This window comes from Ictalurus furcatus, chromosome 5 (assembly GCF_023375685.1).
Source record: "Ictalurus furcatus strain D&B chromosome 5, Billie_1.0, whole genome shotgun sequence".
NCBI lineage: Eukaryota > Metazoa > Chordata > Actinopteri > Siluriformes > Ictaluridae > Ictalurus > Ictalurus furcatus.
In genome coordinates this window covers 30,286,466-30,358,554 of record NC_071259.1, presented here as the reverse complement: position 1 = coordinate 30,358,554, position 72,089 = coordinate 30,286,466, and the positions used below count along the sequence as shown (strand labels likewise).

The following is a 72,089-nucleotide window of genomic DNA, read 5'->3' as shown; positions in this document are numbered from 1 at the left end:
GCAAATGATTACAATTTTTGTATGTATTAATTAAAGGACGACATGGCATACTTTTTATCCATTTATAGTTACATTTAATTTTTGTAAATGTACATACATAATGTACATCCATACATCATTTTTGTATGTATTCATTAAAGGAAGACACAGCATAATTTTTATCCATTTATTGTTACATTTCATTTTGTACAACGTCCACGAGACAAGTTAGTTCCCTTATCATTTACGTTATAGCAGCTATACGGTACACAGTCGTTCCCTCACCAGCCTCTCTTTTTACTTAATAAGCCAAAAAAACATATTTTATCATGTCACTGACAATCTGCAAACCACAAAGTCCTCTATCGTCAAGACTTTCCTGTGTCTGAATACTGACTCTGTAAACTATAGAAGCCTGTTTTCACCATGGAGAAAAAAATAAAAAAGGTAATTGCGACTTTACATCTCGCAATTCGGACTTTTTCTCTCACAACTGCGAGTTCATATCGCACAATTTTCGCTTTATATCTCACAATTACGAGTTTACGTCTCGCAATTCTGTTTTTTTTTTTCCCCTCGCAATTTAGACCTAATAGAAATGTGACTAACTTCAGGTAACGAGCGCGCACTAGCGTCCGGTTTTCCTTGTCTCGACTAGCCGATGTGTTGTTTTCATATAGCCTATATTTATAGAGAATGTTTGATGCTTTGTCGGTGCATGTTTTGTAGCTAACTAAATGTCAAGTGGATGCCTAAATTGTAAGAAAAGAATCAGAATTATAAGATGTTAGCTCACGATTATGAGAAATTCAGTTAGAATTACGAGATTTAGACTCGCAAATTCCGAGGGAAAAAAAAGTCTGGTTGTTAAGATGTTAACTTGCAATTGTGGGGAAATCAATTAGCTATTACCTTTTTTATTATTTTTTTCTCCGTGGCAGAAACGGGCTTCGATAGTAAACTCCGCCCATAAAAGTAAAATAAACGTCTCCTTACAAAAAACTTCACCATATCAATGATTATACGTTTTTCATTTCTAAATAACATGGTTTTTCTTTTTAATCTGTTTATTATTAGCCTTATATTATGTGGAACTACAGCTAGAATTACAGCTGGAAGTACTATCAGAGTTGCTGTTATAAGAAATTGATCAACACCTTCTAACCAATCAGATTTGACAATTCAACAGCGCTGTGGTATATTATGCTAAGAAATAAATGCACCTATTATAATAATAGTGCAGTTATTATTACCATGTTTGCTGTGCTCGCCTCTGCTTTCTGACATTTATTTATATAAAGAAATAACCTTTCAATTTAAAAGACGCTGTATTGTACGTGCAATTAAATATTACATCAATATTTTAAGTACGTCAATATTTTGATCGTGGTTTTAATGATGGTTTCCAGTGCAATATATAAATTTAAATTTCTGACTAGTACAGACTTCAATTTTCTAATAACAATATTCAAAACTCTGCACAGACAGAAACTTTTGAACTCAGGATCAAATCTAGGATCAAATCTGGGTCAAATCTGACCCAATGCTTCAATGTCCCACATGCAACACATGTCTTATTTTTGAACAAGCAAGCTCAAAATTAACTACCAAAAAATAAAAGAAATAAACTCTTGAAACTTAAAATGTTTTTTTTTCAGAGTTAGTAGTTTTAAGACACGTCATGTTCAGATTATAAGTGCTGCATTTCTTAGTATTTAGCCTTAAACTGAATATTTTGTTGGGAATAAAGTGTTGATGTTATTTACCTTTTCAATAACTATTTAGCATTAACTGGTAATTTATTTTCATTAACTGTCTCGTGCACATATAAACAGCTTTTTCTCATTTGTTTGTTACAAGTTTAAATAGGAAATTGTTCCAGATCAGAGTGAACTCTTGGTCATTTCTGTTCATGAAGTCTATAGCTTGCTATAAGTCTATGTTCACTCGATCCCTTAATCTTTCAAAATCTCATGTAAGCGCTATAGTTTATAACTGTAACACTTTATTATTGACACATAGGTGTTAATGAAGTGGTAAGCATCACAGTCCTTAAGATGGCTGTGGGGATTCCCCTGAAAGGAAATGGCAGAAGCAAAGTTGACAAAGTCTGAGAGCCCTATAATAAGAGTGTTAACTAAATGCAGAGTGAATTAATTTATGTCAGCTATAAATGGAACAGTGAGCTAAATAAAACGCAGTTTGAAGTGGACAAATTATGTTATATCTTACTTGAAATATTGCTCCTGCTTACAAAGAGCTTTAACATTTGTTACTGGTTTGAAAATTAAACTACATGAGACCGCAATGACTCCTGGGTAATTTTTGCTGCTGAAGTTTATCATGCCTATGTGCCAAAATGACACTAATTTAATGAAAGCATTATGAATAATACTCAGTTCACTCAATCCAACAATGTGGAATAGCTTTGTGTACAAAAGCTGCTGGTACAAAACAGTGCTGCCAATGTTCAGTCAACTCATCACCATTGTGTAAAGCCTGACTGAGTTGTGCTTGCGCCAACGACCAATCACTGATCACCATTGTTTCTAATGACCACTCACTGGTCACCATTGTTTCTAATGACCAATCACTGGTCACCATTGTTTCTAATGACCAATCACCGGTCACCAATTTTTCTAATGACCTATCACTGATCACCATTGTTTCTAATGACCACTCACTGGTCACCATTGTTTCTAATGACCAATCACTGATCACTATTGTTTCTAATGACCAATCACTGGTCACCATTGTTTCTAATGACCAATCACTGATCAATAATTGTTTCTAATGACCAATCACTGGTCACCATTGTTTCTAATGACCAATCACTGATCACCATTGTTTCTAATGACCAGTCACTGATCACAATGGTTTCTATTGACCAATCACTGGTCATCAATTTTTCTAATGACCAATCACTGGTCACCATTGTTTCTAATGACCAATCACTGGTCACCAATTTTTCTAATGACCAATCACTGGCCACGATTGTTTCTAATGACCAATCACTGATCACAATTGTTTCTAATGACCAATCACTGATCACCATTTTTTATCCCACCTACACACTTCATTTTTCTTAGCTTTAAACTCACTTCTCAGCTATATCTACAAGTAATAAAAGCAAGTTATTCCACCTGTAATCATTTCCTTCCTGTCTATTTCTTGAACTCCTTACTACCATTTCTGTCTTCTTAGATTACAAGTTGTACTTGATTATTTTCCATTCTGATCAAATTCAATTCTATTTTAAATGTCTACAGAAAATATTCCTTCTTCCTTTAGCACGTTTTGATATGCAAATCGTCACGACGAATCAATCAGTATGCAAACTCGCCCTTGACGTCACCCAGCGACCTTTTGAGCACGCTTTAACTACTTTTCCCTGAAAAGTTGGCAACACTAGGTACAAAAAAAATATGGGTAGGAATAGGCACCCTTTCAGACACAAGATATATTCTTTGAGCCCTCAGTCCTCCAAAGTCTTACAAGTAACATAATTTATAACGTGACAAACACTGTATTCTTATATAAACGTTTTAATAAAGTGTTAAGCATTTGAGGAACTGGTCAGGTAAGACGACTGTAATGGCCTTCAAAATGGCGGCGTGTTTTCCTCAGGGAATTGTTGCGAGGTGAAGCTGACTACGTCTGTTTACATTTGTAATGAAACAGGACCCTGCTTTCAGTTTATTTCGTCATCTTTACTTCAATATGAAATACATCGAAAAGTAACTTAAAAAGAATGTGTCGGTCATTTGTACACTATTTACAAATTTAAATCTAGTCTTCGACCGGAAGCGCCTACATGTTGGCCCCGTGCACGCGCTGAGGTCGAGTTCATTTTTGTAGTGTACATGTTTTATACATCTTGTACTATTATACTCGTTTTTAATTTCATGAAACAGGCGATGTGCACGATTCCGATACTTTACGTTGCGTTCAATCTGTTCGTCCCTACGGCTGCGGATCATGCTTTAGCAGAGAAAGGGCGCGCGGAGTTACAGAGGCTGCGGGAGTTTGCGGGTCAGACGCGGTATGGCGCGTGCTGGTCCAGGGCGCTGGAGAAAGTCCATGCAAACTGTCGGGATTTCTCCGACGACACGCAGAGTATGATGGCTCTGGCCTTCACTCACTGTCACCTGAGAAGGTCAGGATTATTACACACACACACACACACACATAGCCACGCACATCCATGCGTGCAGCAGTGTTTTGGCTGGATCTGTTGCTGCTGATATGAGCCTGGCTCTACTGATTTGTGTCTTACCTGGTGTGATTTAACTTGAATGCAGGCTGTTATTACTTTGGATCAGTTTAATGCATTGCAAGCTTAAATTAAGCCCAGAGTTATGTAATAACCACTGAGATCTAACCAAAGAATACAGCTTAATCCTCCTTCTATGGAGGAAGGAAACGTTCAGCTGTGTCTGTAGAGCAGTGTTTTTTCAATTCAAATACAGTCCAGGGACACCCAGGGTTCTCTCTCTCTGTGTGTGTGTGTGTGTGTGTGTGTGTGTATGTATATGTGTGTGTATATATATATATATATATATATATATATATATATATATATAATATATATAATATATATAATATATATATATAATATATATAATATATATATATATAATATATATAATATATATATATAATATATATATATATTATCAGTATACGACCACAAACACACCTCCAAGACGACGAGTGCCTTGCTAAAGAAGCTGAGGGTGAAGGTGATGGACTGGCCAAGCATGTCACCAGACCTAAACCCTATTGAGCATCTGTGGGGCATCTTCAAACGGAAGGTGGAGGAGCACAAAGTCTCTAACATCCACCAGCTCCGTGATGTCGTCATGGAGAAGTGGAAGAGGACTCCAGTGGCAACCTGTGAAGCTCTAGTGAACTCCATGCCCAAGAGGGTTAAGGCAGTGCTGGAAAATAATGGTGGCCACACAAAATATTGACGCTGGGCCCAATTTGGATATTTTCCCTTAGGGGTGTACTCACTTTTGTTGCCAGCGGTTTAGACATTAATGGCTGTGTGTTGAGTTGTTTTGAGGGGACAGCAAATTTACACTGTTACACAAGCTGTACACTCACTACTTTACACTGTAGCAAAGTGTCATTTCTTCAGTGTTGTCACATGAAAAGATATAATCAAATATTTACAAAAATGTGAGGGGTGTACTCACGTTTGTTATATATATAGTATTACAGTGAAATACACATCACAACCCACCATTATCAAATTACTATATTAATTATTGATTTAACAAAAAAAAATTTTTATTAGCCTGTCATGTGAATTGAGTTGGTTTAAAAACAAGTCCAGCCTATAAATAATGTCGACTTGGACCTAATGTTTACCGTTGGTGGAAAGTTCAGGAATAAAAGCTCTAATAACGAATAGCCAGATTAACATTGTATGTATTTAAACAATGAGCTTAATGTTTGAACTGTTGGATTATGTTCATAAAATACTTGTGCTGAGGGAGCGTGTGGAATTAATTTTACAGTTAAAACGTTTTTAACTTGTGGCGTGATCGGAATTGAATTTAAGTCAAATTCACGCAGGCAGTTTTTTTTTTTGATCGTGAAACATCACTGGTTTACATCTTCGTTTCAGTGCTGTATATTGCAATGGGTGATTGCTTTAGGAGTAAAAAAATTTTTTTCCAGTACATTATTGTAAAACCCTCAGTTACTCATAATTACACTCTGTAAAACATGTACAGTCTGTGTAGTGTACATTTTTTAAAAAAATAATAAAAAAAACCCAGCCTGGTTCATTTCAGGTCTGGACGGCGTTTTCCGGAGTGTCCTGATGGCGCCGACGTTAAAACGTGCACTCGTGACATGGACCCCGTCGCGTTTAACACCTACACGGAGTTCTTCACCCACGCCCACAGTATTTGCCACTACCTCCAGAGTGAGCAGTGGCAGCATCGGGCGGAAAACACCATCCACAGGTGCTCCAACAGCCTGAGTGCTGCAGATCCTTTTATATTAATTACATTCTTAAGAACACATCAAAGTTTAATGTAGTGCAGAGGTGGACAGTTTTATGAGCACTTGCATAACACCTGTGGGGGGGGGGGGAGTCTTGCATTTGTCCACAGTTACAGTCAATTCCATAATGATTGTCACCCTTGGTAAAGGACGGTGAGGAAATCGAAGTAAAATATGAGCGCTCTATCCTTGAGTTTAAACAAATGTAATCTAAGACAATAAAACCTGTTATCGATTTAAAAATAAATAAAATTCATATGCTTTTTTACCAATAATTCTGGAGCTGTTTTTAGTAAAGAATATAAAGTATGCCAGTCTGATATTGTTTTAATAATTATACCGTTTTATATATCAGTTGTCTTTTGCAGTAAGTTTTCTGCATGTTCAAAAGATGAATTTTTCTCACGACGCGTGCCTGTACGTCTCAGGCTGACGGAGAGTTCAGCCGGTGTGGCCGAGCAGCTTGCGTCCACCCAGAGGATGGCCGAGGATCTAGTAGAGGCCCAAAGTGCAGCTCTCAAATCTCAGGAAACCATCCTGCGCAACGGGGAAGAGCTCAAGACCACACTGCAGCACTCAACAAAAGGTAACAGGGTGGCTTTAAACCAGAATGAAACTGTGGTCTGCTCTCCCATACTGCACGCACAATAACAGTGTATGACGCATCCCTGAGTGTTTTGTTCTCTTAGAAAGCAGACCTTTCATGTATGAAGTTCCGTCAGTGGAAATAACCATTTCTGCCCTTTGTGCATCCTTACTGTAATTCCACATGTCTTTTAAAATCTTTTTCGACACCTATTTTTAGCATCTTTTTCTCTCTGTGTCTCTGATCACATTCTGAAATATAGGTCTGGGGTCTGTTCACGCACGTTAAATTCTCAGCCTCATTTCCATGTTGTTGTTGTTTGTTTTTTTTTTCCTCCCCCGTTTAATAATTTTTTGGTGTTTTTGGACCGTTTTGCCCTAATGACTTGACAAATCAGCTGTAAAACTTAATGCAACTCGGCATCAATTTTTATCTGGTGTTTAAAAATGGCATCAAGACGCATTTCTCGGTAATATTTTGTCTTTAATATTGTCTATCTATTTTTATACCGCTGCACAGTTGAATTTTCGAGTGCGAATTGATTAGTCTGATTAGTTTTTATATCAGTAAAATATAGTTATTTTACTGATATTTTAATATAGTTATAGTTTCTATAACAGCAGTTCTTGTTTGCCTGTAAAGCAAATTATAATTTATGTACACGTTATAGTACTTCATCATTTCTATAGTAACAACTCGTTCACAGGGACGTGTGCGGAAACAATCTACATGATCTAAGGCTAATAGTAAATATATTTAGATAAATATATTTGTTATTTAACAAAGGTGTGTATGATCATTGATGATGTGAAGTTTTTCTTAAGGAGGCGTTTATGGAAGGAGTCTCCAGTGTCAGTGATTTAATCGTCATAATCGTTGACAAATTGATGTAGCGTAGGAATAATAAAACACTTCGGTACATACGCTGATGACTTTTTCTTTAACCGCACGCCTTGTTGTGTTTTATTCCTTACTTAACGTTTCTGTTGCAGGTCTGAGGGATGTGTTCGCTGAGATGAGGCATTCTGTCCAGGAGCAGCAGGTGGCGTTTGCCGAGATCTTTAAACGCGTCGCTTTCCTTCAGAGCTTCATCATGTCCGAGTCTCACACACTCAGCTCTCTGTTGTACAACGCGCTGGGGTTCTGCGCGTCCTTCCTGCTCACCTCTACACGCCGCACCTCAGGAGCGAGGTGAGCGAATACCACCATGTATTTACATGCAGGTTTTCCATCCGGTGCTGTAAGTACTGTAGACCGTAATATTGCAAGCAAAATTGCAGTAGTTTTATGTGAAGTCTGCTCTTCTGGCTAGAAAAAGACGATTTGTAAGCTTAAGAAAGGGGACAATGTCCTCCTGCCCTTTCATTACGACTAAGCAGATAAACGATTTCAGTGCTTCTGTAATAGCAGACTCCTTGATTACGCTCATCTAGGGCTCGATAATTAGCTGATAAGCTACGTCTGGAGGGTTGGAGCAGGATTAGAGTTACCCATACCCTCTGTCTCACATGTGATCGTGTTGCATTGTTTGATCCTGCTGATGTTGGAATGTATTGCAAAGGCATTAACCATATAAACTGCATATGTTACATTTTGTAAAATCTTGTCTCGAAGGCTTTTTCTGTTCGGGCTGGTGGCTCTGAATGTCTACCTGGAGCGTTTGATTTGTAGGATGGTGCTGGAAGATGATAATCCTGGATATCAGCAGATGGTGGGTTTTTCACACGACATATAAGAGAAACGTTTCAGTATGTAAGGAGTAAAACGAGATGAGGCATGTTATAAGAAAAAAATCAACGACATAAAGCGGAATTATTTTTAACTAGTTAACGAATGAAACGTGGTAAATAGTTGCATTTTAACGTTGTGGAAAATCTGCACGAAACTTATGTTATAGCGACTGTAAACGGTCGTTCCTTCACCACGCTCTCTTTTTCTTCTCTCTCGACGTTAATAAGACTTGCCTGTCCTGAAGACTTTTCCGTAATAGAGAATTATTACAAAGTGCTGACACTGGAGACTCCTTGCATAAATGCTAAATAAATATCTTCTTATAGAAGGTTTCGCCATATCAATGATTATGTATAGAGGTCTGGTAACTAATTTGGGCGGTACCTGCTCAAAACCGATTTAATCAACCGATAGTAACACTTAAAGTAAAATACTGATGAACGTTATTACAAAAATAAACAGTACTGGCTGTACTATGAAAATGTCCTGTATTTTTTTTTTTAAATTAAATAAATACTATTAATAAATATTACAGTAAATAAAAGATATACATTCAAACTGAACAAAAAAGTAACACTCCAAATAGCAAATAATAATAAAAAAAGACACTTCAAATAACACAACAAAATCTGTCAGCAACGGTTTTTATTTCGCCTCCAGAGGCTGCTCTCGTACTGTATAATGACAGCGGACCCTTCTCAGCCACTCCTGCAGCAGAAAAACTATGGGTGTGGATTTTTGTAATTTTTCCTCCAGGAATAAGCAGTCATCATGATATGAACACATAATGACACACGACTAGTTCAGAATGAATTGTTCTTCACGTGAACATCCATTTCTGTTGGACACACTCTTGATGTAAGTAGGTTGTCCCTGCTGTTGTATAGGAGCGGATCGCCTTTTTGGTTGGGCTTCTCAGGAAGTCCATGGTGATGATCGCCTGCGTCGTTCTGCTATACTTTGCCACCCGGTTCCGTAACGTGAACAGGGAAAGTCTGGAGATCCTGAGGGAGCTGAAAGAGACTCACACTAACCTTCAGCAAACCTTGAGGAAAGCAGGTAAGGGACTGGCTACAGCCAGGATTTTCCTTCTGCTTAAATTGATCTGTAAACAAGTGTTAATTATTGGTGTGTACCCAAGTCTGAGTTTTGGTTTGTTTTCCCCCTAGAACGTCTTTCAGGGGCTTTAAATGGCTGTACGAAACCCAGACAGGAGCAATGGGGTAGAAAGTGGGATCGAGAAGAGAAGAGCAGCATGGTCATTCTGCATCCTTCTGGCGCCATAGAGGCCACCTTGCCGTCAATTTCTTCCCTACGAAGGAGTAAGCATTTGTATATTTTCATGGCATCTTTCCTTGAAGGAAAAAAAAAAAAAAGGCAAAATCTTTGACACACATCAGGTTGATATATTAATGAAATAAGTGGATTATTTTTGTTAATTGTTTGTAAGGTAAACCACACAGAACGGTATGAAGAAGCAAGGCTGAGGCTGATTTCTGTCCAGCCCAGACTGAGGTTTCATGCAGCCTATCAGTGACCGTTGTGTCAGCTGATTATACAGAGTGAAATGTATCGGGGGCTAATGCATTTAATCCCGTTTCACTGACACATCTGGAACACATCATCAGCAGTGATTTGCGAAAGCACACACCTTGGAGCTTCTGACTCCCTTTATGTTCTCGGCTGCGTTTTTTCAGTGTGCTTTTCGGTCACTCAAAACAAGACCGAACAAAAATGCCGTCTCACTGGTTCATGGCTTCCGCCTCGTTCGGGTTCACTAGATCACGGGTTATACGTTTGTGTTGTGAGCCAACAGATCAGTCACATGGACAAAGTAAGTACACCCTTACATTTATCACCTCTTCAAATCCATACAATTAGAATCAGGTGTTCAAGTTTGGACTCCAGTGATTAAGACCTGCTTAGGGAGTGCAGGTGGAACCGGTCTTATTTATACCGCTCTCATATCTAGTGTCTGGTGTTCCCTTTGCTATTGAGGTGTGTGGTGTCATCATGCCAAGTTCTAAAGTGTTCTGTAAGGCCTTCAGAAAAAAAAAAGGTTGTGGATGCCTATGAGTCTGGCGAGGGATTTAAAAAGATCTCCAAATTATTTGAAATACATCGTTCCACTGTAAGGAAAATAATCTACAAATGGTGCAGATTTCAAACGACTGCCAATTTGTCCAGGACTGGCCGTTCCAGCAAATTCAGCCCAAGAGCAGACCGTCTGATGCAAAAAGAAGTCTCCAAGAACCCCAAAATTGCCAGGAAAAAACCTTTCAAGACTACAGTTTGGCAATGAGCATAGAGGAAAAGACCAGGCCTTTAGGAATAATGTGCTCTGGACAGACGAATCAAAGATGGAGTTGTTTGGCCATGGTAACAGCAGACCTGTTTGGTACTGACCAAAGACAGCTTTTCAGGAGAAGCACCTCATACCAACTGTGAAGCACAGTGGTGGAAATGTTATGGTTTAGGGTTGCTTGGCTGCCACAGGGAATGGACAGCTGGCATTCATTGATTCAAGTATGAATTCTGCGTCATATCAAAGAGTGCTGGAAGGTAATGTGAGGCCATCGGTCCTAAAATGGACCTTTCAACAAGACAATGATCCTAAGCACACTAGCAAATCCACAAAGGAATGGCTCAAAAAGAAGAAATGGCATTTCATGCTGTCACCTTTTATGTTTGACTGTGATTTTATTCCTCTTCAGGGTTAGCAGTTCTGCTAAATACATTAATATCAGATATTATTAACCATTTTGTTTTTGTCCTTATTAGGCCGACAGTGTAAGAGCTCTGTTCCACCACTGGAGGCTCCGAGTACCTCAGAGGTCCCAAAAAGACTGCAGCGTCGTTCCTCAGGCTCCCGTGTGCCTAACTCTTCAGCAGTCGTCTACAGCGTGATCCTGGAGGACAGCCACAACCAGGTACGAATGCTGACTCGCAAATGTAAAAGGAAACCTTACAACCGTGGTTTCATCTCATCCTGCGATACAAGACTTCTCTTATGTAAAAGTTGTCATTGGCACCTGCTTGTTTGAGGATCAAGATTCTGTACGGATTATCCGCATCAGCATGGAGGCATGAACGCAAACAGTAGGCATTTAAGACGGCTTTAAATCTGATCCCTCAGTCCATGTCTCGAGGTCTGAGATGCATTTGGTCAAAGTGTGTAAATACATCCGTCTGTACAAGCCACATCTGATGACCACAGTGCCTCTGAATGCATGGTATCGTAACCGCAACAGAAAAAACGATCAGCTTATCAGGAAATCTGACCGCCACCGTGCATAACAATATGCATGCTACGTACAGAAACAGAGGCCCATCTTCAGAAACGTACCCGTCGGACCACGATAGTGTTTGTCGTCGTATTAAACGGTAGAAACAGCATCATCTTTTTAATCCAGAGGCGCAAGTGTAAATGTTGGTGGTAAATAAAGATAAAATCCAGATACGCAGTGTGTGAATTCAATCCTTGATAGACGGATGCAACCCCCAAAAAAAAGACTTTGTCCTTTTTCGCGGAGTACGTTCACCTTAGTCTGCCGGCACATTCTAAAAATTCCTTCCTAATTCCCAGGCATGTCAAGAATTCCCCAAAGCAGCCATTTTAAATTCCATTCCTTCCAATCCTGGCTATTCAAACAGATCTTAGTTTAGAGATTGATCATACATCTGTAAGATGGTATAATATTCAGGCTTTGTTTTTTTGTCTTGGTTTTTTTAACGTTGCAGTTGCGTTCGTTTGCTAATATGGATTAATTTCTCATCCACAGCCGAGGTACAGCCTGAGGAGCAGGAAATCCTTATGTGCCCTGGAGCCAGAAGGCAACAGAGACTGATAATGATCTGTTCAGGTGTGTGTGTGTGTGTGTGTGTGTTGGGAGGACGGGGGTGCAAGGGGGTGTGACGAGTGACCATGTCTGTGAAATATGGATGCCTCTTAGCTGTTATGATCACATTTCACTTTTTTTTCATGAATTTCTTGTGGATTCTTTTAATAAATCTGCTTTTAATAATCAGGACTGTTATGAACATGGTTAATAAATTCATCTTCGGGTGTTTTGTTGATGTCATGGAGCCCTTTTGAACCGTGTAATCAAAACTCCCTCAGCAAGGCTACCACCTTCTGGAGAAATGCTTTCATTGCTTTTTTTTTTTTTTTTTCTTTCCTTTCTGCGTAACTCTTTTTTCCAAAGGCCAGAAAAGGCCTGTTTTGGGGGTACCCCATGTTCAGCATTGAATTTATTTGTGAGGTCACACTCCACAATAGTGGTTCATGAGTAGTGACTCATATGAAAGTAGACACTCGCTTTAAGAATTTGCAGTTTTTCATTATTATTATTATTTATTTATTTATTTATTTTTACATACTAGGTTTAAATGTTATTTTATTGTTTCCGTTTTATCTCTGTACCAGTGTTATTGTGGAGAAGTGTGAATTGTTTGCCCAGCAGGGGGCTCAAACCCCTCCCCTTTTCCATCACCCTGCTCACCAGCAGCTAAACACAGTCACGATACTCTACACACAGAAACCCAACAGCGTCCTGATTAATCTTCTAACACGCTTGCACTAATAAAAATAATTCATTTCATTCTACTGATTGAAAACGTCCGATAAGTCGATTTCCATTCCGCCAGCAGAATGGGACGCTGCGAGAAAGGGTTCAATTCGAAGGAAACCGCGCTATAGTATGGCATTAGCATTGAAAATTTATCTGTGAATCATAATGGACTGATTTGGTCTGGGATAGTTAGATTTCTTTAAACCAATAAAAGTATGAAATACAGCTTTTTTTTTTTTTTTCTTTCCAGACGCACACCAGTGGTCGCTTTATATATCGATGTTACGTATTCTATCTACACCATGACTGAAAGTCTCCATCTGAGAGTTTAATTTAGTTTGAAATGAAACTTAAAGTAAAAATCCACCCTGGATGATTTACATATTCATCTTTATAATTAACGCGATCTTCAATGGTGTCCACAATTTCAATTTTTAATTTTTTTTTGTCGTTGACACTTTAGTTAACGTTACCCACAATCCCTTTCGACTACCTGCCGAAAGAGGTGCAGTGGAACCAAAGAGAGCGATGCAGTGGCACTTTAGTCCTTTAGTCTGTCCAGCTCTCTCATCTCATCTTCTCTTCTTTATAACTACTCGAACAGATCAGCTTGCAAATCTTCAACTTTCATGCGAATACCATCGCCGACTAGCCGAGCCGAGTCTCTGCTGTATACTCTGCTGTGTATCCGCGTTGCGTTCTGGGAATTTGATTCCAGTGTTTGCACCAATAACTCCACGACTTCTACGTTTCATAAATATGACCTGTACATACCCTAATAAACCGAATAAACCCCGTTGTAACTGGGTTAGCAATAACAACGTCAGCCTGTGACCTCAGCACATCACACAACGGCTAACGTCTCACAGGAATAATAAAAATACAACAGCAACCAATAAATTATCACCTGAAACCGTAAACGCATCACAAATGTTTCACTATAAACAGAGTTCATGTGTTTTTCCTTTGAGGCAGATCTGGAACAACAGCCGCGCTCTGTGCTCTCTCTGCTCCCTCTTCACTCTGACCTTCGTGACCTCCCACACACGTATCAAGGCCGTGCAGTTATACACGACTCCCGTTTTTTCTTTTGAAGTTGATGCACTACATGCTGTGACTATGAGCTCATTATTCGAGCTGTATGAATCAAACTCAATATAAACATTTACAGGAAATACCACCGATGCGGGTTAGTCTGGCTCTCATCATTCTCCGAGTTATGGAAGAAGAAGGATTTTGCTATCATTGCGGGGGTTTTTTCTTTTTCTTCTAAATGGAACTGTAGACTTGTCTATTATTTTATTGCTCAAGCTGTACTCACTTACTGTACTTAAGGCTTACTGTTTTAGCTGTCTTAATAACGTTACAGTATGAGGCTGCTCACATAAGCCTGATGTTAGCTAGTTATAAGCTCCTGCATTTAGTTTTAGTTTAATGGTTGCTAAGTAAAGCTAAATAAAACACGTCCGGTAAAATAATAAGTGATGGAGCGGTGTCATACCGTTATTACCCTGAAGTTCCCATAAGGACCCGTCTCAAAATGTTTTGTTCCTCTTATACCACAGCGACTTGCCAAGACTAATCATTTGTTATTTGTTGGAGGAAAAAATACCGACTGTTGAATCTGTGTAATTGTTAGATCGAAGTTTCTTAGATTATGTCCGTTGTCCGCCATTTAATTCCCTGTGAATGAGCTGTTACTATAGAAACGGTCATGCGCAAGAACAAGGGCGTTAATATAAACCCGTGATTCCGTCTTGCAGCCGGAACGACTTCCAGAGCTGTTATAGAAAATGAATCAACACCACCTCCATTCTGACCAATCAGAATGGAGAGTTCAGCGTTTACCTTTCAGACGACCTTTCAGTGAATGATTTTGTGAAAAAAAAAAAAAAAAAACTGTACGAGAAAGGTCATGACCTTCATACTTTAATCTGTAGAAATTTCCAGACACTTAATGTATCTAAGCGAATGTTGTTGTTTTTTTTTTAAAAATCGTTTTTATTTAAATCAAGCTATAGGCCGTCGTGTTCGTTTCTGTCTTAGGTCTACAACGAACGTTTCCATCCAGGTGTTCTTCTTCTTTCGCTACCGGTCATATTCACAATCTTACACTACATGTGCTCTTCACTCTGGAAATCTCAGCAACTGTCTGTTTGGAGGATTATTTTTTTCTACTTTCATTTTGGAAAGCTCCTTGTGCCTACTTGACCTTGAAATTAAACCTGGGCTGTTGTAATCATTCATGTGTTTGCTATAAAAATTACAGTGTATAGCATGTTGCATTTAGGGTTGTGTTGTTGTTGTTGTTGTTGATGATGCTGGGAAATTTAGATAAATGTGTGCGTTCATTAAAGGGGACAGCTGGAACACAGTGTAACCCGACTGACCTCAGTGTAACACAAACAGGCATGCATTTATTTGAATCAATAAATTTAAATGATGGAATTATTTTTACATTCTACAATTTAAAAAAAAAAAAAATCTAATGTGAATAAATACATTAATAGTTATCAGTTAGACAAACTGTTTTGAACACCAGGAAATAGAAAGAAATCTGGCCACTAATTGATCAGATTCTTTTTAAAAATGGCAAATTTTACTTCAGATATTATACGTTATTATACTTTTTTGCTTCACAGCTCTCGCAAGGTTTCTGTCATCAGCTGCTGTTGTTTTCCTCGGCCGACCCACTCGGTGTCTGTTGCTCGGTACACCAGTGGTTTCTTTCTTTTTCAGGGCACTCCGAATTGTTGTATCGGCTACGCCCGATGTTTGTGCGACGCCTCTGATTGATTGTCCCTCTTTTCTCAGCTTCAAAATGGCTTGCTTTTCTCCCATAGACAGCTCTCTGATCTTCATGTTGGCGTACCCTTTTTTACAACAAATACGGTCTTCACAGGTGAAACTCAAGGCTAAAACCAAGAGCAGATGTTCAGAGCTATTAAATGTTTAAATTAAATAATCAATCTAACAGGACACACCTGGGTAACAAGAAACACCTGTCGGTCACGTGTTCCAATATTTTTGCTCACATCTAAATCGAGTGGCCTGATACGAAATGTGCTATGTTTTATTTTGTTTAACACGTCTAAATATAAATACCAGGAAATAAAAGCTGAAATTTTTTTAAATCTTATCTCGTATTCATCTTTTGATTTCGAACCCAAATGTCTTCACTCTACAGCAAAAAATAAAATTAATTGGCCTTGCTGTTCAGATAGTTTCGGAGGGGACTGTATTTCTTTTAGAATTAAGAGGCACCTCAGATGCACTGCAAAAAATGAGATTTTGAATATAGTCAAATTGATCTCATATTTTCTCTTACCAGATGATCATAAGCCAAATATAAGATTATTACACCTATTTCTAGATATAATTAGGAAAATTATCTGCCAGTGGAGTAAGGGGAAAAAAAAAAGTGTTGGTTTATTATAATCTCAGAACAGGATATAATGGATACATCTGACTATGTTCAAGATAGTTTTGCTTGCGGTCATTTTTTTTTTTTTTTGGCCACTCAAAATACGTCTCAGTAGAATTGCTTTCAAAATGTATTTCAGATTATAGTAACATATATAATTTAATAACAGCCCAAATAATCTCTGCTCTTTGGTTTTGACTTCTTTTTCCGGTTTGAGGTCCTGGAGCTCAACTCAGAGTCACATCAGAAGAGGTCATGACCTCTGATGGCTTCTGTTTCCATCCTTCTCACTTCCTTCAGGCCATGTAGATTTTTTTTTTATTTCCAGTAAATACTCCATGCAGGGAATATGACCCATCACCCCATCTATTAGGACACATCATGCTGTAAAATAAGTAAAACAAAAAAAGATGAGAGAGAGAGAGAGAGATTCTTTCAAATCCTCTCACTATTTCTTTGCATCCTATTTCAAGCCTTAAACCCATAGAGTTGGGGGGAGGAAAAAACCCCAAATGAGAAACAGACTTTGGGAAAAGCAGAGACTGAGGAGGAGGAGGGATTAGCTCCTGGTTTCGGATGTCAGTAAGAGGCTGTGTCCCAAACTGCATTCTAGAGTACTAAGTAGTTACTGTGGCAAAATAGTATTAGTATTATCATCTAGATTCTTATCATACATAGCCCATCACATAGATGCGGTAATATGAGGATTTGGACGTGTATTGATGCACATTATGACTCACTTTTAATTATTCGATTCTTTACCGCATAAGGGAATCAAACAGTGTGATCTTTGATTCATTTGAATTACCACCGTTGAATCAGCAGTAACAGCCTGCTTTAAACATTACTGTACTACTGTAAACCTGTTACAGTAACCCAAATTGACTTAGCCAGCGTTCAAATAAAAACATTTTACTTTATTTTTCATTCAGTTTTATTTCCATTTAATCTAACACAGACCATAATTTGGGACTAAGAAAATAAGGCACCATGTAGAAGTACACAATACATCCACATGTCAGTCATGTCAACATAGTATAGAGGGAAAAAAAAGTTGTAACTTACAGAGGACTATTTCAACAATTCACTATTAGTGCGTGTGAATCGATTCGCGTGATCGATTCAATCAAAAGAATGATTCAGTGAAGTAGTAGAGTGAGTCCCAGACGGTGTACTCCTATACAGAGTAATAATGCAGGTTTCTTATACAGTTTAATACAGCAGTATTCAGTTTCTGATATGTAGTCACTTTTTTTTTTTTTTTTGAATTGCACAATTCTTTTGAATAAACCAGTTTATGTGAGTCGAACTATGAGTGTTTGATTCCATGACCTGCAATCAAAAATATATAGTGGTAATAGTTACTAGTAGTTGTTTGTGACACGTTTTCACATTTATGACTCACTTTCTATATCCATCCGTCTGTTTTCCATACTGTTTATCCTACTCGGTCGCAGGGGAGCCTGGAGCCTATCCCAGGGAACTTGTGGCACAAGGACAGGGACACTCTGGACAGGATACCAACCCATCACAGCGTACAATCACACAGACATTCACACACTATAGACAAGTTACAAATGATAATCAGCCTACAACGCATCTCTTTGGACTGGAGGAGGAAACCGGAGTATCCTGGAGGAAACCCCCAAAGCACGGGGAAAACATTCTAGCCATTAGCCTGATGTCATGACCATATAATACTTACTTTAATATACAGGCTCGACAATAGGAGACATCATGTGAGAAACAAACAAACATGAACAAAAACATCACAGAATTCATCGCTACTGCATTCACTGTTACTGCTGAGCCGATTCTTTTGGACGAGTCGATCAAAAGGAATCGATTCTCGATTTTGAATCGCACATCACCTCGCAGTAAAGCGCACAGGAGGGAGCAAGGATCCAGAAGGAAGGAGCTGGGAACTCGGAGGGCACTTTGGAGTCGGGATCTGACTGTATACATAACGGATCAATCAAAAAATAATAATAGTAGTAGTAATAATAATAATAATAATAATAATGATGCACCTGGATTTTACTCCGCGACTCACGAGCTTCACGGCTTCTTTGTGGCCATAAAAGCGCGTTTAGGAGACGCTCATCATGCGGATTGGAGCGGTTTAGATGTTTAGAGGTTTGAATTCGGGGTGAAGCAGCTGAGTGTGCACATTTCCCGGAGAGAAACGAGAGCGGACCGGATTCTAGGCTATATATATGCGGTGTGTGCAGACGTTAATAACGGCCTCACGAGCCGGAGCGGCCGCCAACTTCTCCGTGAACGGGAAGCAACTTTTGACATGGCCATTGTTCTGTTTTTGGCACTTTGGAGTCGGTGATATATTACTTACAGGCCTGCGTTTTGAACAAAGACGTGGCAGGAAGATGGATTAAGAAACTTTTGTTTAAATGATTTTTTTGCAGGCTATTGTTCGCGGTAATTGTTCCGAGTCTGCGTTTCTTTTTTTTCTTCTTTCTGACACGATGGCAACAAAAAGGAGTCTTGTAGGCTTAGTGTTATTGTAAGAGAAGATCAAACGTGTTGGGTAACGACTCTTATTGAACAAAAAAAAAAACAAAAAGAAAGAAGAAAAACCAACAACAGACACGCTTTTTATTTTTATTTTTTAAAATGCGCATTTTCTTTTTGGGTAATATTATTTCCCTAGAATAAGTAAACACGCAGCATTGAGACGTTATGATATGTTGTTAGTGTACGGCTTGAGGAAAGCACCGGGATTGAACCGCTCTCTTTGATGGAGTTTTCCGCCGTCCAAAGGGCCTTGGATGGGATTTTTTCTCCGCAGCTGGATGGCACACCAGTAGCGGATCGCTACCGTTTAACCGGGACTCCGTTCAGCTTCCAGATCGCGGGACGATCCGGTCTGGACGCGAAGCTCGGAAAGGCACCTGGGGGCAGAAGCGCACCTCTTTGAGGACTGTGATTCTTTTTTGTTGTTGTTTGCTTGTTTGTTTGATTGGTTTCACCTATCGGAAGTGTTAAACCCGACTCCCTGCCCTGCAAACGTGATTGCAGGCAGGCATGCAGCTGAACCGGCCCAGAAGCGCGCTGATCGGCTTCAGCCCGCCGCCACCGTCACCTCCGGCGCCACCGTCCGACCCGAACTCGACCTTCTCCAGCCAGTTCAAGGCGATGCGCTTTTCCTACCACCTCAGCCCGCAGCCCGGATCCCGCAGAACCGGTGAGTGCCTTCCCGATGCTCTGCATGGATTATGCGTTCATACGCACGCTCTCGCTATAATCTGATTGAAGCGCTATTACATACGCAACACCTTGGAGGATAAAATGTCAGCGCGCGCGTCCTTCCGCAGGCTACACTGAACATTGCTTATTTAGGCATTTAGGGCATTCCGGGCTTGTCTCAAGGACACACGCTGTGCATGTGGACACACTTTTAATGCTTCTCTTGACCCACTGTTTTTCACCCTAGCTATGACTCACCTGCAGCAAAGACGCAGTTTGATGCACACACATGCACTCTTCAGTGGTTCATTTAACAGACCGGATAATTTTTTTTTTTGAGGGGGGGGGGGGGGGGGGGGGGTTTGTGTGTGTGTGTGTGTGTGCATGCATGATTTCATACAGAACCTGTAAGGGTTCCTCCAGATGTGCAAAAACCGAAGAATGATCAATCAGGATGCAAGACGTACCTGCGTTATGCAGCACGCACAGAGCCAGTGCACGTGCATTCGAATGCGCCTTGCGTTTGTGATAATCTCGCGCGCGCGTCCTAGCGAAGGTCGTTGCGAGAAGACGTGAAAACTCATCAGCTGTTAATACGAACGGTTTAGTCTAGGGAAGCAGAGCTATCTTAAGTGATGTTGATGCAGTTTATAAATCGAATCACAGAGAACCCAGAAGATGCAGCATGGTTATGATGGCATTCACGTGGCTCCCTTCCCATGCACGAGGGAGAGAGAGAGAGAGAGAGAGAACATGAGATGTTGCATGCACACACAGCTGGTGCCGCACTGCCATGTTTGTGCTTGTGAGCGCGTGTCACTTTCGGCTATTTGCGCGAGCACTGCGTTGTAAAATCCAATTAAGCTCTGGGGAACGGAGCATGCGTCCGGAGAGCATCTCTCTCTCTCTCTCTGTATCTCTCTCTCTGTCTCTCTGTATCTCTCACTCTCTCTCTGTCTCTCTCTCTCTCTCACTCTCTCTCTGTCTCTCTCTCTCTCTCACTCTCTCTCTGTCTCTTACTCTGTCTCTCTCACTCTCTCTGTCTCTCTCACTGTCTCTCTCGCTGTCTCTCTCTCTCTCTCTGTGCTGACCAGCAGATATATACATTGTGTTGTCCATCACAGTATGATGGGGGGGGGGGGGGGCATTTCCTGCATGCGGAGCTGTTCTTTAAATCGTCCATAGAAATGAATTGCCTATTGAAATGCGGTTATGTGTATGTGTGAGCGCGCGCATGTGAACAGATGTAAAACGAGGCGTTATGTTTTCAGCCTAAAGCTGAAACGCATTTAATTATATATGAATCAGAATCCTGATTTTGTGGCGTTTCATTAGTTCATCACAACATGCTGAATCCAAATGAAGCTATTATGTTTACTAGCACAGGAGGCATCACATTCAAAGCAACACCGCTCATATGAAATATGAAAGTCTCACATTCTCACAACTTTTCAGTCTGCTTCAGTTTAGAAGAGAATGATCGTTATGCTCTGTGTCCGATTTTATCCCGAGAGCAGGAATGAATTAATGAAAACTGTCATACTGATAATACGGTGTGGACTCCTGTCCATCACACGCATATGTTCTCCTTCCCCAAATTGTTGCCACAAAGTCGGAAGCACAGAATTATACAGAAGGTCTTTGTAATGCTGTAGCGTTACAATATTCCTTTACTGGAACTAAGAAGCCTGTTCCAGCATGACGATGCTCCTGTGCACAAAGCAAGCTCCATGAAGACATGGTTTGCCAAGGTTGGAGTGGAAGAACTCGAGTGTCCTGCACAGAGCCCTGACCTCGACCCCACTGAACACCTTTGGGATGAACTGCACCCCAGACCTCCTCGCCCGACATCAGTGCTTGATCTCACTAATGCGCTTGTAGCTGAATGAACACAAATCCCCACAGCCATGCTCCAAAATCTAGTGGAAAGCCTTCGCAGAAGAGTGGAGCGTATTATAACAGCAAAGGGGGAATACATCTGGAACGGGATGTTCAACAAGCACATATGGGTGTGATGGTTTGGTGTCCACATACCATTGGCCATACAGTGTATATCACAACATTTCTGCAGCCTAAGGATTAAAACAAAGCAGTTTTAGCTGTTACAGAAAATAATCACCGACCAGGGTGGTCTGTTGACGCCCATCGTGAATTAGAGTTACTGTTACCAACCCGAAGTTGACTGTTTTCCAATGACAACACTTCCTCACAGTGGTTTGCCCAGGAATTGTTTTTATTTCTTAAAGACATGCCATCATTTTTTAAAATCCATTTATAGTTACATTTACAGTTAGCTATCACTTATTTTATAGCATAACATATATAAATAGATGAAAAACACTATAAATAGGTGTTCCATCACCTGTTACTCCTTTTTCTCTCTTTTATAATTAATAAGACTAAAAAAACATAACTTGTCGTGTTACTGAAAAAACTGCAAAGCCCTCTGTTCTTAAAGCGCACCTATTATGGTTTTGAAACGTGTCTAATTTTGTTTTAAAGGTCTCATACGATAGATTTACATGCATCTGAGATCAAAAAACACTTTAACGTGCTCATAATTTAAATTGTAGCATTACCTTTTTTCCCCCCCCAGTGTCACAAACGACTCGTTCAATGATCCGTTCTAAAGGATTCGTTCTAAACTCCTCCTTTCAGAGAGCATACGCTGCTCTGATGGGTCAGACGTCCCAGTCTGTTGCGATTGGTCTACCGCTGTCAGCGTGTTTCAAAAAGGAAACGCCCACTACCGTAACGAGTTTCAGCTCCGCCTCTCAGTGAGCAGCCGATGAAGACCAGAGGCGGGGCTTTTTATTACAAACCTACGTAGGTTAGTACAGGAAGTAAAGCCTAGAATCACTAACGACTCGATTCAGCTGTTCAGAATCGCTTCCTTCTTTTGGGAGTCGATAACTCGGTTTGTCGTGCGCTTTGATTTTTGAAACTTTGCAGATTTTTTACATTCACAAACAGCTCTATAACACACGACATGAAAGGTAATATCTGAAAAACCATAATAGGTGCACTTTAAGACTTGGCAGAAAATGTAACGGCACAAACTTAAAGCACTGACGCTGGAAACTCCTTCTATGAATGCTAAATAAACATCGCTTCAGCAATAAATAATTCACCGTCTCAACAATCGCACGTTTTTATCCGTTTACGTCAAGTGTCCACCATGCAAGTCCCTGTATAATTCGAATGATAATTGCTAGAACGAGTGCATTAATATCAACTTGTGATTTGCCCTGCGGCCGGGACTACTTTCAGAGCTGCTGTTGTAGAAAATGAAAGACTATATTCCGACCAATCAGAATCAAAGATTCAACTTAGATTCAACTTGAATATTCTGATATATCATACACGTGCGGAGGGGAAAGTGGTTGAGCTTTGGGTTACACTGTGAGGGTGTGTTTGTGTGACATTTGAAGGTACTAGCAAGTAACATAATTTATAGAGTAATTAACATCATATGAGGAGGGAAGGAGGAGCTTTACAATGTCCATCAGTTTCTTTTTCTCTCCTTGCTGCTTTCTGTTAGGTTACTGTCCATTCTTTCCTCTCCGTCTTGCTCCGTCCCCATACCCTGACCCCATAACGGAAACGTTTAAAACGGGACAAAATGCACTTGTTTATATACCTGCGAGGCCCAGAAGTATATCCTATGTGTGCGAAACACTACTGATGTTCCTAATGATAAGTAAAACCCTTAAGGTTTACATGAAATGCTAGCAGTATTGCAGGGACGGCTAATTTATTCTTTTTGTGTCAGCTCGAGCAGCGTGTTTTCATCATCCGTGCTCTTTTAAACAGAGGCTTTGGGAAATTTGCTTTGCTTCTGAGACTCCCAATATAGCACAGCCTTCCCATGACCTTCCCACCCGCCACACACAGACTCCTCAGCTCAATTTGAAGTGCAGACTTTTCCGTTTCCCCCCCACCAGTGTGCTATCTAGTGGGGGTGGTGGACTGGGGATGAAACCAGAAGCAGATTTCGAACTCATGATCTCTGGCAGTGCAGGATAGCCATAATATTAACAAAAACAACAACAATAATAATAATAATAATAATCCTTGTGGTTGGACAGATATCATAATGGAAAATGAATCCAAATCAGATTGGAAGTGATTAGCGTTATGATCATGAGAGCTTAATTAGATGAAGGCTTCAGTGAAAGGTTTTGGACCACAATGCATTATCACCACCACAGATCACTGTAGCACTTCAGAAATAGTTGAAATGACTCCATTCTCCAGCACGCTTTCTGTTATGCTTGGTTGAAGGAATCTTTCCGGAATGCGTCGGAGTGTGAGTGACTTTTGGTGACATTTGGTGTTTTGCAAAAAAACAAAAAACCAAACCAAAAAAAACAACAACTTGCATCTGTTTTGGATGGGAGTGTACTGGTGTTCTGCAAAAACTCCCCTGATCATTGTCACATGGCGTTCAGAGTTCCTCTGCCAACTGTAAAACAAGCTTATCTCCTCCCCTGATGGAGATCATGAACATCTCGCCAAGAAAAGAAGAAGCACAAGACAGCTCGTTCAGTTATGACAGCGCGGGAACCACGTCTGGTCTTGGACGAACAGGAAGTGAGTCTGGCAGCTCGTCTGTGCTGTGTGAGGAGAATAACACTTGTGTGAACGAGTCAGGCCCTCTGGAGATCTCCGGAGTGCTGTTATGCCCAGGGTTTGAGCTGAGTGTCCATATATAGGGTGGGAATAAGAGCAGCCGTCTCTGGATGGACTAGCGAGCTCTAAAACGAAATCTTAAGTCACACTATGATTGTCTCTAATGTAAATATTTTTTAAACAGAGCCTGGCAGATGGAGAACAGTAACCGTAGGCTTTACTTTATCCCATCCAAATCATACATTTATTAGCAAGCCCACCAGAGGAGTGGAGGCTTCAGGGTGCTGCCCAGTCCTATGTTTTGATCGCCTAGAAAAATAATTGATTAAGCTAAAAAGTGGTAACGTAATGTGATCACTGTGATATGGCGAGCTAGCTAGCTAGTTAAGTGCATTAATACCGTCTAAGTGAAACAAATAAATTTGTGTGATCGTGTTTGCTCCTTCGACAAAGATATTGGCAAACACTGTGGCTATAAGCTGTTGTGTTCACGTCGAGACATTATTTGTCTTGAAGTTTGTCTTTTTTTCCTTTATATATGCTCTAGAACGAGGTGACCGTGCCTTCCTGGTTCGGAAAAGATCGTCTCCTCGTTGTGCACGGTGATCAGTCCGTCTCGTATTAACAAACCGTTCTACCATCAACCTGATCGTGCCTCAGCTGATGTGTGTAGTGCAGCAGGCTTCAGGATTTGGAACGGGTATCGCACGTATCCTGAATCACAGCTGTATCAATAATAAAAAAGTTTTGTGAAACTCTACAAGAAGTAGGGTTACAATGTAAGTCGGCAAAACTAATGATATCTTGGCATTTTGTTTGCATCACTTCTCTAACTGTGCAGCTAGCTAGGTATGCACAGCTAGAGTAAAGCAGCACAGTGTTTTGGCAACAATGCCAGTGTTAGCTAGCTATAATATTATAGTTTGGAAGCATGATAGATTTTTTTTTTGAAGAAGAATAACACTGGTTTGAATCTCCGGAGGGAATTCGGGACTCCAATTCCCAGCAGCCTCTGTACCCCTGCCTCACGGTCACATGACACTCATTCTGCTAACAAGCTCCTGTGTGTATTTAAGTCACGATTTGTTCAGCACTCGGTGTCGGGCTTTGTTTCTTCCTGTTGTCACGTTATGTTCTCTCGCCTCTTTTATTCTGCCTTATGTGTTGTTTTGTTCGTTATCATCTCTGCACGTGTATCCGTCTCCGCCTCGCGTTCGTGACGAACACGTTACACCAGAATGTACCAAGTGAAAATAATTACGTTTCCAGGAAAGGAAAGGAACTAAATAACAAAAAAAGCTACATTCTTGTCTTGTCTTGTTCCTCATGGAGGCTTTCTTTTTAATATATAGTTTTGTATTGTAAGCCAGTGTCATCGATGTTGGGACCAGAAATTGCCATTGCTTCCATAAGAGATATCAGTAACTCCACTGTAATCTCCCACACCATCAATCTAGCACACTTGTATACATGTTAAATAATTCACAGGCATGGTGGAGTTTACTTTTTGGTAACTATATAGCGAATATAGTCTAGACTGTCCCACAGACATTTTCTCTCAGAATATATCTATGAGACTATAAAGGCAGATTAGCTGAAATGCTCTTAAAAAGATGCTTACTGCAGCTTTAATTCCTGTAGCCATGCAGGAACCTGTGCTGACATGGGACAAGGAGCTTGATCTTTACCTTTAATTTGGCAAACATACCCTTTAAGAAGTTTATTTATGCCCCAAAGTCATATAAAAGCCATCTGGACTAGAGATTAGATGACACGGACAAGTCCTTTTCTTTTCTGCGTGTGCAAAAGGAATTTTGAGGGTCGGCAACCCTTCTGGAGCTTTAATGTCAGAAATAAATTGTCCATTGTCCTGTTTTTGTTATTATTATACTGTGTAATGAAGTTAAAAGGAACGGTGATCAAAGAGGCTTATGGCTGGCCTGAAGTGCTTACACAGAAACTGTGTGTGTGTGTGTGTGTGTGTGTGTGTGTGGCATGTGTGATTGCATTTGTACAAGTTCGTATATAAACGGCTTCAGGTAAGAAAACAACAGTCTTCCATGCTCAGCACTTTAATATCAGGCGAAAACACTGTTATGTTTTTAAAAAATGCGAGAAAAGGCGACATTTCATTAAACTTCCATGTTAGCATGTTGATTTAGCGAATCTGCATAGCGTTCATACACGCTTCACGCTTCATTATTGTGTCATGTAAGTAATATGCTTTGTCTCTTCACAGGGCAAATAAACCAACCAGCAGGCAGGTTCGACATCTACTGATGAGACTTAACTGTCACGCTTCTGTTGACAGTTGTATACAGTTATGCCTATTACCGCCTCACAGCTGCTTTTTACTTTGATAAAAATGAGCCACGAGGCAGTAATAAGCATGGCTTGGCAAGCTTTTAAAGAGAAGTGATAGAGTTAAGTCTCTACAGTATGTGCCATTAAAATAATGTTGTATAGGCCTATATTAGGAGTTTAACACAATGCCAATGTCTGTGACAGTACCTGTATCTGTTTAGTCCAGACAATGTTTTTCCTCTCTGCAACTGTCCAGGTCCAGCGATCCTGTGCCCACTGTAGCCTCACGGTCCCGTCCTTGGCTCACAGGAGCAGAATCCGGTGTAGTCTTTTGTTGTTGTAGCCCATCCGTGTAGACCATGTTGTGCGTCCTGAGATGCTTTTCAGCTCACCACGGTCAAGAGTGGATATTTGAGTGGATATTACAGTAGCCTCAGTGTTAGCTCAAACCAGTTTGGCCGTTCTCCATGAACAAGCCGTTTCCACCAACAGAACTCCTGTTCACTGGATGTTTTTTGTTTTTTTTTAAAGAAAAAATCTGTAAACACTACAGATTGTTGTGTGTGAAAATCCCAGATCATCAGTTTCTGAAATACTCAAACCACCAATCAAAGCCATTGATGTATATATATATATTTCTCAGCGTATTGCAATATATTCCATTTCCACATGGGAAATCAAGCTAGGGATCTACTGACTCGACATTCTCAGTCGAACGTACAGCACATGGCCGCTTCCATCCGTCTCAGAGACTGAAGATGACAACATCGGCTACATTTACAGGGTTTTCATTCATGTGAAGCAGCATAATCAGAGGAGAAAGGTGTGATGTATAAGGGCCTGGGAAAGAGAATGGTTCCTATGTCCTTTCCTCGCAATGAGAAATCAGCTAATTACATCCTCGGAGACCTCCGACTCCAGACAGTATGTGGCCCATTTGGGATTCAGAGCTGAAATGCAGCTGCAGGGCACTTTTCCTCACTCCTGAGCAGCTGCTTTAAGCAGAGGGGGATGGTGCGTTCAGAGTTAATGGCTATCAGATAGAACTGACAGCAGCTTCACTCACACTCACACATGCTGCTGGTATAAATAGCAGCCGAACCTCGCAGGCCGAGTTCGGGCGCGGTGAACAGCATGGAGGAATAAAGAACCTGGCAGGTGATGTCGCAGAGAAGACAGCAGAATCCCAAAAAATGACAATGGAATCATGACTCCATTAGGAGTTCCTATGCTAGAACCAGAACGTTCATAATGTTCTAGAACTCCAGCGGAACCCAAGTGTTGTATTTGTGCTCAATCTATGGTGGAACAAGAGAGTTAATTCTATTCTGGATCTACAGAGGGACCCAACACTTGTTTTTTATTCTGAATCTAGTGCAACAAGAGAGTTCGTTTTCTTCTCATCCTACTGGGGAATCCTGATCTGATCTATGATGGAACCAGGAGGTTTCTTATGTGTTGAATTCATGATGGAACCAGTGATTTCTATTTTATTTTGAATGTATTGTGGAACCAGCGAGCTCTTGTTTAAAGTAAATAGTATAATATAGTGGTTCTATGTGAATAAGAGAACCAGAGAGTTCTGGATCTGTAGTGGAACCCAAGTGTTGGTTGTTATGATGGAACTGGAGAGTTGACTCTGTTCTCTATGCTATGATAGAACCAGAGATCCAAATCTATGACAGAACCAGAAGGTTAATTATATTCTGGTTTCATGATGGAATCAGTGATTTGGTTTTATTCTAAATCTATAGTGGAACCTAAGAGATAGTTCTATTCTACATTCAAAATAGAACCAGAGACTTCTGGATCTGTAGTGGAACCCAAGAGTTTTTTATTTTATTTTTATTTTTTTTATCTGTGGTAGAGCTAGTGAGTTTATTTTCTTCTGTATCTTTGGTGGAACCTGAGGTTAGTATTTATGCTGAATCTTTGGTGGAACCTAGGCGTTCATTTTGTTCTGAATCAATGGTAGAACCCAAGAGTTGTTTTTTTTTTATTTATCTGTGGTAGAACTAGGGAGTTTATATTGTTCTGTATCTTTGGTGGAACCTGAGGTTAGTGTTTATGCTGAATCTTTGGTGGAACCTAGGAGTTCATTTTGTTCTGAATCAATGGTGGAACCCATTATTTGTTTTTGTTTTTTTTATTCTGCCTGTGTTGGAACCAGAGTGTTCATATTTTTTCCGAATCTATGGTAGAACCTGAGATTTGTATTTATTCCGAATATTTGGTGGAACCTGAATCTTGGATGGAACCGGGGAAGGTTCCTTAAGTTCCGAATTCATGGTGGAACCATTGGAGCCATCTATTCTATCCTGAATCTACAGTATATGATGGCACCAGAGAATTTTTTTCTATCATGAATCTATGGGTAGATCTGACTCTGAGTTTATGGTGGAACCTCAGACTCGGTGGTGAAAGCAAAGGCTTGATTGCGTTCTGATTTTATTATCTGAGGGGTTTAAAAGCATAATCGCTTGCTAATTGGTGGAACCCTTATGTGTATGTGTGTTTGCACCTTTAATGAGCGAGATATAATTGTAGAGGAACATCATTAAAGCACATAATTGGACCTAAAGGGGTTTGTTTGCTCCTTTAGAGACAAAAATGCTCCGTCATGAATCTCGCCGCCCCGGGGTGAGTGTTCATTCACAGGTATAAAAAGCTCTGGAATATGAATGTGATGACTGATTTTGTTAAGGAATATCAAATTACATGGATTTACAATTAGTTTTGGATTCTGAAAAGCTAAAAAAAAAAAAAAAAAAAAAGCACGGTGCTTTCCCAAACCTTTCAAACACACAAAATAAATTGCATCCTTGAGCAAGACACTTAACCCCTCAGTGCAGGTTACACAGTGACCTCATTCTAGCCAACCCCCAAAACCCCTCAGGTTGTTCTGTGGAGACCATCCCAATACACATCCCTAGTTAAAAACATATAATGCCATGTGTGTGTGTGTGTGTGTGTGTGTGTGTGTGTGTGTGTGTGTGTGAGATGGTATCTCTTTCAGCCTGCTAGCCTGGAGAGCGGGTGATTAATCACCATGCCCCGTGAGATCTTTAGCAGGTACTGTGTGAGAGTGCTTTGGCTGTGAACATGGTGACAGTATGTGAGGAAAAAAGTGCGATGACGGTTCTGACAGGAACGTACCTTCCCCCACGAGCTCTGTCTGTCTTCCTGTCGAGTACTTTTGGATTAAAATTGCCACGAAGTGAAGGCGAAGAAATATGTACGATTGTAATACCGTATTTAAAAGCGACTGTGTGTAAACGTACATCACGTTTATGGGTCTGAATGATTTCTACCATAATGCTAAAGCAGCACAAAGATTGTATTTCAAATGTGATCACGATTTGTTTCTCTTGGTTATTCGTAAACTCCACAGTTAATACCACATATCAAATATACAAGAAATAGCAAGGAATATAAAGCTTACCTTTTTTAAGTCTCTGTATTAACAAAAACATAGATACTATCTACAAGCTAGCAAGGAAAAATGGCTAACGTTATATTAGCTAGCTAGCTATTTTAACTAAGCTAAGAAATGGTAGCTAGCGTAAACGAACCCAAATGTATGATGAGCTAATAATTAATAAGCTAGTTAAATGTATTAATACAGTCTGGTGTGAAATGAATTTATCTACTAAAAGGATATTTCTCATCAGTGTTTATGGTTTATGTTTGTAGCGTGGCAGGAGACAGGATTTGGGAATTAGCGAGCTACGGCGATAGCATTGAGGCGAGAAGGAAATATGGGAACAAATTAGAGCATGTTGCCTTAAAAATACAAATGAAATACTGTATGTTTTTAATGCAGACAAATTAAACAGTGAGAGATCAGACACATATTTATTGCGTGTAAAAGTTAGTGCCCCCCATGGTTATTTAATGGGAAAAAATGATCTCTTTTATTTTCTCCAGACTTGATTTAAGAAAGGCTGTGTGTGTGTGTGTGTGTGTGTGTGTGTGTGTGTGTGCGATTAAAACAGAAATATTGCAAATACATTTTATAGATTAAGATCTAAAATAGATTATTTTTCTTGACAATAACAGAGTGTATCTTGGGAACACTGGGCACCAAACAGGAATACACCCTGGAGTCCATCTCAGGCTACCATGCAGACACACACATTCACACCTAGGGGCAACTTAGCATAGCCAATTTACCTACTGTCATTTATGGGACGTGGGAGGAAACCGGAGAACCCGGAGGAAACCTACACAGTCATGGGGAGAAATTTTTAAACTTGTATCCCTATTTCAGGATCGAACCGTATCGACCATGACGTGTCTTGTTGGCATGAAATAAATTTCTTTGTCTTATTAATTCATTGTAAGCGTGTGTAACATTTTGCACTCTGCTATATCTACACAGTGTATATCGTCTACGCGAATATCGGTGCGTGCTTAGCGGGAAACCGTGCAGTTTAGTGATTTGAATGATCTTTTAAAGTATGTTAATGAATTTTCAGTGTGTGTGTGTGATCGGACAAGTCATTTGCTGCTAAGGAGAGAGGAGGAACTTGGGAGAGAAACAGGGAGAAACCCTTGAGGAGAGATGAGAGATGAATGATGAAGGACAGGAGTAAATGAAGACGTAGAGAAACGAGAGACGAGTATGATTAATTACAGTGGAAAAGACGGGAGCAGAGAGACAGGATGGGAGAGAAGTATGTCAGTGTGTCAGTGTGTGGGAACGCCATGCAGCCATCAGGAACCACACGCAACGTGGCAGAGATGAGGGAGTGTGTATTCGTGTGTGTGTGTGTGTGTGTGAAAGAGAGAGAGAGAGTGAGAGAGAGGACAAGCTAGATAGTGGGAAGGACACACTGTGTGTATAAGTGTAGGGAGTGAAAGAGATAGTGGTGGAGAAGCTCTGTGTGTGTGTGTGTGTGTGTGTGTGTGTGTGTGAGGACAAGCGAATGAGTAAGTGGAAACTTTAATCACCAGAGAAGCAGCACGAGAGAGATTTAACCGGCTCAAACAATTCCTCGAGTGTTTCTTTTCTGTAAAATGAGCGAGCAGGAAAGTGCACCCTCAAAAAACCCAGAAATGTTTAGAATGCCTATAAAAGTGACTCAGTAGGGTGTGTGTGTGTGTGTGTGTGTGTGTGTGTGTGTGGTATGTGTAGTGCGCAGTGTGTGTGTTTAGACTTTGCTGTTGAATCGCACAAAATGTAATACGAGAAGACAGGAAAAGACTCGAGACACACGAAACAAGACACACTATTCCACCCGAGAGAGCGACTGAGAGACGAGGGAAGCTAAGGTTACTTCTCCTCCTACATGCAGAATTCAGCATATGGACCTCATTCAGCAGTGGGCAGTATTTATTTGTCGGACATCATGTGCTTTCCTGCTATGTGAAAGAAGGGAAAAAGAGTCATCGGCGCAGCATTGAATTCAGCCTGAATTTGGACGTAGCATCATCTCCGTTACTTCCTGTGTGTCATTCCAGACTCACGGGTCAAAGATCACTGTACTAACGTTCCCTGCAGTCCCAAACACAATAAACTGTGTGCGCGTTTGGCTTGTCCATCCTTTCACAATTGCAACCGAATCTCAGTTTGCGAAGGGAGCTGATGGATTTGTTTCGTAATGTGTTGAAGCAAAACGTTCAGGGCTCGATTTCTTAAAGGATTTGTGCGCAAACTCGATAAGCCGTCGGCGTTCAGAAAGAGCCCGTGAAAAAGGCTTGCCCTTATGAACGGAAAACCTAAGTACCTAAATTATTATGAGAGTCCACAGCTAGAAAATGATACAGCTCACGTCCATGCAGATTTACTGAGCGGAATAAAACTAAGCTCTTGCTCGAGGATTCTTATTCCTCTCGGTAAAAATTTGCACTGATATTCAAAAAGCTTTCCCTGTCCACCCTCCATCCTTCTCTCTCTCTCTCTCTCTCTCTCTCTCTCTCTCTCTCTCTCTGGGAGATGATTGCTGGGAGTGCTGAGATTAATGTCGTATCTCCGGCTGTTTAAAGCAGAAAGAAAGGCCCGCTAAGACACCGCCAAGGAAACACTGACAAAGCGCCTCTTAAGAGTAAACACCACTTATTTTCTTAACCCTCAGCCGTTCCCATTGTGTTTCAATCTCTAAGAAAACTTAAAAACTCTCGTCAAGTTTGAAAGTATTTGGAAATCCAGGCGAGTTTAAATACAGATGTTAATAATGAGTGACATCTACTCAGGGTTTTATTCTTCGTCGAAAAAAAAATTCAGCAGTGAACGCCTTTCTCAGATTGCATGCCGTGTCTTTTTAGAAGGAAAAGTGTATCATGCTTTCGTAACAGTTTTTTAAAATGATTTATTTAGCATTGGTTACTATGGCTACTACCGGTGTGACTTTAATCACGATACTGCGAAAGCTTCGTTTATGAGAACGTTTTCTCAAACAGCAGTAGAGTTTTTCATATGCGTTAAATATGATGAACGGTAAAAGTTAAGAATAAACTTAAAAATATCGTAATTAAGATACCAATCTCGAAAGACTCTGTCAGAGAGTACAAGAAAAACAACTAGCCAGTGGTAGAGGACATGAGACAATATCGTATCTTGGCTATTTATCTTGATTTATATTTTTAAAAAAAATTATCTATCTATACATCCATCCATCCATCCATCTATCTATCTAGAGCCCATGTTAATTTTCTTTAGCTTGATTATGATTAGCAAGATTTAAAAAAAAAGAAAAAAAAGAAACCATGACAGATCTAGCTATAATCCAATATTACAGGGGGAAAAAACCCCACAAGTCAGAGACTCTTTATTTCTGCGTGAGTGCTTGCGAGAGAGAGACAGCTGACAGAGGAAAGCGTCTGAAAACTGATCCGCCCATTTAGCCACCCGTTCAGTCGACCATGAAAGCAAACAAACAGCTGAGACTGAACACCACTGTCCTTAAAGCCCCAATCAACAACCACCAAATCTGACACCACACACTAGTGCTAAGCATGTTTGTAGTGAATGCATGATATCTTTGGGGTGGTGGTGGTGGTGATGGTGGGGGGGTTGGGTGCGGGTTTGGGGGAATGCTCTCTTGGTTTCTAACTAATGTTTTAAAGCAGAGGTGTGACCAGTCAAGGTCACAACACCGCACAGTTGCGTCTTCTTTAACACCCCTGCTTCCATTCATCACGCATCCTGAATTTGCAGTGTTAATAAAACTGGAAACCACAAATCTCAGCATTCAGGAGTTGAGTCTGACCCCGCTGTTTTTAATCAGAGCTTTAATCTGTAACTAGACCACAGATCCATCCCAGAGGGATACAATACAAAGCAGCCCTTGTGGGTTAGCAAACTGACCTTCAGAAGATGAATTCAGCTCACGGTAGTTGTTTGTAATTCACTTCCCAGTTTACCGTATCTCTAACCTCAACATTTACAGTATACCTTTAATAACCAGAGAAGAAAGCCAAGACATCTTTTATACCCGTCCATAGTGCTGTCATGTAGTACATTAGTATGATAGAATATTAAAAACTACTGCATGTTTAGCTAGCATGTAGAAGCATTGCATTCCGGACACATAAGGGTCATCACTAAAGTGAGATTAGTTTTCAGAGTGTGCATTAGCTCCTTATTTGCCTCAAAAGTAGATCATGTGAAAGGTGTAGTTAAATCAGTGCTTCTGGTTAATACGATTGCTCGTTCAAATGTATGAAACAGTTCAGGCCCGTGTTTACACTTTGCTTCTGCCTTCGCTGTTAAAATGCCAGACAACGATAAGAAGCATGCGTGACAGGGATTTTAACATTTGTGTTCATTTGTTTGGAGAGCACAAACGTAGGAGGAGTATAAGTAGGATGCTTACAGGGTTGACCCACTGGGAAAAATAACAAAAACACACGCGCTGTCTTATTACGCTATCAAATTTCAACCTCTGTAGAAACATTGATTTAATGAGCCCTCTGAACAGGAAAAAAAAAAAAAACTAGGTTTATGCTAAAAATAGATGTATTGTTCTCAATTACTTTCCTCAATTATTCATCTCCACCTTTTACGTATTCGTTTTAATTAGGGAGGCGCGGTTTATACGCTACAGTAGGTTGCCATGGCAACGTTTGTACAATAGAAGCCTGTGATGGTGGGGCTTTAGATGCGTAATTAGCTAAATAAAATGTAATTGAGTTATAAGCCAGTTATAAAACACAGGCTACAAAACGTCAGTTTATAACCAACTCTGGTGAAGCGTACGCAAGATTTTTGGACAGCGAAGAACACAGGGTAACACGGGTTCATTCTTTTTAGTTCGTACCTGGAAATGTGAATGAAAACACGAATGAAATGATTACGTGTACATGATTGGAGCTCATTTATGTTTGTAGTGAACATTTAAAGGGACACTTTATAGACGCACACGTCCAGGTTAAAACGTTGTCCCTTCGAAGATTATTGATTATTTATCAGTAACAGCTTGTCCCGAAGTGTTTTTTTTCTTCCCCCTCTTATACCACAGCAATTTGCCGATTTTTTAAAATGATAAAATAACGACTCATACCTTTTTGCCTATTTATTACAGTTACTTGTTCTGGAGCGTCTGCAAAACAAGTTCATTCCTGTTATTACTTACACTATAGCGGTCGTAACCAGTCGCACCCTCAGCCGTTTCTCTTCTTTTCCCCTCTTATATAATAATACCAAGAAACATAGCTTGCACACGTTACAAAGAACACACAGGAAAGCGCGACGTCCTCTGTCCTCAAGACTGTTACAGCTTTACCTCCGACACTGGAGACTCCTTCCATCAACGTTAAATAATGGCTCCTTTCACAAAACTTCACAGTATCAACGATGATATGTTTTCTTTGTTAAATGACATATTGTTATTTAAACCTTGCATCCGGAACTACTATCCGAATATTCAAGCATTCTGTGGTATAACAGATAATAACAGGTCTTATACTCCTAGGAATCATGATGAAGTGTGTTTAAGAGATAATTTAATAGGTAATTTAATACAGCATGATTAGATTCAGTGATTACCACAGAGGCTTTGTGTCACACAGGGACATTGTCTACCAATTGTCCACTAGATGATGAACTGCATAGTCTTAATTCAATCCTTTCTCTCATACACTCGAGTTAATGTCAAAATCCGAGATCGTAATTACTCTTCATTCCCAACGGTAACTTTCCAGATGAACAGGATATTCACGCGGGGAAAACACAGAATGTCGGTATATTAGTCTCCAGTGTCACATTTGCTGTGCTGACCGTGACACATTCGCACAAAGCAATGGTAATGAAAAGTCATTCCTATTCACTTGCTTTGCACAAGTGACGAAACCGAAGTGGCGGTCCCCATGTGCGACGTGTGTGCTGCTAATTACTCTTAAGATAACTTGGTGTGTATGTCGAAAGGGCAATAAAAGAAGGTGGGACTGAAGGGGGCAGAGGGTCAGCCACATTAACCCCTGTTTCACCCAGCTGTCACGGGACACAAAGCACGCACGCGTTTTTTTTTTTTGTTGTTGTTTCAACAGAACAAATCCAACTCACAAAGACTGAATACAGACATAGAGCCATAAGAAAAAACTGTTTTGATAAGCAAACTAATGAATATAATGAGTATCTGACTCATCACATCTGCTTATAACACTAACACTGTGGTAAAAGCATAAATTCTGCCCTAAAATAATTTCTTAACGAAACTGTTTAATATGGACTTGTTTAGAAGGATCGTTCTGATCCTTCAGTAGTTACTTAATTTATTAAGCAACTTATTTTAAGAGATTTGCACTTTATATGAGTATGCTTTACTCGGGTACAATTTCACGGGGAAACAAAACCCCTTTTTCTTCCAAACATTTTATTCCTGACATTACAAGTATGTCTTCCAGGTCATGACTCGGTTCTTTTTTTTCTTGTGTTCAGCTACCAGTTAACCCTCACATATATAGTATATGCGTATTTTGGCCCATTTCAAATAGTTACGGTGCTTTTTGAACATCCCATTCCAGATTTAGTCGTCCCTGTACTGTTGTAATAACCTCTGCTCTTCTGGGAAGGCTTTCCACTAGATTTCGGAGTGTACCCACAGCCATGCTCCTAAATCTAGCGGAAAGCCTTCCCAGAATTCAACCACGAGAGAATTAGTGAGGCCAGGCACTGACGTCGGGCAAGAAGCCTGGTGCATGCCGGCTTTCCAAATTATACCAAAGATGTTCAGTGGGGGTGAGGTGTACTGGGGCAGTGAAGGGGAATCGTAATGCTACAGCATACAAAGACATTCTGTACAGTGGTGTGCTACCAACTCTGTGGCGACCATTTTGGGAAGAACCACATATGGGTGTGATGGTCAGGAGTCCACAAACTTTTGGCCATATAGTGTTCTTCAATATCATTTTTCATCACAGACAGATTAATAACCAGTGTTGGGTGAGTTCATCAAAAAAAGTAATTGACTACAGATTACTAATTGTAATCTGATTACATTACTGATTACTGCATGTAAAGAGTAATCAGATTACTAGTTACTTTACTTTCACGTTACTTTCAAAACCTATCAAACCTACAAAAATACACTACAAAGTGAAACTCGTTGTTCTTTCAGTCATTTTTGCTCGCTAGTTTGGTGTCGCTAGCCAAGGGGAGGCACAGCTAAGCTATCTATGACTACGTTTACACGGACAGCAGTAATCTAATTATTGACCTTATTCTGAATAAGACAATATTCTGATTAAGGTGTTTACATGAGTCGCTTTTAGAATATTCCTTTCATGTTCAGGTTTTACATGATATAGAAGATAGAGCGATTAACGGCACACGTCATTACGTCACCGCGCCACGCTATCCGACGTTCCCTCCAGAATTTCACGTATAGACATGGAGTTCGTCTTCGTTATGGGACCGTATACAATTTTGGGTGTTTTTATTTTTAATTTTATGAAAGCTTCAAGTGCAGTTAATTATTTGTCGTGCTGTACGTGCAAATAGACGACTGCTTGAAGCCGTGGGCTGCGTCCCAAACCGCGTACTTACCTACTATATAGTAGCTGAGATACATGTATTTCTCCTACTATATAGTAGGTAAGTACGCGGTTTGGGACGCAGCCGTGCTCTCTTGTTTGCCGTCAAACGGTTGAGCGCTGCCGTGTGTGTACGTGTCCTGTCGCAAAATGCGGTGAAAACTCCCACACGACGTTAATAGTGTGATTAAGGTGTGTACGTGTCTGTAACACACGTCGATAACGCGACTAAAACAGGAATACTCCACACGTCTTAATTCCATTTGTGTTTACTTCGAGTATGACTTTAATCAGATCAAGGTAATAAAAAATTGTTGTTTACATGCTAGTTTCTTAATCAGAGTATCGTCTTGATCGGGTTAATATCGGATTATTGTTGTCCATGTAATATCCATATCGTGTTTACGTAAACTGGAACTCATATAGACATTTACACACCTTGTTTTCCTGCTCAGCATCAGAGGATGTTACTGTTTCACTTTCAAGCCATTTACTGGTTTTAAAAAAAATCGGCGTATATCCGTTTTTCCTCACAATGGCAGAATTGAGAGCTGTCACCCAATAAGACATGCGTGTTTCCACGTATTTTCCTGTTCAACTGAAGATGTAATATTACACGCGGTCTTCTTTTACAGACGTTCAGTTACGTAGTGACAAACCGCTCCAAGTGGAGAATTATTCGTGGCTAAAGAAAAAATCTTCGGGCCAAAACGTGATTCATTTTAAAAATGCATTTGAACTTAGTATTGTTTTCTTAACAATTCATTTGTAACGCAAGTGACGTCATTTTATTGCCATCAGTAACGGTAATCAAATTACATGCAGAAAATTTAAAATGTAATGCGTTACATTACTGCGTTATCAGAAACAGTCATTAGGTTCGAGTCTGTAACGCGTTACACCCGACTCTGTTGATAACACACACAAACCTGGTGCTGAATGGACAGATTTCAGATTCCTGTAGGGGTTGAATAACAAAATTCATGATTGGTCAACACATCTCATGTGAAAGCTGTAGGTCTGCTGTTTATATTACAGCTAAATTCCACCTTGAAAATCGAAATGAGATAAGATGCAGTTTAAAGACTCCACACCAAGTAATTCCCAAATTATTAAACCATATATGACATGATTTTTCATGGCACTGATGTTATTACAGCCTATTAAAGGGTGCGTCAATTTCATTTCTGTGTAATTGTGTTAAATTTGACTTTTATCAGATTTATTCTGTAAATTTCTACCTTGTATGCACAAGGACTGTCTTACATCCTCTACGTTAAACGTACGTGGTTGGATTTTATTCAGTTGCAAATGAATAAAGTCATGAGAAAAGATACAAACACTAAACCCAGTCCTACACCTAACTTGAATCGTTTATAACTTTCAATAGGAATTGAGCTGAAAACATTTCGGTTAAAATCATTTACTTGAGTGCGGATATTTTCTATGCGTTTTTCACCTCTGGAACAATTTAGTTTTTCTTTTTTTGCTTTTTTATACTTTAAAATCGGTATATAACTACACGGGTAGCTTGATATTTAGCTCATGATTGGAGGAAATCTTTTTTCCACTGGAAACATAGCTCCATTGGTATATTAGTATTATTATCCAGGGCAGCACCATAAGACTCACTTGTACTTGTATTTCTACCTTTAATACATTTAAGGTTCACCTTTCTTACTCTAGGTATGTATTTTATGTGTGTGTGTGTGTATATATATATATATATATATATACACACACACACACGGTATATGGTGTAAGGCACTCACTGGAGCCTTCATTAAGGCCATAAATAGAACTGCAGGCTATTTGTCATCTGTCTATGTGTAAGTAAATGCCCTCAGGTTCATGTTGTGTGTGTTATTATCACTGGCATGAGTGTATGTGTAGGAGCAGCAGGAGTGGGCTGGATGACAGGAGGCAGATGGCCATCTCTCCAGGGAAATCAGGGGGTAAATCTCTCCATTTAAAACCTACAGACTGCGCCAAGGCCGGACAGAGCAACAGTACCACAGACCTAGCAGAGGTTACTGAGAGGAAGGAGAGGGGGGGAAAAAAAGAGATAGTAGGGACAATACCTAGCCTTAAAAGCCTCCAATCTGAATGGAGTCTCTGCTGGAGATTATTAAGTCCTTTCACAACGAGCACGGAGCATGTGCCTTTTAGAAACACGCTTCACATGTACCGTGATCACATGAGCCACCTGTGAGTAGTGTTACTTCTATACTGTAATCCTCTGACTTGGAAGCAGTAGGGAAAGTGTCATTGTTTCTCTCAGTCCCACATTTTTGGGAAACCATGACTCAGTATCTAAACAGCTTGTATCTACAAAGTGTTTTACTGCCTTGAAAGCTTTAAGCTTGAGAGCTAATTCAAATATAATCCTGACATAAGTCTAATTAATAATATTCTTAAAGAAAACCGAAATCACATGATTTTCGGCATTTGTTTTTCGGGCCAGAGTGTCATAATTTATGGCCAATAAGTCAAAATGGGCTGGAAAATGTTTTGAATTAATTGCAATACTAAGCAATGTAATACATTATCGTGCACCTCGAACCCTTTTTGTCACATTGTTTTACTGATCCATCCATCCATCCATTTTCTATACCACTTATCCTTCAGGGTCACGGGGAACCTGGAGCCTATCCCAGGGAGCATGGGGCACAAGGCAGGGTACACACTTGACAGGGTGCTAATCCATCGCCAATCAGACTACCATGCATGTCTTTGGACTGGGGAGGAAACCGGAGTACCCGGAGGAAACCCCCGCAGCACGGGGAGAACATGCAAACTCCGCACACACAGGGCAGCAGTGGGAATCGAACCCCCGACCCTGGTGGTGTGAGACAAACGTGCTATAATATCCATAATAAATCTGAGTAGCATCAATCGTCCTTAATTATTGGAAGCTGATCCAGCATTCATTTGTCTTACTTAGTCAACTGTATACATTAGAATGTCCAAAAAAAGATTACTTTACAAATATTACAAATTACGAATTTTAGTCAATAGAGTCAGCATACTGCTAACCCTAACCCCAACTGACCCACACGGTCGTTCCACAAACCAGTTATGGTGGAGATTATGGCAGCCAATTAGTTGAAGCCAATTATCAAAGTAGTTTTACTGTCCACACAGCACTATATCTCCACCATTGTGAGCTAAAAGCTAGATCTCATCTCCTTTAATCCATATGAAGCCTCTTTAACATGCTCTTTAACACTAATAGCTTGACGCTAATGTGACGAGAGAAATGGCTCATCATGTGTTTTTTTTTCTAATCCCAAATGAGGAAGCAGACCGTTCTATAAAACCTCTGCAATTAACACATTTCATGTCTGAGCCTGAATCTCAGCAGGTGGGCACACATCTACTTTACTAAGGTTTGGTTTAACCGTCACTTGGTCATACTGGGGAATTCAGAGTTAAATTATTATTAATATTACGAGATGCGGAAGTTAGGCTAGTCACTACATGGCTACATATTGATGAATACATTTTACTTGTATTGACTTACAGTCGCACCAGTAAACATTAGGCTTCTTAAAACCATTCGAATGGACCTCGTGGGTTCATACATTAAAGTTGAGAAGCTTGTGACAGCACTGTTGCAAGGCAATTGAAATATATGGACACCAACTATAAACTAACTAGCTATAGACTAAGATTAACGACGTAGCTAGCGATGTAGAAGCGATAAGGTCTTTCATGTGAACAGTGTGAAGGAAGAATGAAAATAGAAATGAGACAAAACTGTCAGGAAAATGAACATTTTCTGGAGAAGTGTGGGTTAATTGCTAAAAAAAGAGATTTCCTACCAACATAATTACGCCATAATTACACTTAGCATTGAGCGTTAACTCTTGGCCAGATATAGAGAACACTGTGTCAAAACGCCTGAACTCTGAGTTATCCTAATTTGGAATTTGATTGGCAAATGATCATGATGAATCATTTCATTAAATGTGTTTAGAATCACTAAACGAAAAATAAAGCTTGGAATGAAGTAACTGATATTATTGGTGCCTCTACTGACAGTTATGACTAAATTGTAACGAGTTAGCTAACTACAATATATGCAATGTAATATAAGTGTCGTTAGCTAGATTACACCATATTATCCTACCTCCTGAGTACATGTTTTATATTTTTATATATAAAAATATATAAAATATACCGTCCCTCTCTGAACTGTGGTCTCCCAGTCAAACGTCAGTAATCAAGCATTGTGTTGCGAGACAATAAATAGTTGGGCGATTCCAACCAATAATATCTGATTTATTATGACAAACTCACAAACGATTTGGAAAGGAATATATTGCTTCTGCATGTATTTCAGTTGATCATGGTATAAATATGGGCGGGGTGGGGGTGGGGGTGGGGGGGAGCTTGTAATTGCTAACGAACATAAACTAACTGCTACCCAGTTCCCCCTAACGGAAACTACGCCCCTGGACTACAGTAGTGTTAACGACATCATCATCATCATCATCATCATCAGCGGACATGGCAAATGACACTTTTCAGGAAATAAAAGCAAGAAGGGACGCCGATTTTAACGGGAACGTAAACGTCAGCGCGAGCTAGCCGACGTGCTGTAAACGGAGTGCGGCTTCTTCGGGAACTGTTTCCGCTAGCGGAGCAAAAATAAACCAAACACGTGGTCGTATTGTATCCGGAATGTCCCTTACGTGATATTAATTTCCTTTTATACTGTACTGAACTGTTGTGTAAATGCAGTCGTATGGTTATACCGAACATTGGCACGGCTCTGATTACCTACAGCCAAATCACAACCGTGCCGATATTCAGTATAACCGCACTCTTCCTTGTGCGATACTGCTAAAATGGATCTACCATCATTTCTGGACAGTCCCCGCAAGTGACACAACCGACACGTCGCCTGTTTGTGTGAATGTCGGGACAGACTGTAGCGTACATTCGGTGTCCAAAAAGTGTCGGAGGTGTAATTCGACAGACAGCCTAGGTGTCTGACAAACGGTATGACTTCTAATGAACCAGCAGGTGTTCAGTCAAGGTGAGATGAACACTGCACGCATGGATTCCCCTCTGCAGGTGTTCGTTAAACACTGTAAATGTTGTTCTCATGGCACTGTCAGTGCTATGCGAATGTTAACTGCCCACACTTACAACTAGAACACGTTCTGAATACGTTGCCAAGGCAACAGAGGAACGGTAGTAGGCGTGACCAGAGCTCACGGTGAACTTAGCCAGAGCTCTCTATCTATGGAGGATGGGCGTGGCTAAGTGTGCAGGAGTGGGCGGAGCTAAGGCGGTTGTGGTTTCTCCCTGTGTTTGAGGCGCTTCTGCTGCTGTATGCGTTAATGGGGGCAGCCGGAAAAGGGGTGGAGAGAATGTACTGCATTTTATTTTTTCGTTTATTTCGCAAGTGTCATCGCTGTAAAAACATCTGATAGCTCATGTATCGGTTGTAATTCACCCCTGATCGCTTTTAAAAGGCTTTTTTATTTTATTTTATTACACCGTTGATGTGATTTGGTGCTCCTGAAGATGGCCGGTTGCATTACGAGGGCTTTTCTCACCGTGTACCGAGTAACCATTTCATTGCGCGCGATCTCACCTCTTTTGCGCTAATTAGTCATTTATTATTATTATTATTATTATTATTATTATTATTCCCCGTCGTTTAAGCGTGTGTGGGGAGGACAGGTCTCCCCCCGTGCTGTATTTTAATGACCGGTTTCGTGCTTTGCTGTGCGATGTACATGGAGAAAACCAATGTGCTCCGGGGTAAGAGCCTTTTCACCCTTTTTAAAAATTGTAATTAATTAATTAATTAATTTTTAGATATGTGCATTTTCATTGCTTGATGATTGGAATTAAAAGATGTTCATGCCCATCATCTTCACGTGCATCTGCACCACGCGCTCTGCATCATGATCATATTCATCTCATATTTCGTCTGAAGCAGCTACAAGGATACAAATGCATCCGAGCAAATATGCAAAAAAAAAAAAAAGGAAAAAAAAAGTGAATATTCCTTGCAACAGCTGCAGTTGTGTCAGTAAATACCTTCTAATCTCATTAATCTGCACGTCGCACGTCATAAATCTGTTTAATGTCTCGCGCAGCATCGGTTTTGGACTTTGATTGACAGCTTTTTTTTATTTGTATTTTTTTTTTTTTTTTTTTTACTTATGTAGAGTGGTCTTTCTGGTGTACAGGGAGGAAGGATGCAGTCAGGGATGCAGTAGATGCTATGCTGGCATCTAGGTTGCATGCAATGTGTGTGTGCGTGTGTGTGTGCGCGCGCTAGTGTGTGATTCTCAAGGATGCACTACTGCCATGGCCAACCCTGGTGTCTGTATGCGTTTAAAGGTTAGGCCATGATGCAGGAACCCGAGCCACACGAGTCTTGTGTGTGTGGTAGTTCCAGCTGCAGAAATGTCTACAGATGCATGCGCATGCTGCAGTATCCTGCAGCTGCAGTGTTTCTCATGTCCTGTGCCATAGGAATCTATAAATGCCCTGCTATGAAGGGATGCAAACACTATGCCCACGCTCCCTCTGTCGTGCCATGTTGTGGTGGGCGTTACTGGTGTTTCTGTTTCCTGCTCAGCTATTCATTTCTCCCTTTTCAAAAGCATCACCATGGATATCAGTGTAGCTGGCCTACTTTAAAAACAAAACCAAAAAAAAAAAACCCCACAAAAAACAGCTATCTATGGAATGCATGGTTTTCACGGTCTTTCCCTGTAGGATGTAGATGATGCACAGTCTTTCCCTGTAGTCATGGTCGCATGAATGTAATTTTGATTGGCCGGCGTGTCGTATCGGTTACAGTGGATGACAGATGCATGACGAGCCATTGACAGAGTTGGAGGCCCAAATGTCACAGAAGGTTTATCTGATCTTTGAGATATATCAGTGTTTGTGCTTCATTCTACCTAAACTCAGTCTCCTTTCTGAGTGTGATCAGTTGCATGGTTTCTGTTTTGGTATTTGATTATCCGTTATCCATTTATTTATTTATTTTCAAATTAATTTGTCGTGCACTAAATAATTCGTGCAGTCCGAGCATAGAGGTGGTGATGTTAAGCGTGAAGGTGCATAATCCTGAGACGTGAACCGACAACATTCCAGACACTAGTGCAGACATAAATCGATGATTTATATCTGACACTGACTTCTAAAAGCGTCTGTGATCATATCAGGGAGAAAAAAACAAAACCCTAGCTCATCTGTTGACATCATGGCTTTAAATCGAGTGGGTGTCTGTGCACCGGCTGTGTGTTGACTGTCCCGTCGGTTCAGTCTGGATAAAAATAGTCCACAGCCTGCAATTTGCAACAAGTCATTCAGTCGCTGTAGACAAGATAATATCGGACATTCCGTTTGTTTTTCCACGGCGTGACTGCTGCGTGAAAGCCACACAGCTCCGTCGTTGTTGTTGGGTTTTTTTTTTCTTTTAAACATAAAATAAAATCCAGCCGTAGCTACCATATCATGCCAAACACTAATGATTGCCTGAGAAGTTTACAAAATGCACGAACACTACACACTACAGCTACATCTCGCAGCTATCACATACAGATGTTTTCATACAAAGGTTTTCATACAAAGTCCGTCCCTTAAATTGGGTTATACAGGATTCATGAAATATTCATGTTAAAGTCAGATAAGATGGATGACATTTTAAAATGGACCATTGATCCACAAGCACCTGCCAGAGCAGCAGGTCAGTTTTGTTGAACGAGTCCGGGTCTATAGATCTGCACAGATAGAGTCAATCAGACATCTGTTCTGCAGGGCACAAGCTCACAGAACAAACAGCTAAACCGAAAGCAGAAAGACAGAGGTCTGACGGAATCTGAGGTTTTTCTGTGCTGTGTTTGTGTGTGTTTGACTGTTCTGTTCGGCTTAAAGCGACACTTGGGTCAAAAAAAAAAAAAACAGTCACCAGCGATTAATCTGTTGTGGCATGCCTACTCGCCTTTGCAGCAGTAATACAGTGGGCCCTAGATCGAGATTTACCAGTTTGAACACTGGGAAACCCCTTCTGATGAGAGGTTAAAGTATATTTTTGAAGGATTATGGCAGCTTTGGTGCATCATTCCACCAAACTCCTCCCACACAAGGGGGTATAGACTAATGATTGGTTGCTGAGGTTGAGGATTCCCAGTAATTGTTATATCATTAGACATAAATCTTGAAATGATATAAAATATCCAAAGATACCCAAAATAATTCATATTTCTGCATGCTGTAAATCTATCTATCTATATATCTATATGTATATATATTACACTACACACATATATTGTCATATAATTAAATGCATTTTAATCAGTAGGGTTTTTTCTAGTTGCAGATTTTTTAAAAATTGACCAAGTACTGTGCCGTCTGTAAGATAAAGCATCTCTTAGAAAGAATGCCAAAAACATGTTTGTTAAAACTGTGGCCTACTTGACACTCGTCTGCTTACTCAGCCATTCATCTGTCTCCATTGTGGAGCCGTCTGAAGCCCAGAATCCTGTCTGCTCCACTGTTCCTCACTGCAGAGGAATCTGTGACTCTCCTAAAACGCTCGCTTTCCTTACACTGCAGGTTCCTGGTGTGTTCTGTTTGCCCATGCTTTAAAAGGAGTGTGTGTGTGTGTGTGTGTGTGTGTGGGTGGGAATGTGGGTGGGCGGTTTGTGATTTTTGCTCTCTTGATTCATGCACAGCTTCTGACAGTTTGACCTTGAGCTCATTCATGCAGCTCTCAGATGTTTTGCCATAGCGCCGAGCCTCTGCATTCACTCACAGTAGATTTCAAATACACTTATATCAAACCAGTTTGTTTATCAAATCCATGGATTTTGTCAAGTAAGTAGGAAAAACGGCCGTGGACGTTTCCATATACAGATATAGACATGTAATCATCTTAATGTTTAACTAAAGGGATATTTACAGATTACTCATTTGAGATATACCAGCTGAGAGAGTGTTTTCCGCCTCAGGCCCGGGTGTTAATTAGGGCTGTGTGATGTAATATGACGATAAATTGTCGTCGATAAGGGCTACGTGATCAATTATGTCTTAACACTTTGTTTGTCGTTATTTTTTAGAACAGGTCCACCAATTAGAAACAGCTGATTAGATGTCAAAATTGTTGTAGTAGGTCTTTAAAAGGTAAAATGTCATTTATTATCCTTTACTGGTAAATAATAAAGTGCCGGCAGTTTGTTAGCAGAACGAAATATCACGGTACACATGGTGAATTGTTCAAATGCCTTCAAGCACAATATTTTGCCTCATATTTCCATCTAAACATGTGGTCATGTGCTCATGATATTATTAAACATTATAAAGTTGGATTAACAGGACCTGAAATGAAACAGCGAGACTACAGCAAGCTAGTTTCGTGTTAGTGTTCGATAGATGACTTCTGATGATCATTTATTCTGACAGAAACCTAAAAGTATTTTCAAACTGTGTTCATGTGTACATGCTGCTTATTCACAAACAAGAGTCAGTAAAAAACCTTAACGCTATCATAGCCTATTGAGTAGCTAGCTAACAGCTGGCTAACAGCTAGCTGATTAATGATTGTACTAGCTTGAAACAAGGTACAGGGACACTAAACTGATATAGATAAGGCTATTTGTTGCAGATAACATACAGTATAGCCTAGCTCAAAATACAAACACTCACTGTTAGTCGACTAGCCACCCAGCGTCAGCTAGCTAGCTAGATTGACAGTTATTTCAGTAGCTAATTACAGAGGATATTGTCCCTTTTTTCATTTTAATAGAAATAATCTCACACTCTTTTTATACATTGGGACTCTGAGGATGTTTCTGGGTTTAGTGATCTTCTTGCTGTACAACGAGGAAGTCCTACTGAAACCGGTTTCTCGAACACTTTCAAAAATGGCTGCTCTAGTCAGAATGCTAATTAGACATTTTAGCATTTCGCACTTAAGAATGGATCTCGGAAGGTTCAATAGGAGCGTACTTTAGTTCTGTATCCCTCTTTACTGTATCTTCTATCGGACTGAAAGACCGGCATGGGAAGTGGAGCATGAAAACCTCAGTCAGTCAGAAGGAAGCATCACTGCATATCCAGGTCGTTATTCATGTTAGCATTGTGTTAGCGTCAGGCCCCTGCCGGGAGATTGGTCTTACAAATGTACTTCACGCTCCTGTAAGTGTGTATAAACAAGACAAGTGCTCACATGTCATTCTAACGTCATTATAATTTCCGAATCTTTTATCTTTTTGTATCGTATTATGTAGCACATTCTCAATCTCCTTATTTATTTCTAGTGCTGCGCATGTCATTTTTTATTTTTTAATCATTTGTCACGATTCGCTTCTCAGTGTAAAGGCAAAAACAGCTACACTTTTTCAACAAGTATAGCTCCGTGCTGAAGAGAAAGCTGCCTAAGCTATCTAGACAGCTAATGCTAGCAATATGCCGCCTGCCATGGCGTGTTATGTTAGCTAGCTACGTTTATCCATCGAAAAAGTCTTCCGTTGTTAAAATTGTTTCCATTGTTTAAAAAAAATAACTCTAAAAAAAAATGTTACATATAGAGTTAACATTTATAAAGGGTTGTTAAAGACATTTGTAAAAGTTAGTTATGAAGCGACGGTAACAACAATATAAGCGATTATACACTGTATAATCTTATGAACTGTAGATACAAGGTCAGTTTTAGAAATCTTAGTTTTGCAAATCATGACATGTTCAATGCTAACCCTAGTTCGTCGTTTTACCATTTGCATGTTGACAGTTACCCTACGTTCACACGAACATGTGACAAAGCAACAGGCAACATACATGCATGATACGGAGTAAATTAGGTTGGATGTGGTAAAGCAGCAAATCCAAACGTTTGGCTTGAATGAATACTCGGATGTTATGGCACGCGTGGTCCGACTTTTCTACAGTTCCCCACCTGAAGTTAGTTCCCATTTCAGTAGTTTCCACACAGCCAGAAGAGACAAACTACAAGCGATGACTTACTACTTGCTAGTTAAAGTAAGTTACATTAAGAGCAAGGGGGATGTAAACTTTTGAACAGGATGATCAGTGTAAATTGTCGACTTTTCTGTATTATTAATTTTTTTATTCAAATTTTTCGAGATACTGGATTTTTGATTTCCGTGAGCTGTAAGCCGTAATCGTCAAGATTTAAAAAAACCCCAAAATGCTTGAAATATTTTCACTTTATGGACTCGCCATGGACTGCAATTCCCAGAACACTCACACGCACAGAACACTCACACTCATTCTAATCATGCACACCTGCATCCAATTCACAGCACTCACAACCACGCTATAAAAGAGACTTTTTGAACACTATGACTTCGCGAAGTATTACACTCGGTTGCCTAGTCTCTGTCGTATTTCCAAGCCTTATATCGTGTTTGCTTTACTGACCTTTGACCTTGTTTTCTCTGTTGACCTCGATCCTCTACTCTGCCTAGTTTTGCCTATTTGCCTGATCGTTTGTCCCTAGCCTGCCTTGTACTTTGATTTCTGCCTCATCCTGTGGACTTTGTTTGATTATACTGCCTTTCCTGCACTTGCTTCCGCCTCAGCCTCCATTACATGACAGTAACCAGTGGTTCATAAATTCCGATTCAAATGTAATACGATGACTATACTCACAGATACTAGGTTATAGATTTATGAATCTGGTCATGAATTTGTCCTTCATTACTTCACACTTTTAATGCAACATGTATTTGTGGTTCCATTGGCATGAAGATGCCGGCCTATTAGAGGGCTACTAAAATACACAGCTTTATAGAAGACAGATTAGAAGACTGTAATTTGTGCTTTCTGAAAAAGAGCAGACAGACACTGTGGAATGAAAGAGAGAGAATTTATCCATCTGTTTAGATGTTTGAATGACGTAGGCTGGTCTAGAGACTGCAAAGGGGGGAAAAAAATGGCAAGAACAAATGGAAAATATCTTTCCTCTGTCTGCTTTTTGATGACTATGGAACAATATGTCTTATGTGTCGCATAAATTTTCTCTACAGGTTTATGTTTTATGACTTCGATTTGTAACTCTCGCTTTGTGCTTGTATATTTGAAGGTGTATAGGATTACGACGAGGCGTTTGTAGTAGTGCGTGACCTTCCGTATCGCGTTTCAAAAGCGATAGTGAAGACACTTGACGACTGTGTAACACGTGCTTGTATGTGTTCCGTGCAAAATGCTGTGCATTCTGGGTGCAAATATTTTACATTTCTCTCCTAAAATGGGCTTGTAGGTCAAAAAATTGCCGATTGGGTTCAGTCTAAACATCCGGCGCACTGGAGTATTTCAGAGAAGGTTTGAGAACTAAAACAAGGGATGAAATAAAGCAAACCCAGAAGACACTGAGCGGTCGAGTCTGCGGCCGGGATAGCTTTGTTTTCGCCCTCCTCTCCTGTTTTTTTCTCTTCCCCTTTAAGGCATTTTAACAGAGCATGTGGAAGTCATTTCAGCCCCCTGCCTACAGAAGTGGGTACGAGTGTCGTCATATGGAACCAATTACCTCCGGGTAATGGTACACATGCCAGAATTTCTTTCTCCTTTTTAGAAAAAAAAAAAATTTGTAACGTCACACGGGTAGTCTGCACACCATCCGACCTGTCTGTGGCACTTTTGAAAAAATTCCATGCCAGATTTTGTTTTTAATCATACTTTTTTTTTTTTTTCCAGAGAAGAATTTTTATGGCCCTGTTTACCCATGAGGCTGGCACAGCTCACTCGTTCAGCATTTCCTTGTTCTCGACGTCGTTATGCGACGGGAGCCATGAATTGTTGGGATTGATTTGAGCCTCTAAACAGGCAAATAATAACACAGCATGGCTACGCTGTAGGCCGACACTCTAACACACTGACCTACATAATCCACTCCAGACGCACGCAAGCAGCGTTCAAACCGTTCACGTTTTCAGAGAAATCTCCTAAAGCCACAGTTAAGAGCTCAATTACATGGAAATCGACCTGCCTGCTAAATTTAGCTGTGCATTCATAAAATAGGCCTACTGTAAATAAACAAACTCTTAGATTAATAGTGTTGTATATGATATATGAAATGTGAAATATTTCTTAATAATGATTATTTTAATTTCTGGGACATGTAGGTTGAAAATCATTTGGGCTCTTGATTTTTACCTTTTTTTTTTTCCTTTACTACATTTGTGTGCGACACTGTGCTGCATGGATCACATATCATCGAGTGAATATCATCAAGCAAAAGCTGAATTGTTTTATGCAAATTATTGATCGTATAATGTTAAAAAAAAACCATTAAAATAGCTGCAAGCAGTGATTACGGGGTCCAAGCACTCTCCTCTTGTGAGTGAGTGTGGAAGTGCGCAAGTTATGACTTAATCGTTTGTGTTTGGCTCCGTCATGAAATCGTAATTTGCGTAATGGATGTTTTCATTTTGCGAAGGAGAAGTTTATTAGTCAAATGGTTTCACGTTTATCAGAGCAAGACTAGCCACTACGGAACAGAAATTGCAGTTCAGTCGTCTTTTACATCGTTTTAGATGTCAGTTATCAGAGCGTGAGTTGAAACTGGATCAAAAGCTACTGGTAGTGTTTAATCCGGCCCTAAAGCTCTCACCGCGTAATGACGCTGTCATCGCATCCCCTCGGTTATTCCACCGCATGGCTTGAATGTGAAAATCTCTCAGCTGTCAGGAAACCGTTCTGTAAGACTGTAATCCAAGCCGCGTACTAAACGCATTCATCAAAGTGAGTTTATTTGGATTTGCATTTAAAGAGTGGGATTTCTTTCATCTCAAGCTGCTCTTCTGTGTATCACCTCGAGTCAAGTAGCGGCCAATGAGAAGTGCTTCTTATAATCTGAGCCGCTCTGTTTACACTGAAGCCTGAAAGAAGTGTAGTGTTTATGACTACAGCAGAGAGAGAGAGAGAGAGAGTGGGAGAGTACATTTTGAGAGAAATGAGTGAAGCGTCCGATCAGAATAATTAGGAGATATTACAGGACCGGTCAAATGCAAACTAATTCCTCCATGACGTGCTCTAATGCCTTATATACACACCCAGAAAAAAAGGTTTAATATAGCGTCTTAAAACAGAGGTGCTGACACGTATGGCTAAGACAGAGCATTTACTATTTTCGACTCCTTGATGTGGTCCAATAGACACCTGAAACGTACAGTTTTCTGCTTTCTTAGAAAAATTTTTTAGGTGAACTTTGACCTGTGTGTTTGTAAACCTCAATCTTGCGTGCCAGTAGAAAACAAGAAAGCCTGTGGTCTATTTGGTCAGTGAAAAAAATCAGTCATTTTAAAACAGTGGTCACACTGGATGCTGTTTGCTTCTCTGTTTTCTTACTGTTGCTTACTAATTTTAATACTTACTAATTCACTAAAAGGTTATTTATTTGTTGTGTCTTTTTTGGGGAACCCATGCAGAACCCTACAACAGAGGGTTTCTCTTTTAGAGAGGGCTCATAGGGGTTTATCCAAAGAACCCAGTGTTTACTACTGAGAGTGTTTACTACTGAATAACGAATGTGTTGACACACTCTTTCGGTTTTATATTGAAGTGTTGAGAAATTAACGATATTTAAACACCGTATGCAAAAGACTGATCTCTCGCTCTCTCTTTCTAATTGTCTCTCTCAGGCCCGTCCGCGTCCAGTCCTCGGCTCCTGACTAAGAGTCTGTCTCTGGAGCCGGGCCCGTGTCCAGGAGCCCATGAGGCCCCTCAGCGTCTCTGTTCGGACCCCGGGCCTCTGGGACTGCAGCACTGCAACGGCACAAGCGAGAACGAACCTCAAAACGCCCCACCTTTGCCCCCTAAAACACGGCCGCCATTACCCGGTCCCAAACCGCTAGGTGGGTCTGCCAGTCCTCTTTTTGTTCAGACGACATGTATGTAATATTTTTTTTAATGTTTACAATGTTTACTGGATTTTATTTAAGGAATAAATCACTTAGGGGTGTGCTGTTGTACTGTATTATACAACAGCATGTCTTAAAGCACATTATTCCCCTTATACCGCAGCAATTTGGCAACTCTAATGATTTTAATTATATAAATAAACAATACAGTCTATATTTGATATGTTTATAGTTATGTTTAATGTTGTGTAAGGTCTGTGAAACAAGTAGAGCATTATTAAAAACCTGTAATAGTAATATCAGATAATGTAATCTGGCCCAGCAATACTGCATGGCCCTGTCTGCCCCTCTAGTCACGTGACCTGGTCAGACTTACAATAGCGATTGCTTTATTGATTTTGTCTCGCTCAGTGCCCCCGAAACCAGCACATCTCCAACAACAGGGCGGTCGCCGACCCCGGCCCCCGGACAAACCCCTGCCCCCGCCTCCATCCCGCCCACTCCCAGCAGACCCTCGCCAATCACGGACAGGCCTGCCGCGGGCCGAGGGAAGCTCCTCCCCAACGTGTGTCCTGTCACTCATCGAGAGATTTGAGCGGTGAGAAAGAAGCACATCCTTACAGCATTCTTTTTACATTACTGTAGTCGCTGTTTGTCCTCCCAGAATGTAATGATCACATTCATGTCAGGAAGCATGAGGTGAAACATTTCCAGTCTTACTTTATTATAACTTGTTATTGTTTTGTGTGTTTTCAGGGAGCAAATCATCATGGTGCCCGATATCACAGGGGGAGTGATGTGTATGCCGAGGGTACCTGATCCACAGCCTGCTACGGACGCTATTTTACCCTGCGCTTCCCTCAACGAGCCCACAGAGCCTCCTTCTGTCAAGAAGGAGCTGGAGAAAGGATCAGAGGAAGAGGAGGAAAAAGAGGAGGACGTCAAAGAGGAAGGGGAAGTGCAGGAGGACTTAGAGGAGGACGATAACGAGCTGGGAGCCTCCTGCTCCGAAAAGCGACTCTCCACAGAGTCCGGCTACGGCGCCTCCGACAAACTCCTGGACGCGATGGAGATAAGAGACCTCGGCCACTCGGAAATCCCTCCTGACCGCCTGTCCCTTCCTCCGCAGCAAACGGACACTAAACTAGCCAATCGGGACAGTGGCATTGACAGCATCAGCTCTCCGTCTCACAGTGAGGAGCTGTGCTTCGCCGGAGATGACCGAGAGGTGTGCATGTCTCTTCCTCGCCTGTCCTCCTCTTCCTCGTGCGGTTGTGTGGAAGGACCAGCAGGAGAAGGCGTTGTCGCTGCCGTGGAGGAAGGTGCAAGGGACTCGGAGGGAGACAGCGATTTGGAAGAAGGGAGCGGGGATGAGAGCGAGAACGCCATGGCCATACAGCCTCAGCCCAAAGCAGAGAGACAAGACTCTGTTGAGGCAGGTTTGGTTATAAAACTGTTGTTAGAAACAAGAGCATTTACAATAGATTTTTATTTATTTATTTAAACATTCTGGGAATTTGAATGAATTTTGGATATCGGAATGAATCATATTACATTTATATAGAATTTTGTGGAATATGATAAAATCAGAAATGGGCGAATTTTCTTACGTTGTTATATAACATTGCAATACTATAATGCTGGCATATTTATAAATTCTTCACTCAGCTGCTATCAGTTGTGGCCAGAACTTAAAGTGCACCTATTATGGTTTTTCAGATATTACCTTTCATGTCGTGTGTTATAGAGCTGTTTGTGAATGTACAACCGTCTGCAAAGTTTCAAAAATCAAAGCGCACGACAAACCGAGTTATCGACTCCCAAAAGAGGAATCGATTCTGAACAGCTGAATCGAGTCGTTAGTGATTCCAGACTTTACTTCCTGTACTAACATACTTTGGTTTGTAATAAAAAGCCCCGCCTCTGGTCTTCATCGACTGCTCGCTGACAGACGGAGCTGAAACTCGTTACGGTAGTGGGCGTTTCCTTTTTGAAACACGCTGACAGTAATAGACCAATCACAACAGACTGGGACATCTGACCAATCAGAGCAGAGTATGCTCTCTGAAAGGAGGAGTTCAGAACGAATCCTTTAGAACGGATCATTGAACGAGTCGTTTGTGACACTGAGTAATGCTGCAATTTAAATTATGAGCACATTAAAGTGTTTTTGATCTCGGATGCATGTAAATCTATTGTATGAGACCTTTAAAACATAATCAGGCACGTTTCAAAACCATAACAGGTGCGCTTTAATTATTGTGAAGAAAAAAAAGTGAATAAGTGTGCCTTTTTGAAATCTCTGTTATTACAGTGATAGTCTAGGAAGCCTTCTATTATGCAATGTTTAATCTGTTTGAACGGATCCCTTTGGTATTCCCCATCGGGGTGTTTTTTTTTTAGTTTTTTTTTTTAGCCAGAACACTCAAACACGCTTGACTACAAACCAAAACAAACGCCCCGAGAGCATCTAAGCGAAGTGTTCTGAGCATTTGGGTGTAGTTTAACTGGAGTGAGAAAGCGATTCGATCCTGAATCAACCCAACTGCAGGAAGTGAACCAAACATGGGGTTTGTTTTGGGTTGTAGAAATGTTCTGGAGATTTGGACCAACAAACAAAAATGGCAAATAAATGACGGCTGCGAAATATGAAATGTTTTAAAACTACTTAATTGTATCCTTAGCGAACCATTTGCCTAGCGCCAGCTTCGTGTTCTTCGTGCTCAGTTGATTTTTTTTGTGATTCTACACACTTGGAACAGGTTTGTTGACCTTTTCCCGTTGCTGTATTTGTGAACCGAATCAGAGTGTTCTCCGAGTACGTTCTTAGCTCTACACGCCTACATGCTTTTGGAAGTGCCTTTAGAACCAACTTTGTTCCAAGAAAGCATCAACAATCCTACCTCATATCTCTGACACCAAGCCAAAATATTATTTTCTTGACTTGAATTAAAGCCTTAAAATTCCACATCTGGTGAATGTACACCATCTAGGTTACGCCTGCCCCCCAACCAGATAATAACAAATGATTACAGGCTCAAGGAATCATAGTGCCAAGGATTTAACTAATGTAAATGATCCTCGAAATCAGAAGCCGCCATCCGGTTATATCTGCTACTAAAAAAATCAACGTGAAACCTAATCATCCTTCATTATGAAAATGTCACCGAGAGTTTCTGATTTGATTGGATCTCCTCAGCAGGACTCCTCTTGATCATGTACTCATTTTAAGCCCACCCTTTATTACAGTTACACTGCTCTTCACCGCATTACCACCTGCACTAATGGTCACAGGAATACCAAGAATATTTCTGCCATACCCTCACGTCAACACTGTGATTTTATGCTCTCTATTTGCGCCTGCATTATGACCCTGAAAATATGGGCCGTAGAAACGTCTGCACGCAAAAGAATGTCAAGCATCCTGGAGGACACTGAGCTTTGACTACACTCTTGACTTTCGAAATGTCAATCCAGATGTCCAACAGATGTGTGTGTGTGTGTGTGTTTTGCCTTGCAGCTATCAGTGCAGCAGCGTGTGTTTAACATCGCCAACGAGCTCCTCCACACGGAGAAGGCGTACGTGTCCAGGCTTCACCTCCTGGACCAGGTGTTCTGCGGGCGGCTGATGGAGGAGGCACGAGCACGAGGCTCTTTCCCCTGCGAGGTGGTGATGGGCATCTTCTCCAACATCTGCTCTATCTACTGCTTCCATCAACAGTTCCTGCTGCCAGCTCTGGAGAAACGCATGGAGGAGTGGTGAGTGAATAGGGGACAGGAGGCAGGAGAGAAACAAGCTAAAGGCACACTCATGGTAGTAAGTGAAACATGTCATTCCTTTAAGTGGACATCTACAGCGATTAAAGGTTTTGTATCCCAGAAAAAATGAAGTTAAGTTGCAATTAAAAAGTCGGCGAAACCACAGTCTAATTGTGGAGAATCAAAATGGACAAATGTCTTCATCACCGATCTTCCAGTCCCGCCTTGGTCAGCCCTGAGATATGAGATATATAGGAGATATTTCACACGGAGATATGAACTGCAAATTGGTAATCTGACTGCACCTTGAAATATGGGAGGAACTGAAGAATAGGGACAGCGATGGAAGTGAGGGAGTGAAAGATAAGTGAGAGAAAGATGAAAGAGGAGTGCAGAGAGGGAGAGTGGGGGTGAGAGTAAATAATGTGGAAAGGAGGTTAAACATAGCCAAAGTAAGCAGGAGTGTGAGAGAACAAAGATAGTGTAAGAGCGATGTAGACACAGTGTTGGTGAGAAAGTGAGAGAGCAGACTGTTAGCTGAGTCGTACCACAGTGCTGGGTAAGGAACAGCATTGTCTCCAGTCCGTCCGCCATTTCCTCCTCTCGACCAAAATGTACACATTGATGTTCCCACTCGACCTCCTCACCTCATCTGACCATTGAGAAACCTCAGTGTGTTCCTCTGTAGTCACAAATGTGTGAGGTTAGACAGAGGTGATGAGGAGTTCTCTGCTTGCAAGCTCTCCATACGACCCCTACTCGACTCTTGACTCTTGACCTTTACTCTCAGGGATGTGAACCCGCGGATCGGGGACATCCTCCAGAAACTGGCTCCTTTCCTGAAGATGTACGGCGAATATGTGAAGAACTTTGACACGGCCATGGAGCTGGTGAACACCTGGATGGAGCGCTCGTCACAGTTCAAAGCCATCGTTCACGACATTCAGGTACGGCCTTGCCGAACATGCTCACCAATTCGGATTCCTAGTGGTTCCTAATGGGTTCTAATGTGTTTCTGGTCACATGTTTTAGATTTGTAGTGATAACTAAGGGGCTTTAATGTGTTCTAGTTGTCTCATCCAAGATATTTCTCCTGCTTTCTAATGGGATTTTATGGGATCCTGTGTGCCTTAGAGCATTCTAGTGGTTCCTAATGGTTTTCTGGTGGTCTCATTTTAGAGATTTCTAGTGAATCTAGTAGCCTAATGATTCCAGTATCCATTCAAATCAGAAGAAGCGACAGGGAAATGGTTAATGGAATCCATTAGTGTTTTCTTTCAGCAGGCTATGAAGTCAGCTCAGACCACGGCCACCACAATAGGTTCTAGAGTTAAAATGAAATGCGTTTTCCCTATGCACAAATCTGTACACATGTTCAGAGCACCGTGCTACACTCCTGAGGGCTTGTTGTAGCGCTGGCGGATCACTTTCTCCACCAAAACCTGTCAAATTCTTTTGAATCTGATAAACAGAAGATTACGCAATAATATTTCTTCCCTCCTTTCTTTTCCAGACCAGCTCCTCGGTATATCTGAGAGAAACAGGAAGCTGTGTCTGTTATGTTGTATTTGTAAAAAAAAAAAAAAAAAAAAAATCACCCATTTCTATGAATTCCCGTGCTCGTTCTTTGAAAGGCTTTGGAAAATATCCCGTGTTTTCGTGTGTGTGGGTGGATGGCGCGGATATGAGAGCATACTCTCCTCAGCGGTTAGTGGAAGCAGGGCCTTCTGTTAAACACTCTGCTGGTCTGGGATGAGTAAGAGCATTACACTTTCTGCAGATGTGTGAAAGACGTGGATTCTCGCCAGCGCCGTCTCTCGCGCGGCTACAACTGGTGTTAATTAGACGCCAGCTTTACTTTATTCACACCCATGCGCTAAAAAAAAAAAAAAAAAAGCACGCACAGGATACAATGAAAACGATTCAAAAACACTCAACTGCTTTCGATTTAATTAATGCGGCGTGTTGACAGAAGAACGTTTTAATTAAAAAATAACGAGTGTGCCAGCACCTCTGCGCATGATGGAGAATGAATCATCCTCGAGACTTTTTCAGACGATTTTGAGACTAATGAATACTAGTATAAGCAGAAGCCTTAATGAGAGAGTTACAAGAATACTACTACTACTACTAATATTAATAATAATAATAATGGCTTTATTTACATCACACTTTTCATGGGGGGGGAAAAACGATTTAACGAGACAGAAGTATAAAACAGTGGAAATAAAAAAAAAAAAAAAGTACAAAATGAATGATAATGTAATGGACTTTTCATGTAATAATAACAGTAAATGCAAACTGTTGATCGTCCAAAGAATGGAATTATGCGACTTGTACACTTGACTTGTTCATGAAGTTGCATTTCAGCTACATAAGCCCTTCATAAAACCTGACATGAACATACGTAAAGGCTTAAAAAAGCTTATGGCAACATGCGTCAGCTGCCATTTAATGCCACAAAACACCTGAGTCAAGCAACATATGTTATGAAGCTTTCTGGCCTGACATTAGAATGTTATGATAGTCTAATATGACTTTATAGCGCAGTATATTTCTAGTATGTATTTCTGTAAGAGTTTTAGGAATACTATGACAATGACATCAAACTATTTAAATAATGAGGTATATATATATATATATATATATATATATATAAATATTTTTATATTATATATAATATATATTAATACATTATATATATTAATAATAATATATAATACATATTTATTATAAATAATAAATATTTTTAATATAATTAAATATTATTTTTTTTGCAGGCCTTGAGTAAAGTGAGAGTCATTTTTGCTTAATTAATTTCTAAGACTTTTATTAACACCTATGACAATGCCATGACACTGTTATGACAGCTATATGTATATTATTTCTTGCCCTTAAGTAGATTTTACTGATTATATGCCCTGATACTGTACTGACAGAGTTATGTTTATTTCTCTGATGCTGAATTAGCATGAGTTGGTTTGGACGGTTGTCATGCCATATTATATTCATGTCACGTTATATGACTCATGTTAATGACTACAAGTTCTAATGTAAGCAAAGTTAGAAAGTGTTATAATACCCCTATGTCATCTTAAACCTGTAGCTTGGGTGAGAGGTGGAGAGGGTGGAGAGCAGTCTTCATGACGGGTGACGCCTGTTGGGATGCGCCTTTATAACTGCTTATGTCAGTCTTCTCTAGGGCTTATGTAGTTGTAGTTGTTACGTAGCCTTATAAACACTGACCTTAATTAAGAATGATGTGTATTAGGGCTGGGCTGTATGACGATATAATATAGATATTGTGATAAAGTGTGCCGCAGTACCTTTTTCTGAGATATTATTACCAGTTTGAAACTCGGATTAGAAGCAACAGATTAGCTGTTAAATTTGTACTGAATGTTTCAAATGGTATTTTTTCACAGGTTTAAAATAAATAAATAAATAAATAAATAAATAAATAAATGAATGCAACAACACCATCGTTTTGCCTAATATATCGTGATACATATTGTTAAAATGTCCTCAAGTATCGTGATATGATATTTTTGTCAATATTGCCCACCCCTAATGCATAGTTCTGTTTTTCATAGCTTTCAAATAAGGATGTCTGATGAATCCCTTAAAGCAATAAATTGTAATACTGATCAAAGTTGTTTTCAACGTGAAGAAGGACATTTGTGTGATTTTATCATTTTTTATAATATTTTATTATTTGTTTTGGACATATTTAGTCTATTTCATCTTTTTTAGTAGTAGCAGTTGCGCTCTGATTGTGTTCAGGAGTTCATACATATCTCCTTCCTCTTGGTGTGTGTGTGTGTGTGTGTGTTCAGAAAGAGGAGATGTGCGGAAACCTCACCCTACAGCACCACATGTTAGAGCCAGTACAGCGGATCCCTCGCTATGAGCTCCTGCTGAAGGACTACCTGCACCGGCTGCCCGAGGACGCTGAGGACTTTAAAGATGCGCAGAGTGAGTTTGTGTGTGTGTGAGTGTGTGTGTGTGTGTGTGTGTGAGAGAGAGAGAGAGAGAGAAAGCGAGAGCGCTCTGTGTTCCTGCAGGCTCCGCTAACTGTAAACAGACCTCCAGCTGCTTTTACTGGTGGTAGACATTGGCTGTTTCTTTGTACCCAGAATGCAAAGAGCCAGGCTTGTGTTACTGGGAAAAGTTTTCTTGCCAAGTTACCATGCATGGATAGGCGCGAAGCTGAGCACTTGACATTCATGCTGAAAAATCCAGCTTGGGACCAGCTACCAGATGCCAAAATACAGGCCACGCTAGTAGTGCATCATTATAGAGAATCTGTTTCAGGAAAATGCCACAAGAGTAACATAATTAGTAACACAATTCACAATAATAATGAAGCTGGAAAATACAGACAGTGAACGCAAGATTGATTTTCAGTGAGGTTTCATGCTAACAGCTTCCCCTTGACTTAAAGTAATTGCTAACTAGCCAGATGAAAACAACAAACCTTTATTTCAGGCATTGCTTATATGAACGAACGAATTAAAAGTTAAAAACTGCAGTATCTCCTGTAGTTCTCATCTTATTTAGATTCAAATTGGATTTTAGCAACTCCGTTTAGTTGAAAGAAAGAACTGAAAACAGTTATATGTTGTCTCATACGCCATGGAAACGCCGCTGCAATAAATCATAGGTCTATGAATTTGTTGTCGTTGGAAACACACAGCTGACTCGTCCTTTATGTTTCAATAGAATCAAGAACTTGTCTTTAAGTATTTTAAATATTCTTAGTGCGTTCATTCTTTGTAAGCAGACGAAAATGCGAGTACGGGAGAGTTTGTTCCAGAACAAGAATTTGATTTGGCTGAAGAGAATAGAGTACTGCTAGTAAATGTAAAATGGGACAGTGATTACAAGGTACTAAAAAAATATTCTTTAAAATCGTGCCAGGCATTCATTCATTCGTACTTACAGTACATTTTACTAAACACTTTTATGAGACAACAGAGTAATAAAGTGGAATTATACTTTATAACTTTATATTAATTATTAATAACAAGTCGGTTCTCTACTACTACAACTGCTAATACTACTATTACTAACACTACAACTACTCCTGTTTCCTCTAATACTACTACTAATAATAATAATACTATAACTACCACTAATACTACAACAACAACAACTACTTCTACTACTACTACTGCTTCTTCTAATACTATTACTTCTACTACCACTACTACTACTGCTACTAATAATACTATAACTACTGCTAATACTGCTTCTACTAATAATACTACAACTACTACTACAACTGCTTCTACTAATACTAATATTACAACTACTAATGCTACTATTTTACCACTACTACTGCTACTAATAATACTATAACTACTACTAATACTGCTTCTACTAATAATACTACAACTACTACTACAACTGCTTCTACTAATACTAATATTACAACTACTAATGCTACTATTATACCACTACTACTACTACTAATACTGCTACTAATAATACTACAACTACTACTACTGCTTCTACTAATACTAATATTACAACTACTACTGCTACTAATACTACTACTACAACTACAACTGCTTCTACTAATACTAATATCACAACTACTAATGCTACTATTATACTACTACTACTACTGCTACTAATAATACTACAACTACTACTACTGCTTCTACTAATACTAATATTACAACTACTAATGCTACAATTATACTACTACTACTACTACTACTGCTACTAATAATACTACAACTACTACTACTGCTTCTACTAATACTATAACAACTACTACTACTACTAATACAACGACAGGAACTACTAATACTACTATTCTACTACAACTACTACTACTACTACTGCTGCTACTACTACTACTGCTTCTACTAATACTACAATTACTACTGCTTCTAATGCTACTACTACTACTACTACTGTACTACTACGGCTTCTCCTAATACTAATATTACAACTACTAATACTACTATTCTACTACAACAACAACTGCTAATACTACAAGTACTACTACTACTGCTACTAATACTACTACTACGGCTTCTCCTAATACTAATATTACAACCACAACAACTAATACTACTACTAATTCTACTACTACTACTACAATAGCTAATACTAATTCTACACCTACTACTGCTTCTCCTGATACTAATATTACAACTACTAATACTACTATTCCACTACGACAACAACTACTACTACTTCTATTAATACTACAACTACTACTACTCCTAATAATACTACAGCTAGTATTACTACTACTACTACTCCAGCTAATACTACAACCACTACTAGTACGTCTAATACTTGTACAACTGCTACTACTAATAATAACTTTCTTTAAAACTAATACAGTGTTTTACACATCTTATATTTAATTATATCTTATATAAAACCCCACATCTTATATTTGACCCATATACATAGTGCTTTAGTGCTTCCGTTGGTGAGGTCCCCCCACGCCCCCTTTCCCCCGCCCACCAGCCAGCTCTCCGCTATCATACAACATAGATTCCTTTTTTCACTCCTAAAATAAAAATGCGTCATTTCTCTCCATCAGAATCATTGGAGCTGATTGCTACAGCAGCCGAGCATTCCAATGCAGCCATTAGGAAAATGGTGAGTAGATGTTCCAAAACCCAACACACACACACACACACACACTTGCGCGCGCACACGCGTCTCTGGAAGTGTATGTATGAGCCGTGCGGCCTACGTGTGCTGAACTCAACGACATCACCCTAAACTTCCTCTCCACACTGTTTCCCAGCACTGATAAAGTGTTTGTGCTGAGAGCTCACACTGCCACTTAGCTGAGCTACTTTGTAATTAGAGATGGCCATCATTTTCATGAGCAGAGGGACGTCCAGAGTCTGTCATTTAGGGCTGCTAATTGCCAGTGCTCTGCTTTCACAGTCTGTGCTCTGTGAGAGAAAATCACTCAAACTGGCAGCATCAAATGTGCCGCCCTGATTAGCACAAATCGCTTCTTACCTTTTTATTTATTTATTTATTTTATTTCTTTTCAGAGGTGATGCTTTTAAAGCATTATTCCCGTGGAAATATGACTTACATGTCATTAATGCGTCGTGCTTTACAAGCTTGTGCGCCTTTGTACTATGTTTTGTGTTCCTCAGGAGCGCATGAGGAAGTTGTTGAAGGTGTATGAGCTGCTCGGGGGAGAGGAGGACATTGTGAACCCGACGAATGAACTCATTAAGGAGGGACACATCCTCAAACTGTCGGCCAAGAACGGAACCTCGCAGGACAGATACCTTATACTGGTGAGGGGTCTGTGCCAAAAAGTTTCAAAATACGTTCTTTCTCAGCGCTTGGCATTAAACTATGACTTGTCTTTATATCTCTCTATAGTTCAATGACAGGTTGCTGTACTGTGTCCCTAAACTCAGACTGATCGGACAGAAATTTGGAGTGCGGGCGCGGATTGATGTAGACGGCATGGAGGTTTGTACAGATAATTTTTCAAAAATACGATGTGTCATTCTTCAGTTAATAAAGAATTGTTAGCGTTGATAAATTGACAACTTTCATACACAAGTTTCGGCACCAACTAGAGTGTCTTATAGTCCAGAAAATATGATACTGAAGGTAATTGCCATTATTTGCTGAGGTGGGTTAACTCATCATTGTGTTTCACAGCTGAAAGAGACGAGCAGTATGAACGTGCCACGGACATTTCTGGTGTCGGGAAAACAGCGCTCTCTCGAACTACAGGCCAGGTGAGTTTACCAGAGCAGCAAACTCACAGCTATAAGACGGTCAATATGGTCGAGTTCACAAAACATTTCAGTCCAAAAACGCGTTAAAATCTGTTGCTAGATTTTTTATAGGACGTGAATAATCACGTGAGGGTGCATGGTGGCTTAGTGGTTAGCACGTTCGCCTCACACCTCCAGGGTCGGGGGTTCGATTCCCACCGTGGGCCTGTGTGTGCGGAGTTTGCATGTTCTCCCCGTGCTGCGGGGGTTTCCTCTGGGTACTCCGGTTTCCTCCCCCAGTCCAAAGACATGCATGGTAGGCATGTCCAAAGTGTCCGTAGTGTATGAATGGGTGTGTGAATGTGCCCTGCGATGGATTGGCACCCTGTCCAGGGTGTACCCCGCCTTGTGCCCGATGCTCCCTGGGATAGGCTCCAGGTTCCCCGTGACCCTGAAAAGGATAAGCGGTATAGAAGATGGATGGATGGAATAATCATGTGAATTGAACACTATTGAGGGCATGGGGGTGGTTAATTTATCCCCAGTGTATGAAAAGCAGCACTCTGACTGTGTGTTCAATCTCTTTTCTTATAGGACTGAAGAAGAAAAGAAAGACTGGATTCAGGTGAGCACCTGCTACAAGTCACATTTTTGACTCGGCAGAAATCTCTGCCCCCCTCCTTGTTTTTTTTAATGCTGCTTATGATTTTTATTTCTATGGCTCATGCTACATCTCCTATTTGTGTTTCTCAGGCAATCCAGGCCACTATCCAAAGGCATGAGCAGAGTGTGGAGACGTTCAGGATGCTGAACTGTTCGGTGCGTGAAGATGACTGCACGCCCCCCAACTCTCCGGTGAGATGCCAGCTTCGAATCTGTTTTTGTACTTATAACATCAGTTTGTGTGTATTTCACTTTTTCTGCTTGAGACTGTATGATGCACATCTCAATGAGTGATCCAGTCTGTTTATAAAATATTTCTTTAAAGCAGCCAGCTATTCGATATAATATGAATAAGAGCTGTTTTGATGTGATACAATGTCATACCACATAATTTAGAATTGTAAAAATACCGCCTTCAGTGAGACTGACAGGCACAGAGGCCATGCCTCCTTCACTGAGAATGACAGACAGAAAGGCCACGCCTCTTTCATGAGACTGACAGGCATAAAGGCTACACCTCCTTGAGTGAGACTGACAGGCACAGAGGCCATGCCTCCTTCACTGAGACTGACAGGCACAGAGGTCACACCTCCTTCACTGAGAATGACTGACTGAAAGGCCACACCTCCTTCAGTGAAACTGACAGACAGAAAGGCCACACCTCCTTCAGTGAGACTGACTGACAGAAAGGCAACATCTCCTTCAGTGAGACTGACACTCACAGAGGCCATGCCTCCTTCACTGAGACTGACAGGCACAGAGGCCACACCTTCTTCACTGAGAATGACTGACTGAAAGGCCACGCCTCCTTCAGTGAGACTGACTGACAGAAAGGCAACATCTCCTTCAGTGAGACTGACTGACAGAAAGGCAACATCTCCTTCAGTGAGACTGACACTCACAGAGGCCATGCCTCCTTCACTGAGACTGACAGGCACAGAGGCCACACCTTCTTCACTGAGAATGACTGACTGAAAGGCCACGCCTCCTTCAGTGAGACTGACTGACAGAAAGGCAACATCTCCTTCAGTGAGACTGACACTCACAGAGGCCACGCCTCCTTCACTGAGACTGACAGGCACAGAGGCCACACCACTTTTAGTGAAACTGACAGACAGAAAGGCCCCGCCTCCTTTACTATAATTGACAGACACCAAGGAGCCTAGAGGGGTAGAGAGTGGGAGAACCACTGCCAAAGGAAATTATTTAGATACAATTTTCCAATAAAACACATAAAAACGGTCATAAAAAATAAGTAGTAATGTGGAATTTGACTTGGATTGATTCAGTCATGATTGCTTGCCTATTTTTGCCCGAGACCAGCTGTTTTAAATCAGAACAGCTGTATCATAGACACAGTTATTTTCACACGTCTAATTTCACCACCATCTCTCTTTCTGGTTCAGAACTGCACAGAGCTGGGAAAGCGTGCGCCCACTCCGATCCGGGAAAAAGAAGTCACGCTGTGTATGAAGTGCCAGGAGCCGTTCAACTCCATCACCAAGCGACGCCACCACTGCAAAGCATGCGGACACGTGAGTGTTACCGTAAACACACGACACGCCGTTCTCACCCACCAGAGGCAAAGACAGAACGACTAGTTAACACCAGCGAGTCCAAACCTCACAACCTTCTATGTTTGGAAATCTCCAGAGCGTTCTTCTCTTGTTCACACCAGTTCATTCCATTTCTCAGTTGTAAAATGTTTGTGAGTATCGGAAAAATCCTGGATAACAGGAGACGAATGACATCCGGCATCTCGTTTCCAGGTGGTGTGCGGAAAATGCTCGGAATTCCGCGCCCGGTTGTTGTACGATAACAATCGAGCGAACCGTGTGTGTATAGACTGCTATACGACTCTGGTGGGAGTCCCGCCCTCTCCGGCCAGCTTGACCAATATCACTCACAGAAGACGCTCCATTCTAGAGGTAAGCCGCAGAGGACATGACGATTTCAAACAACCATGAGTGCTCTTTGAAATTCAAAAGAACATAAAGTTTACTCCAGGTTTGAGTAAATCATCACTTTGAGACGCTTTGGGAAAAGTTACGCTATGCTAACTAATATAAACTAATACAACGAATATACTGTATATAACCTGTACTAACATGGAGCCATGGAGTGAATACAGTTGAACCTTTGACCGTATTTGGGTTAAAGAATAAATAAGTGCATGAGTGACAATGTCACTCATGGATCAGTGGTTAAGGCTTTGACATATTCATTAGGTTGTGATGAGTCAAATCCCAGCACCGACAAGCTGACACAGGTGGAAATACACCCTGAAGGGGATGCCAGTTCATCTCTGGGCACCCTGCACACACACGTTCACGAACTCATTCGCACTCTAGGGGTAGTTTAATATGGCCAGTCCATCTACCGAAATATTTTTACGGTGTAGGAGGAAACCAGAAAACCTGGAGGACACCCACACGGGCCTCCTATGAACTTCCATACAGAGAGGATCCCAAGCTCAGGTTCAAGCAGGGAATCCTGGAGCCTGCCCTAGTCGGATATGTCTGAGGACGTTGCTCGACTGTACCCCATCCAGGGTGGATTCCCGTCTCTCACCCAGTGTTCCTAGTTATATGCTTCGGATCCCCCACAACCCTGTCCAGGATAAAGCGGTTAATAAAGATAACTCTGATATGTCTAAGAACGTTGTTCAAGTCTGATCTGTTTTTAACAACCGATGTTTATCCCTGTGTGCTGCAGAAACAGGCCTCTGTGGCGGCGGAGAACAGTGTCCTCTGCAGCTTCCTGCACCACATGGAGAAGGGCAGTGGCCGCGGCTGGCAGAAGGCCTGGTTTGTCGTCCCCGAAAATGAACCCCTGGTGCTTTACATTTATGGTGCTCCACAGGTGGGAAATCAGCTCAACCGTTATACTGTGTCTCGCATAGTTTATAGTCCTGACACTCCCTCCATACTGGTTTCTCTCACTGTCTCGCTCGTTTTCTCCTCTCTGTTGATTTTGGGAAGTCTAGGAACGCACCTACTCACTGAGACTAGACTTTTATTCCACGGCACTATTTAATTCTTGATTGTGATAGGTTCAGAAGTGGATTCTCAGTAATATGCATATTTTTGTCTTATTAAAAAAAAGAAGAAGAAGAACCCCCCCGCCCCCCCCCCCCCCCAAAAAGAAAAATTAACAACTGTTACAAATGAAATATTTATAGCTGCTGTAATATAAGCGATAACAGGAACTAGCTTATCTTTAATGAATAAAAGATCAAATTTCTGTGGTATAATTCCTGTCACCACCACGTCATTGATTATTTTTCTTTAACCGCACATCACGAGTGTTATATTCTTTACTCACTGATGTAATGTTTGGTTTACGTGCAGGTCAAGGGTCATTATACTTTATATTAAGGTAATTATGTACCAACCTGTATTCATTTCCATTCTAATGGTCCCCTCGTCTCTTGTCTCTGCTTGCCGTGATGAGCAGGATGTGAAGGCCCAGCGCAGCATCCCTCTCATTGGCTTCGAAGTCTCTCTCCCTGAGTCATGTGACCGTCTGGAGCGGCGCTACGCCTTCAAAATGAGCCAGAGTCACCTGACTGTTTACTTTAGCGCTGATGGGGAGGAGCTCCAACGCCGCTGGATGGAGGTGCTCTCCAGAGCCGGGAGAGGGGAGGAACTACAAGTGCACGGTCCAATCTCGGAGGCTCTGGAAGAAGAAGCGGAGGAACCGAGCCCTCTAGGAGAAAGCACATGATTGGTTTATGAAATCTCTCTCTCTCTCTCTTTTTTTTTCCTTTTTTTTTTGCACACACAAAACTGTACAAATGTGACGAGAAGGACAGTTATCTGCCGTAAATATATACACAGTTTGACGTGCACACACAAACACAAACACACAGACACAAACTTATACACACACACACACACACACACACACACACTTTCACAACTTTTACACAAACCTGTTCTAATTGTCAATCGTAAGTTGCATGAAATATCTACAGGTACGTTTCTCTGTGTATTGCTCATCCTCCGTGAGCGTGATCAGCCCTGCACATGGTGCGTCAAACGCCGTGTCGGTATAGTCACCCTGCTTAATATCGTCTCTCCGCCTCCGCAGCTGAAGAGTTCTCTGTTAGATAGATCTGCTCTTTCCCCCCCCCCCCCCCCCCCCAAAAAAAACCATTGCTGTGCTGTTTTCAATGACTGATTTCTTTACCGGGGTTTCATTGCTTGCAAACTTGTCGTTTTGGGAGAAGACGGTGTGATCGGGCCACTACGTAACAAACGTGAACAGAGTCAGAATAGCGAAGCCCGTGGCGTGATGGACAGCATTTCCTCTGTAAGGCTTACAGTTTTATAACGAGCAATCCAGTAATGCAGATAAACAGGAATCCTATCTAAAAATGAAAGAACTGTCTCGAAGGTGTATCATTTTCTTTTACGACTATAGTATGCAGGGTATCCCATGCATTTTTTTTTTTTTTTTTTTTAAACGGCGAAAACAAAAGCTTCTATTTACAGAACTTGCGCACAGTTTTCTCAATACACATCTTGAGTAATGTGCAACGTACAAATATACATTAATCCTATGATGCTGAACTTATGGGACACGTTTTACAGTAATATACAATATATAACATATATACAGTATATATTACACTTTATATGGGTCAAAGAGTTTACACTGTCACACTGTATAACGACAATATTTTATATTATACATTTATAAATAAACCATTTTTTAAAATGGACTCAAAGAATACAATTCTATATACCGTATGTCTAGAAACTGCAAATATTAATAGTACTTTAAATCTATCACAAGAACGTCGAGGAGATAAACAGAGAATAAAGTATCGCTGCAAAAGTGATGGATTTTCAAATCGAACAGGTTTTTTTTTTTTTTTTTTTTTTTTTTTTTTTGCTGGTATATAATTCTTACAGTTTGATCTTTTTGTACGTTTTATCCACGTAGTAGAACCAAAACCAAATGGTTTATTTGCCTGTCGACACAGGCAGTGGTGAGCTGAATTTATGTTCATTCCAATTAAAATCAGTCCCTCGGGGGTTTTGCGATCGATGAAATGAACGCAAAATCAAGGAAACGCCACAATATTCGGAAGAGATTTTTCGAAATCACCGCAGATTTTCCGCAGATCCGGCCCGAGACGCGTCATGTGACGTCATCACGACGCGCATTCAATCCCTCAAACCCTCGTCGATTCACATGCGTCCAACGTGAGTACAGCTAAAAGGTCTCGTTTACCAGCAAACATCGCTGTGAAAGACCGTGCAAAACAATCTCGTGCAATTGCAGTTTTGCCAATACAGGTAGTTTTCTACAACAACAAAAAACTGAAAAAAGCCGCAGCAAAACCAAGCACTGATGGCCTCAACAATCACAAAAATACTCCGCAAAGTATGTCACGTAGACCCATATACATTACAGTAATATATACTGCGTATATGATTATATACACACTACGTTTATAATAGTACATGAATTATATCAGCTTCCTTTATTTAGTGATAAAATTCAGGAATGTGTACGTATGTGTATTCTTGACGTCTTCAATATTCCATATTCAGTATTAATAACATTGAATTCATACTGGAGTAACAAATATCATTTTAAAGACCTGTCTAGGGTGTACAAAACTGAAATCTCTTGTGCCGGTCGGAGGACTTGTATCTCTGCTGAAATTTGTCAGGTTGACCTTTTACGCTGACTTAGCATCTGTTTCTCACAGACAAACCCCCAGCCATAAACTTAACCAGGGGAAAATAGACAACCTTTAGCATCAGATTAGCTCCATTGTGCCACTCGGTGGACATTTAGTGCACTGCGACCTTCCAATGTTTGGCTTAATACAATATCAACAAAAGGAGAAGCTCTGCTAAAATGTAGCATTGACAAAACTGTTATATGTCTCAATCGAACAATAGGGCTCTAAATCACAGCGCGAATACAATTTCTCCTTTGAGATGAAAAATGGACTATTAGTAAGATTTTTGTAGAGTATGCAGTAGTGTTTGATTAGATTTCAATACTGGGAGACTTTGTAGATTGAACGAGAGAGAGAGAGAGAGAGAGAGGGAGAATGTTGTCACGAAGCTGACTAATTTTTAATTTGTGAAATTTCTCGCGTATTAATGTAAACATGGGGTTTTTGATAAGAACCTTAAGAGTATATATAACTAAAACATGGCGAAGGTTTCGATGATACTATTGCGCATTTTAAGCAGTGTTGTATTTGTGTATGAAAAGTGGTCAGAGATACAAAATTTCGTTTGTAAATATATAATTTATTGCTCAGAACCCAGTTTTGTGGGTCAGGTGTTATCTCCGAGCTCGATGTTAAATTCATTACGTGCCATTTGGATCGACATCAGAGCATCCTGTGGAGAGCGTGTGACTCGTTTCTTGGTTTTTTTTGTTTTTTTTTTAAAACACCTTTTATTCTTGGCTCAAAAAGTCGATATGTTGTGTTTCGATCTCGTTTCAAACGTGCCAGCGTGATCGGGTCGAGTTCCGGCTCGTGCCGGACTGCTAAAACTACTTGTGCTGTTGGGAAATGTTCTTGATCTTGCTCTCCGTTTGTCAGAAAACACTTCGCTTCATTCAGGATAGTCAGCCACATTTTATAGTTCAGTGACTTTTCAGTGTCGCCTGATTGTCTTTCACTGAAATTCTTAACAATGATGTCAAAAAAAGAAAAGAAAAAAAAAAAAGAAAAAGAGTAATTACATGAGCAGTGGACTGTTTACCATATTTTCCAGACCGTTAAAAGGTTTACCGTATTTCCTGGACTAAAAGTCATGCTTCGACCTGTATATCGTCACTGTGCGTTAAACTTTACAAACGCAAATCTCGAAACCAGCCGATTCTGATGTAAAGATGAATCGCTCTCAGACTGCACACTAGACTCACACTAGTGAGTATGGAAATGCGACACACGCGAGGATGTATTGCTTTTCATTTGTGACGTGAGGACAGATATTGTGAGCTGTGTGTATTTTAGCACACCGATTAAATCGAGGGTTCAGCGCAGTACCAATAAAGACAGTGAGAATCTATTAAGTGCGTTCCTTTATATATGCGAAGCTTCCTGGAAAATGATGCTTTTACATCCCTCTCTCTAATTACAGCCACGTCCCCGTGTACAGTTTAGGGCTGTGATCGGACAGTGATTGCATTTCAGTGTATTGTGAGTATGACGTAGTAGGCAGGGAGGCGCATTACAGGTAATAATATTCACTGTATTGCACTTATTTCTTTAAAAAGACTACGTGAAGTGCAAATACACAACAGTGCACTTGTGGTGCACGTTCCTCATGTTATGAATGAAAAGCAATGCCACCTATGTATTACGGCATATATAAATATATATATATATAATTTCAACACATAGCCTATGTTTCATTTAGAGGTATGTGTGTTATACCCTGGTGTGACTTACTGTCCAGAAACTACGGTAATCGTGTTAGAGAAGGAGATCCGTGCGTTTTTCTCCTTGAATGTCTGTATGTGTGCGAGTTCATACGTCATATTCATCATCAGCTGAGCCTGCCACTTGTTCACCTCCAGCATCCGACTCCTACAAAAATCTGCGTTTACCTGTTTGTAGGGTTTTTCATCTTCATTACACCGTCATTCATTCTGCCATTCCTTCTTACATATATT

At 40.5% G+C, this 72,089-nt stretch overlaps 2 protein-coding genes across 3 annotated transcripts; both read left to right on the top strand.

Annotated features, from left to right (window-relative positions):
• Positions 1 to 3,364: 3,364 nt before the first annotated feature.
• LOC128608184 (uncharacterized) lies at positions 3,365 to 13,892 on the top strand. Of its 2 annotated transcripts, XM_053625715.1 has the most exons (9): positions 3,365 to 4,135; positions 5,784 to 5,957; positions 6,426 to 6,583; positions 7,576 to 7,774; positions 8,198 to 8,294; positions 9,202 to 9,373; positions 9,484 to 9,636; positions 11,096 to 11,244; positions 12,097 to 13,892. In XM_053625715.1, the coding sequence occupies exons 1-9, from the start codon at positions 3,843 to 3,845 to the stop codon at positions 12,160 to 12,162; spliced, it is 1,461 nt and encodes a 486-aa protein (XP_053481690.1). In that variant the 5' UTR covers positions 3,365 to 3,842; the 3' UTR covers positions 12,163 to 13,892. The 2 variants fall into 2 exon arrangements, with proteins under 2 accessions (XP_053481690.1, XP_053481688.1); XM_053625713.1 differs by lacking the exon at positions 12,097 to 13,892 and having other exon boundaries at positions 11,096 to 11,588.
• A 4,300-nt stretch (positions 13,893 to 18,192) lies between these two features.
• On the top strand, positions 18,193 to 68,564 carry fgd1 (FYVE, RhoGEF and PH domain containing 1). Its single transcript, XM_053625712.1, has 17 exons — positions 18,193 to 19,511; positions 52,063 to 52,275; positions 52,693 to 52,879; positions 53,038 to 53,716; positions 55,802 to 56,040; positions 56,831 to 56,987; positions 59,877 to 60,015; positions 62,609 to 62,667; positions 63,186 to 63,332; positions 63,421 to 63,513; positions 63,709 to 63,788; positions 64,362 to 64,392; positions 64,521 to 64,622; positions 65,837 to 65,965; positions 66,200 to 66,358; positions 67,146 to 67,292; positions 67,887 to 68,564. Exons 1-17 carry the CDS (start codon positions 19,352 to 19,354, stop codon positions 68,154 to 68,156), a joined length of 2,991 nt encoding a protein of 996 aa, XP_053481687.1. The 5' UTR covers positions 18,193 to 19,351; the 3' UTR covers positions 68,157 to 68,564.
• Positions 68,565 to 72,089: the final 3,525 nt, after the last annotated feature.

Bases quoted from the DNA above. Each gene is read 5' to 3' on its own strand.
- LOC128608184 (XM_053625713.1), top strand. From the start codon at position 3,843: ATGTTTTATACATCTTGTACTATTATACTCGTTTTTAATTTCATGAAA. The intron at 7,775-8,197 runs GTGAGCGAATAC...CTTGTCTCGAAG, and splicing joins CGCCGCACCTCAGGAGCGAG to GCTTTTTCTGTTCGGGCTGG. The intron at 9,374-9,483 runs GTAAGGGACTGG...TTTTCCCCCTAG, and splicing joins GCAAACCTTGAGGAAAGCAG to AACGTCTTTCAGGGGCTTTA.
- fgd1 (XM_053625712.1), top strand. From the start codon at position 19,352: ATGCAGCTGAACCGGCCCAGAAGCGCGCTGATCGGCTTCAGCCCGCCG. The intron at 56,041-56,830 runs GTGAGTGAATAG...CTTTACTCTCAG, and splicing joins GAGAAACGCATGGAGGAGTG to GGATGTGAACCCGCGGATCG. The intron at 65,966-66,199 runs GTGAGTGTTACC...TCTCGTTTCCAG, and splicing joins ACTGCAAAGCATGCGGACAC to GTGGTGTGCGGAAAATGCTC.